The following is a 72,089-nucleotide window of genomic DNA, read 5'->3' as shown; positions in this document are numbered from 1 at the left end:
TACGGTTACAACAATACCACACTTGTATAATTTTTCTTTCATTTTAATACTGAAAAGAAATTAAAACCTTTTGAGGAAAAAAAAAATTATAACCATATTCTGACCCCTATAACTTTTTTGTAGTTGTGTATGAGGGCTCATTTTTTGCTAGATAATCTGTTATTTTTAGTGATACCAATTTGAAGTGTTTGCAACTTTTTGATAACTTTTTATAAAAAAAATTATTGGGTAGCTGAAGTGACAAAAAATGGCAAATTGGCAGTTTTTTTCCGTTACGCCATATGCCATTAACCACCTCAGCCCCCAGTGCTTAAACCCTGAAAGACCAGGCCACTTTTTACACTTCTGACCTACACTACTTTCACCGTTTATTGCTCGGTCATGCAACTTACCACCCAAATGAATTTTACCTCCTTTTCTTCTCACTAATAGAGCTTTCATTTGGTGGTATTTCATTGCTGCTGACATTTTTACTTTTTTTGTTATTAATCGAAATTTAACGATTTTTTTGCAAAAAAATGACATTTTTCACTTTCAGTTGTAAAATTTTGCAAAAAAAAACGACATCCATATAGAAATTTTGCTCTAAATTTATAGTTCTACATGTCTTTGATAAAAAAAAAATGTTTGGGTAAAAAAAAAATGGTTTGGGTAAAAGTTATAGCGTTTACAAACTATGGTACAAAAATGTGAATTTCCGCTTTTTGAAGCAGCTCTGACTTTCTGAGCACCTGTCATGTTTCCTGAGGTTCTACAATGCCCAGACAGTACAAACACCCCACAAATGACCCCATTTCTGAAAGTACACACCCTAAGGTATTCGCTGATGGGCATAGTGAGTTCATAGAACTTTTTATTTTTTGTCACAAGTTAGCGGAAAATGATGATTTTTTTTTTTTTTTTTTTTTTCCTTACAAAGTCTCATATTCCACTAACTTGTGACAAAAAATAAAAACTTCTATGAACTCACTATGCCCATCAGCGAATACCTTGGGGTCTCTTCTTTCCAAAATGGGGTCACTTGTGGGGTAGTTATACTGCCCTGGCATTCTAGGGGCCCAAATGTGTGGTAAGGAGTTTGAAATCAAATTCTGTAAAAAATGACCTGTGAAATCCGAAAGGTGCTCTTTGGAATATGGGCCCCTTTGCCCACCTAGGCTGCAAAAAAGTGTCACACATCTGGTATCTCCGTACTCAGGAGAAGGTGGGGAATGTGTTTTGGGGTGTCATTTTATATATACCCATGCTGGGTGAGAGAAATATCTTGGCAAAAGACAACTTTTCCCATTTTTTTTATACAAAGTTGTCATTTGACCAAGATATTTATCTCACCCAGCATGGGTATATGTAAAAAGACACCCCAAAACACATTCCTCAACTTCTCCTGAGTACGGGGATACCAGATGTGTGACACTTTTTTGCAGCCTAGGTGGGCAAAGGGGCCCATATTCCAAAGAGCACCTTTCGGATTTCACTCCTCATTTTTTCCTGAATTTGATTTCAAACTCCTTACCACACATTTGGGCCCCTAGAATACCAGGGCAGTATAACTACCCCACAAGTGACCCCATTTTGGAAAGAAGACACCCCAAGGTATTCCGTGAGGGGCATGGCGAGTTCCTAGAATTTTTTATTTTTTGTCACAAGTTAGTGGAAAATGATGATTTTTTTTTTTTTTTTTTTTTCATACAAAGTCTCATATTCCACAAACTTGTGACAAAAAATAAAAACTTCCATGAACTCACTATGCCCATCAGCGAATACCTTGGGGTCTCTTCTTTCCAAAATGGGGTCACTTGTGGGGTAGTTATACTGCCCTGGCATTCTAGGGCCCAAATGTGTGGTAAATAGGTAAATGACCTGTGAAATCCGAAAGGTGCTCTTTGGAATGTGGGCCCCTTTGCCCACCTAGGCTGCAAAAAAGTGTCACACATCTGGTATCTCTGTATTCAGGAGAAGTTGAGGAATGTGTTTTGGGGTGTCTTTTTACATATACCCATGCTGGGTGAGATAAATATCTTGGTCAAATGCCAACTTTGTATAAAAAAATGGGAAAAGTTGTCTTTTGCCAAGATATTTCTCTCACCCAGCATGGGTATATGTAAAATGACACCCCAAAACACATTCCCCAACTTCTCCCGATTACGGAGATACCAGATGTGTGACACTTTTTTGCAGCCGAGGTGGGCAAAGGGGCCCATATTCAAAAGAGCACCTTCGGTTTTCACAGGTCATTTTTTACAGAATTTGATTTCAAACTCCTTACCACACATTTGGGGCCCCTAGAATGCCAGGGCAGTATAACTACCCCACAAGTGACCCATTTTGGAAAGAAGAGACCCCAAGGTATTCGCTGATGGGCAAAGTGAGTTCATGGAAGTTTTTATTTTTTGTCACAAGTTAGTGGAATATGAGACTTTGTATGAAAAAAAAAAAAAAAAAAAAAATAAGCATTTTCCACTAACTTGTGACAAAAAATAAAAAATTCTAGGAACTCGCCATGCCCCTCACGGAATACCTTGGGGTGTCTTCTTTCCAAAATGGGGTCACTTGTGGGGTAGTTATACTGCCCTGGCATTTTCCAGGGGCCCTAATGTGTGGTAAGTAGGTAAATGACCTGTGAAATCCTAAAGGTGCTCTTTGGAATATGGGCCCCTTTGCCCACCTAGGCTGCAAAAAAGTGTCACACATGTGGTATCGCCGTATTCAGGAGAAGTTGGGGAATGTGTTTTGGGGTGTCATTTTACATATACCCATGCTGGGTGAGAGAAATATCTTGGCAAAAGACAACTTTTCCCATTTTTTTTATACAAAGTTGGCATTTGACCAAGATATTTCTCTCACCCAGCATGGGTATATGTAAAATGACACCCCAAAACACATTCCCCAACTTCTCCTGAGTACGGCGATACCAGATGTGGCGAGTTCATAGAAATTTTTTTTTTTTGGCACAAGTTAGCGGAAATTGATATTTTTAATTTTTTCTCACAAAGTCTCCCGTTCCGCTAACTTGGGACAAAAATTTCAATCTTTCATGGACTCAATATGCCCCTCACGGAATACCTGGGGGTGTCTTCTTTCCGAAATGGGGTCACATGTGGGGTATTTATACTGCCCTGGCATTCTAGGGGCCCTAAAGCGTGAGAAGAAGTCTGGAATATAAATGTCTAAAAAATTTTACGCATTTGGATTCCGTGAGGGGTATGGTGAGTTCATGTGAGATTTTATTTTTTGACACAAGTTAGTGGAATATGAGACTTTGTAAGAAAAAAAAAAAAAAAATTCTGCTAACTTGGGCCAAAAAAATATCTGAATGGAGCCTTACAGAGGGGTGCTAAATGACAGGGGGGTGATAAATGACAGGGGGGTGATCAATGACAGGGGGGTGATCAATGACAGGGGGGTGATCAATGACAGGGGGGTGATCAGGGAGTCTATATGGGGTGATAACCACAGTCATTGATCACGCCCGTGTAAGGCTTCATTCAGACGTCCGGATGCGTTTTGCGGATCCGATCCATCTATCAGTGCATCCGTAAAAATCATGCGGACATCTGAATGGAGCTTTACAGGGGGGTAATCAATGACAGGGGGGTGATCAATGACAGGGGGGTGATCAGGGAGTCTATATGGGGTGATCACCACAGTCATTGATCATGCCCCTGTAAGGCTTCATTCAGACGTCCGGATGCGTTTTGCGGATCCGATCCATCTATCAGTGCATCCGTAAAAATCATGCGGACATCTGAATGGAGCTTTACAGGGGGGTAATCAATGACAGGGGGGGTGATCAATGACAGGGGGGTGATCAGGGAGTCTATATGGGGTGATCACCACAGTCATTGATCATGCCCCTGTAAGGCTTCATTCAGACGTCCGGATGCGTTTTGCGGATCGGATCCATCTATCAGTGCATCCGTAAAAATCATGCGGACATCTGAATGGAGCTTTACAGGGGGGTGATCACCACAGTCATTGATCATGCCCCTGTAAGGCTTCATTCAGACGACCGGATGCGTTTTGCGGATCCGATCCATGTATCAGTGCATCCGTAAAAATCATGCGGACATCTGAATGGAGCTTTACAGGGGGGTGATCAGGGAGTCTATATGGGGTGATCACCACAGTCATTGATCATGCCCCTGTAAGGCTTCATTCAGACGTCCGGATGCGTTTTGCGGATCCGATCCATCTATCAGTGCATCCGTAAAAATCATGCGGACATCTGAATGGAGCTTTACAGGGGGGTAATCAATGACAGGGGGGTGATCAGGGAGTCTATATGGGGTGATCACCACAGTCATTGATCATGCCCCTGTAAGGCTTCATTCAGACGTCCGGATGCGTTTTGCGGATCCGATCCATCTATCAGTGCATCCGTAAAAATCATGCGGACATCTGAATGGAGCTTTACAGGGGGGTAATCAATGACAGGGGGGTGATCACCACAGTCATTGATCATGCCCCTGTAAGGCTTCATTCAGACGACCGGATGCGTTTTGCGGATCCGATCCATGTATCAGTGCATCCGTAAAAATCATGCGGACATCTGAATGGAGCTTTACAGGGGGGTAATCAATGACAGGGGGGTAATCAATGACAGGGGGGTGATCAGGGAGTCTATATGGGGTGATCACCACAGTCATTGATCATGCCCCTGTAAGGCTTCATTCAGACGTCCGGATGCGTTTTGCGGATCCGATCCATCTATCAGTGGATCCGTAAAAATCATGCGGACGTCTGAATGGAGCTTTACAGGGGGTTGATCAATGACAGGGGGGTAATCAATGACAGGGGGGTGATCAGGGAGTCTATATGGGGTGATCAGGGGTGATTAGGGGTGATCAGGGGCTAATAAGGGGTTAATAAGTGATGGGGGGGGGGGTGTAGTGTAGTGTAGTGGTGCTTGGTGCTACTTTACTGAGCTACCTGTGTCCTCTGGTGGTCGATCCAAACAAAGGGGACCACCAGAGGACCAGGTAGCAGGTATATTAGACGCTGTTATCAAAACAGCGTCTAATATACCTGTTAGGGGTTAAAAAAAACACATCTCCAGCCTGCCAGCGAACGATCGCCGCTGGCAGGCTGGAGATCAACTCTCTTACCTTCCGTTCCTGTGAGCGCGCGCGCCTGTGTGCGCGCGTTCACAGGAAATCTCGCGTCTCGCGAGATGACGCGTATATGCGTGACTGTGCGCAGCGCTGCCACCTCCGGAACGCGATCCTGCGTTAGGCGGTCCGGAGGTGGTTAATATTGGTTAATTTTAATTGTATGGGCATTTTCGCACGCGGCGATGCTCATGATGTTAATTTTTTTATTGGTTAAGTATTTTTATTTTAAGGAAAGGGGGGTGATTTGAACTTTTATTTTTTTTTATATTTTTTTATATTTGAAAAAAGATTTTTTTACATTTTTTTTAAGTCACCTTGGCTGACAATAACTGGCAATCATTAGATTGCCCATTGTGTTCATTGATAGCTAAATAGCTATTATTGAAGACTTCATTTGCACTATACTAATACAATGCTGCCCCCTAGTGGCCTGTATTGGTATAGTCCTGAAATAAGCTCCAAAGCCTGCTTGAGGCTTCGGGCTATTTCATAGATATAATAGGTTTCCCGATCTCAGTTGGGGAACTCTGTTACCAGAGCTGAAGTGCGCGCCTTTCACTTCCGGACTATGAAAATGCCGTGGTCACATTTAACCACGGCATCTGAAGGGAAAAATGTATGCGATCAGCCCTATGGCTGATCGCATACATGTGCCGTGTGTCTCTGCTATTTAAAATAGGAGAAACCCGGCGGCATTGGCTCCCACTGCAAGTACGAGCGGGTGCCATGTTTGGGGACCTTAAAGGGTTTAAGACGACCATGTTTTGGAGGGAAAAACACAGACTTGTTTACCACCAAAAGCAGATAGTCTGACCTTTTTAAATGTCTGGTTTTATCTATGTTGTTATGTCCGGAACTTGTTTTTGTCTGGAAAAACTGCTCTGTCATTGCCATTGAGTATCATTGAAGCTCTAATGTAAGTCTATACCAGACAGGAGTTGAATCAATGTATTTGCTTGTGCTGAGTTTATTCACTTCACCCCTCCCACTAGAAGGTTTTAGTCTAGCTAGAAACTGTATATAAGGTGAGCAGTCAGAGTCCCTAGTGTGCTGCAGTTAGGGACCAGTGCTTGGAGGGGAGACTCATGCCAGCCTGCATGAGTGACCAGAAGAAGATGCTGAGATGGGGACGCTGAGCCACAGACCACGGGTCACTAGCCCTGTGACCAAGGAGCCACTCAGACTACTGAGCTATAGACTGTGGGCCCTTGACCAGGATGCCAGCCTTCTGAGAGAGAGAGGGGGACCGCTAGCTCAGGTTTTTCTTCAGCATCAAACCCTTCTGCCAGGGAGAAGACTCTGCCAGACTACTAAGAGACCAGAAGAAGACGCTGAGATGGTGATATGCTGACACACCCTGGATCACCAGCCCTGGACTAGGGTACCAGCCTTCTAAAGTGAGAGAGGAACAGCTAGCTCAGGCCTTTCCTCAGCATCAAACCCTTCTTTTGCCAGGGAGGAGACTGAAGAAGCCAGCCTAATGCCTCGCCTGTATTGTTTTGTACCTGAATAAAGAAGCACCCTGGTTTACTGCTGACCCTTACTCTCTGGGCTTATTTCCCATTGGGGTTCACCACACCTTACCATCCCTTCCGGAGATCAGCAACACGTGATGACACCTCAACTGTGTCCGGGGGACCCAGCGTAGCGTTGGGGACACCCCAAACCCGGCCACTGCATTTATGTGATGAGGAGGCGGTAGAGGAGGTACAGGAGCAGAAAGCAGAGTAGGAGGAAAAGACAACAGGAGACACCGAGAAACCTCCAGAAATGGCAGTAGGACATGCTCCAAATCGCTTTCTGCCTTAGGCCCAGCTGCCACTACATTTACCCAGTGGGCAGCTAAGGATATGACATTTTTAAAACTGTCTGTCTCCACCAGATGTAATGGCAGCATATCAAGGGCTAGAAATTTTGAAATGCTGTCAGTAGTAAGAGGGTATATGTTTCGTCAAAGTGACAGGTACCACGCCCCTTTTACACGCCCCCTTTTTACAGGGAGTGCAGAATTATTAGGCAAGTTGTATTTTTGAGGATTAATTTTATTATTGAACAACAACCATGTTCTCAATGAACCCAAAAAACTCATTAATATCAAAGCTGAATATTTTTGGAAGTAGTTTTTAGTTTGTTTTTAGTTTTAGCTATTTTAGGGGGATATCTGTGTGTGCAGGTGACTATTACTGTGCATAATTATTAGGCAACTTAACAAAAAACAAATATATACCCATTTCAATTATTTATTTTTACCAGTGAAACCAATATAACATCTCAACATTCACAAATATACATTTCTGACATTCAAAAACAAAACAAAAACAAATCAGTGACCAATATAGCCACCTTTCTTTGCAAGGACACTCAAAAGCCTGCCATCCATGGATTCTGTCAGTATTTTGATCTGTTCACCATCAACATTGCGTGCAGCAGCAACCACAGCCTCCCAGACACTGTTCAGAGAGGTGTACTGTTTTCCCTCCTTGTAAATCTCACATTTGATGATGGACCACAGGTTCTCAATGGGGTTCAGATCAGGTGAACAAAGAGGCCATGTCATTAGATTTTCTTCTTTTATACCCTTTCTTGCCAGCCACGCTGTGGAGTACTTGGACGCGTGTGATGGAGCATTGTCCTGCATGAAAATCATGTTTTTCTTGAAGGATGCAGACTTCTTGCTGTACCACTGCTTGAAGAAGGTGTCTTCCAGAAACTGGCAGTAGGACTGGGAGTTGAGCTTGACTCCATCCTCAACCCGAAAAGGCCCCACAAGCTCATCTTTGATGATACCAGCCCAAACCAGTACTCCACCTCCACCTTGCTGGCGTCTGAGTCCGACTGGAGCTCTCTGCCCTTTACCAATCCAGCCACGGGCCCATCCATCTGGCCCATCAAGACTCACTCTCATTTCATCAGTCCATAAAACCTTAGAAAAATCAGTCTTGAGATATTTCTTGGCCCAGTCTTGACGTTTCAGCTTGTGTGTCTTGTTCAGTGGTGGTCGTCTTTCAGCCTTTCTTACCTTGGCCATGTCTCTGAGTATTGCACACCTTGTGCTTTTGGGCACTCCAGTGATGTTGCAGCTCTGAAATATGGCCAAACTGGTGGCAAGTGGCATCTTGGCAGCTGCACGCTTGACTTTTCTCAGTTCATGGGCAGTTATTTTGCGCCTTGGGTTTTCCACACGCTTCTTGCGACCCTGTTGACTATTTTGAATGAAACGCTTGATTGTTCGATGATCACGCTTCAGAAGCTTTGCAATTTTAAGAGTGCTGCATCCCTCTGCAAGATATCTCACTATTTTTGACTTTTCTGAGCCTGTCAAGTCCTTCTTTTGACCCATTTTGCCAAAGGAAAGGAAGTTGCCTAATAATTATGCACACCTAATATAGGGTGTTGATGTCATTAGACCACACCCCTTCTCATTACAGAGATGCACATCACCTAATATGCTTAATTGGTAGTAGGCTTCCGAGCCTATACAGCTTGGAGTAAGACAACATGCATAAAGAGGATGATGTGGTCAAAATACTTATTTGCCTAATAATTCTGCACGCAGTGTATATCGCTTGATATTAATTTTATATCGCATGATATTAAGTTTATATCGCAGGCTATTAAGATTTATATTGTTTGCTATTAAAATTTAGCCCCCTTTTTATATCGCTTGATATTAATTTTATATTGCATGATATTAATTTTATATTGCATGATATTAAGTTTATATCGCAGGCTATTAAGATTTATATTGTTTGCTATTAAAATTTATATTGTTTGCTATTAAAATTTATAGTGTTTGATATTAAAATGTATAGTGCCTGATATAATTTAATATAATAGTATTAAAATCAAAACGATGACAAATATAATTCGGTTAAAAATCTTTATTCATTTCGTTATTTGCAACATTCCCGTAGGGACAGACACGTTTGCTTGTAATTACAGCTTCGTATACACAAGCGTTTCATGCGTTTTGTTACAAATGATCGCACAATACGGTCATTTTTTCTAAAATCGTTAGTGAACATTTTTAAAACATTTTCAAAAGATATTCCTTTAGCGAGACATTGTAAGATATAGATACAGTAATGGCCGCAGACGGAACTAACGGCGTCTTGTATTTGTCTGTTTTGATATCTTATAGTCTTAGAATTTTTATATAAAAACTGCATAAAGTCGCCAGAAAATATTTCATTTGCGGGGGATAAACCATAACTATCAAAAAAAATAGATATATCATTCGGGTATAATATAATTAAAATCCAATGCTTCCCCCGCTGATACGAATTATCCGTATTTACAATGTAGGCCGCGGGCCTGTCGATGATTTTACCCCCCGGTAATAAATCACACGGGAATACACCTTTAAATATGTGCCTGGCGTTAATATCAGCTTTAATAACACAGGCAATTTCATAATTATTCATGTCTATTGAAAATCATATAATACCTCCCGACGATTATTTATTTCAATAATATTTTCATGAACTGAATATACAATCATATTAATTGTGTTCGCAATCGGTTCGGCAAATCAAATTTCAGCTCGCAGATTGCCAGTTTTTACTAGAGAGAAATGACCGCCGGGCTCTTGATCCGGCGATAAATCAAAAGCGAACAAAGTGTAACCGTTCAAAAACTCGTGTCGATCGACGGATAAAGCGTTGTCAGCCTTGTGTTTCCCCGAAATATGTACTAGGGACATATATTCACGAACAGCTGATTCGTCTTGGAAGTTAGGTTGAAAAGGTTTTGCCGGTATCTGTTGACCATCCAAATATAAGGCTGCATAATTCACATTATAGTGGTTGAAGCACAAAGGATTTCTTTGGTAACTCCCGGAAAATGATTCGTTATCCACAAACGCTAGTATTACTGTTTTTGGTAGGTTTCCGAGGAAAAGATTCTCGTGGTTACATATGCGAGTACCGGCGGGCACACTATACACTTTAAGCGACGCCCGATCGATCGAGTACTTTGCGTTAGCTGTTAACAGAGCGCGACTGTGACCGATTCTTACAGCGGGCGATGCTTGTACTCTTTTGACAAACAGGGAAGCGTGCTGTATTTTTACTTTAAAATGGGCCGCCTCGGCCGACATAAGGCAGAAAGTGTCTTTGTTTCTTGTCAATTTTATCTTTAGATCTAAACCGTTCAGTATTAACTTCGGTTGATTAAATATATCGGCGTAAATGGGGCCCATTAATTCAACACTCCTAGATCGGGCTGAATACTTTGCTCTCTTGCTGAAGCCTTCATTACGCCCGTCGAGAACCCGGTCATCATGATGTCCCGCTGTGTCTTTATAGAATAAACCGGCTGTAAATTGGGACGCTAAAGTTTGTGAATTATAATTTATTAGGGACTCTATATACGCTCTATACGTATAAAGGTTGTCGCTTCTTGAAATCAACGTGTCGCCGAGCGTTATATCCAGTTGATTAAAAAGACTCGCTATAGGGTAGTTAATAAGTGCAACGCGGGATCCTTCTGGTATGGGTGTGTTATCAGGACTAACGATTTTGCAAACGACGTGTAACAATGTGTTATTAAGGTCGTAATAATATTCACCGCTGCCCGTGATGTAGAATTCCAAAGGGGCATTGTCAGTGATTGCTGCGATTGGCTGCACCTATACATAAAGCGATTTTTCAATGCTTGTTTGGGTAGGCGGTATTTGAAAGATATCCAACTCTGATTTGGCGTACTCGGCGGATGCGTCATGCACGAAAGCCATAGCGTCTGTCTAGAAGATGTCACTCGGTGAGCGACTTCTTGTTTTCTGGCGGCGACGTCTCTTAGGTTGTGATACTTTATTCATAAAAGTTGGTAAGACAATGGCAGCGCGTTCACGTTTCCTTTTACGCGTTTTTTTACGTATTTGTATGACACCGGAGCCATCCTGGCTCTGCGCCGACCTATTTATACGATCCATAAAGGCGGTCGAAGCCGTAGTAACAACGTCTTTAGCGATGTTACGGGCGGCTGTTTTCACGTGCGGTTTTGCAAGCTCCACACCTTTCTTAAATAGGGGAACGACACTGCGGAACAGACCCCGAAATAACCCGGCGAGTCCAGAACCATGCATGAATTCAGTACCGTGAAAGCCGTCCAAGCCATGACCGGCTTGCGTTATGTAATAATGCGTATATGCGTCAGGGTCACCGTACACTCTCTGGGACAACATTTTAGTGCGTCGTCACCGCGCGCGGTCTAAAGTGTAATCGCACAATAGTCTTACCGTATTTGAATTTAACAGGTTTAGCCTGATCCGTCAGTATCGATATTGTAACCGTGTCAAAATGATGCTTACAAACCGGTATATAGTCCGGACGGTGATACTTTTGCGCGACTATATCACCATTTTTACCGCCTAGCTCGACAGTTCTTAAAAGTTGTACGTAACTATCGCCAACAAGTTGATGTTGGACGATATCGGTACATACAAACAATGTATAAAAACCGGCTTTAATATCGGCATTAATTTTTTTCTCTTTTGATGAAACTAGAGCAAGCCCCTTTATACCGCCAACATGATGTTCTAAAACAGGTAAGCCGGGTCCTTTGTAGCGGATAGTGATGTGCTCGGTGTCGACATTCTTGAGCGACGGAGCTTTCGAATACCCCGTCAGCCCCAAAATATTCCCCAACTTCACACAAGGCATGAACTTGTATGCTGGTGAATTCAGTACATAAACGGTTCTGTCAATATCGTCGTATCTTAGACGCAATTGATCGGGAGGTATTTTTATAGATTCAAGTTTGCTATTAATGGCTTTGATGAGATCTTGCATATTGGAGTAATAACCCGATTTAAAAAAAAACGCGCTGAACGGCTCGTCGCGCTGTGCTACGTAGAATACACCATCTCCGGGGCCAAAGGTTTCCCACGTATGTGGATACTGAATCTCCACTAAAGCCACTTCGTAAGGGCCGCGAAGATGCACCGCTTTTGCTAACTTAGTGGTGTAATCGGCGATGCTGTTTTCGGGATAAAGTTTGGCGGAGGCGTTGCAGGGCAACGTGATAAAAAACGATCCGTCCTCCATAGTTTACAGACGCATCAATTGTTTTTCAGGCACCCAAGAGTTAAACTTGTCAGGGTAACCTATCCACTTTACAAAACACAACGTTTTACCCCGAACTTTCTTCTTTTTCAGTATTTTTTCTATCCTGTAAACTCGTAGCTTGTCGAGAGTTACTTTTTGGACTTCTTCCGGGTAGAACGAGCCTTCAATGAACTCATCGGACAGGTCTTTCAGCTTATAAAGGGGTCTGAGGCCCCTAGTGCTTACAGCGCGAATTTTAAATATCTCGTCCGTATAGGTTTGTTCATAGCCCTTTGTAAAAACACCCTTATAACGAACAATTCTGACGTGATCACCTATTTTTAATAACGGTTTAACTTTTTTAATAGTCTCGTAACACCCGTAGATATTTTTCCAAACGGTTAAAGAGTTCTCTTTTGTCACATCGACGGGGCGCCGCCTTATAGTTCTGTGGTATGTGTGATTATAACTATACACCAAGTCTTGTAACTTGTCGATGTACCTGTACGTATTTTGTTCTCTAAGATAGCGCCACATTTTAGTTTTCAGCGTTCTATTAAAACGCTCGACCAACGCTGCCTTAACAGCGTTTGTAGTTAAAAAATGATGTATTTTATAGGTTTCACAAAGACGCCTCATAGGTTTGTTTATAAACTCACGGCCCCGATCAGTCGGAGCTTTCGGGGGGTTCGGCCGCTTAACTTAAATATCTGCTCAAAAGCGGTAGCCACGGTAGCGTCGGACTTATTTGAAAGGCACGACACCCAGGCATATTTAGATAGAATATCAACGACCGTCAGCAGGTATTTTACACCATTATTTTCTTTAGAAAAATCCATCATCGACACAAGATCTGCCTGCCATTGAGCATCGATATCAGACACCATAACCTTGTTTCTTGTAAAGGATTTTTTAACAGGTTTGTACAATGTGTAAGTATCCTCGTTGCTCAACCAGTTTTTTACAGAGTCTTTTCTTATTCCAAATTTACGTACTTCTCTGAATAAGGATTCAACGCCCCCATAATAGCCGACGGCTTTTGGCGTGTAGTACTGTTTTCGCAATATTTTGCTTTTTGCAGTCATTTTAGCTGTGTTTTAAACAGCGTTTACTCAACAACACGTCCTAACTGTTTATACAATTTTAAATAATCAAGCTATTATATTTATTGTAAAAAGAAAAAACAGAATAAATTTTTATTTAAAACAGTTTATGTATAGTAAATAAAACATTATAAGACATTATACACAAAGCAATTTTATATACATGCAAAGTAAAAATGTATGTAAAACAAATAAAAACATTATAAGATGTTTAATACAAACAAAGTTTATATACAATCGCCAAAGTAAGAAAATTTACAACGTTAACCAAGCAGCTTGCAAAAAGGGCGGGAGCCTCTTTTTAGGTAATAATGAGCCACGCGGCGACACAGTAGGCGATCTTAATAACACCGGGGTTGTAAAAAGGCTTCGAGCCTCGTCATAGGGCTCACTCATCGACCGTTTTTTCAAATTATCGAAAAGTTCTCTTGTTCTTGTATTACCGATATCGTTCAGCTGTGCGATAGTCTCCATAAAATAGTCCCAACCACGAGGTTTAATATTAGGCAAGCCGTGACTCTGGGTAGCTGTTCGAATCAGGTCAATAATGTTGGATCCGGGTACAGTTTGTTCTTTGTAAATGAACTCACCCATAGCGTTCCAGGACGGCTTATTACCCGAGCGGTACAGTTTACTTAACAATAGTTCGGCATTTTTTCTATAACGTGTATTAATACTGTCAAGTATCTCGTTAGTATCTGGGCTGATTGAGGTTGCATTTGACAATTGTTGTTGATCGGTTTGTGGCTGTGTAATCAGGGTTATACCAGGCATTTCTTTACCGGAGTGTTTGTTGAGCATTAAGTACCTCTGTAACACGACTGTGTAGCTCTTAATTTTTTCATCATCTGAAAGGTCATTTCTGTGTAGTATTTCGCTAATCTCATCATCTAAGCGCCGTAGGGCTGTTTGGCGTATATCTGTTGCATCTACGGAGGTATTTTTAAGCCTGTCCATTTCATTTTTGGAAACCAGGAACATTTTCTCGGCATACTGCATTATGAACCACCGGCTGTATTAGCTATCAGGCTAGTGATTAAAGGTATAGCAAAACCGAGCAAAGCTCCTATAAAACCGCCGCTCTGGTTCACAATGCGCTTCTTGCCTTTAATGGAGTACTTTTTATCACTTAATTTCTTTATAGCCCTACGCCATTTTTTCAATATATTTTTTTGGCGCTCTTTAAGAGGGATCTTTCCTTTAATGATATTGAGCGCTATCTCGCCAATAGCCGATATCAAATCATTACTGGCGTTACGTAATATTGATTTTCGGGCGTTCAGATTTGTTTTGACTAATGCTTTTAAAATATCCCAATTACGCCGGATCCTGTTCGACATCCTTACAGCACCAGCGCCGCTATCAAAAATAACCATAAAGTTGTGAGATACCTCATTTTAGAGCTTCTTTTTGCACACATAAGCAACCGGCAGATCTGGTGGGAACAGACCGGTTCTTAGTCGTAGGTCCTCAGGCGTGTCAGATCTTAAATCTACAAGTAAATAGCCGTAAGGCTTGTGTGTAGCATCTTCAAAAGCTTCTAAAAAGAAACGTGTTTTACCAGCGTACATCTGCCGAGCCAACGTAATAACCTGTAATTTATCACGAGGTTTCTTAAAAAGGACCATGTATTTAGTGTTTAAATTTATGGTTCGGCTTTTCTTACCCTGACAAAAAAAGTTTTGAACGAGATACATAATGCTCAAATTTCTGTGGTGTACGTATTTGGTGAATGCGTTTTGTATTTTAAGATTTTCACAAGCCGCCTCCATAAGATCATCAACAACCGCCAAATTTACCTTATCCGTTGGAAATAGATCAGCGTCTGTAAAATTTTGCGGGACCCCCTCGATAAACCTGATATTTGTAAACAAACGGGTTAGTTCATCATACAATTTCTGCCAACATGCGTAAAACCAAATGACATTATCAGGTTTGTGCGACATTAAAGCATCCTTGTGCATTAATAAATTTTTAACAAAAAAACTCTTTCCAGAATTTGAGGGCCCTGCTAGGATACACGAAAAAGGGTGTTGAAAATGCGCAGTCATGTTTAATAGCCAAAAGGCACCGTTGTAAAGTCAGCCGTCAGCTGTCTCTTTGTATAGACGCACTTTTGCGTTTTACGTAATGGTCTTGTCTCTATGGTAAAGCGCTTCCTATTTCTGTAAATGCCGTCTTGCTCGATACCTATTGTTTTCTGCGTCTCGGGGTCGTTGTTGTGGGAGTAGTCCAGCACAAGGTCTTTTAAACTGTCAAAATTAACAAGCCGTGTGTTAGCGACATTGAGTGTTATACCCTTAACCTTCAATACGGTTTTCCCGTTGTTAAGTTTGTAGCCGTAAGTCTTTGGACCAGCGGATACAAACTCGGTAATGTGGGCGTCGTCGGGGATTTCACTAGTTAGTTCACCGAGAAAATCACCCAAGGGTGGCGACCATTCAGACCCCTTACTCACGAATATGACGGAGTCTGTGTCGTGATAAAGGCAACGTTCCTGTAGCCTGTCTAGGAGCTTGTATAATTCGAGTCTGGCATAGGCGGTTGTAAAACAGGCTATAAAAATGTTTGTGTTTTTGTTGTGGGTGTAGCGCTCTTTTACATAGCGCCAATTGACTACTGCCGTATCGTCATCGATGAAATTAACCTCGGAGAGGTCGTAATACGGCACAAAAGCTAATTTGAAAAGCTCGTCAGGGTCCGTGACTATGCTGGTACGTGACAAGTTAGAACGCTGGCCAAACTTACCCCACAGAGAGTTTAGGAACAGTTTTGAAATTTGTCTTTTTGCTGGGTTTACAGCTATCTTATCAGATCGCAAGCAGACATCTTCTTTTTTTAAAAATGCCGCTATGTAAGCCGTTTTTTCAGAATCCGTTTTACACCAGTTGGGATAACCGGAAGCCTCCTGTTTATCTCTGAGGTGTAATTTGATGTACGGGGCGAACAAATCGTCTGTTGTATTCGGATAATGCCAGATCTCGTAGATCTCGGCAATCCTGTAACCTTTTTCAACAGCTAAAACTATCTCTATGGTGCACCATGTACCGGTTAGGGACCGCTCATTGTCTGTGTGGCTGCAAATGTCTTTATGACTGCTCAAGGCGCATGTGTAACATAGCGGAAACATTAGTTTTTTATTTAGCTTTACAGGCAGGACCGGAAAAAATAAATCTCTGGGCGGGTACACTTTAACTCGGGCAATGCCAAAGTATTTTTTGATGTAGCCAAAATGATCATAAATGATTTTTGGGTGTCCTACAGGGTAAGTCTTAGTTTTATTAACAAAAGGGTACAGACTGGTGAAATCGTAATAATGCACTGTTTCATTGACCTGCACCTTGTGATAAAGTTTAATGGCGTTAGTGCGCCCACCGTAAAGCGCGTCACGAGGATCCAAAGGAGTCGGGAATTTCCTTTTAATCAGAAAGTCTTTGACCCCCGAATCGTTTGCAATCATTTCCCGCCACTCGTGTTCCCACAGGACGCGGACCGTAAAGCCTTGTCTCTGTAGTCGGCTTTTCCTGACTAGGAAAGATTGGTATAGCTGCCCGTAGGACGATTTAGTAAGCTCTTTGCTGTCCTGCTCGTTATAGCACACAGGACACCCGTGATAAAAACAGCCCTGAAATTCAAAAGCGATGTGTTTACCGTTAACAAAAGAATACCCGTCCAAAAAATATTTACCAACCTTTTTTTCACCGCCCTTTAACGCATATTGTATAGAAATGCCTTCAGCATGTTCAAGGTACATGAGCCACTGTATAGCGGGTGTTGAAAAGCGTTTCTGGGTCTTGTGGTAATTATCTGCAGGGACAATCGCTATGGTATTTTTGGGTAGAAATTTAAACCGATACATGGCCATGCACACGGATGCCAATGTGATAAGTTGGAGTGGATTAATACATTTAGTGACCGTTCTGTATTTCTTTTCACGTTTAATGTATTGCAGCACCTTTTGTTCCGTCATGGCCATAATCGTGTCCCTGTAACACTCACAAGCCCTTCTCAAAACTTCAACATCCTGCTTACAGTAAGCTTTTAACTCTTTCTGAAAATTAAAGGTGTCATTTTTATGTTTCTCGTACCAATCTGTGAATTCTTTTTTCTCACCGGGCATCATGTAATCGACGCTGTAATACCTAGCGGCCGGTAGGGCGCCTATGTAGTTTTGATTTTCTGCCGTGTTGAAAAAATGCGGGAAGTGACCCTTGGCGCCTGAAAAACCCATAGCCTCGGGCATCTTGCTGAGCTTCATAGGCATGAAATTCAGCGAGTCTATGAACCTAATTTTTAAGTCCTTCAGGGTAACGCACATTAACCGGCCGCCTTGATTTATAATATCAATTTTAAATTTTTCATTAATCAACTCCTGTAAAACAAAATAAGCGCCGTAACGTCCGGCATTGTGCGCTATAAACGTGTAACCCGAAAACTTACCGTCGGCAAAAAATCGCACAAAGTCAAGCGTACAGGATTTTCCACTAAAATGCCAGGAGTTGGGGCCGTATAGTGTGGTTGCGTAAATGAAATTGGGTATATGCAAGCCTGTTTCTTGCATGCATTCAAAATTGTAAAAGATATACTTGTCAGTTATTTTTTTGGGGGTGTATGGCTGCATGTAACAAACATGGTCGTCAAATTTGTCAACCTGCCCGCCACAGATGGTGCATTTTAAACCGTTACATTTGTGCTCATCGCCGCAGTCTATATATTTGTAACAAAATCCGCAAAAAGTTTTTTTCTTACAAAGAGCTTTATCACTAAGTGACAGGTTTCTATGTGTTTCAAAACATGCCGCTGAACGGCAATACGTCCTACATATCGGGCAACGTGTATTATTAGACTGCTCAACACAATTCGGGCTCTGGCACGCTTTACAAAACTGCATACACCCGTGTTGGTATTTATGTTTGTATACAGTGCAACAAATGTCGCAAAAATAATCGAAACCGATAAAGGCTTTTAGATTTTTTATGCCATAATGTTACTATGTTACTATGTATAATAATGCTTTTCATGGTGCAATATATAGACGGTCTTTTCTTTAGCTGTTCGGGCTGTGTGATAATAACGCCACTGTCCCCTATTGTGGTACAAAATTTTAATTGTGATGTTTAATTTTTTTTCAAATTCAGCAACGTCAGTAAAAGACACCAAATAGCCCTCGGGTATTTGTAAGTCTCTATGCAGTTGTTGAGCTTTCTCTAACAAGGCAACGTCGCTCAAAACAGAACCCTCCAAAATAGCGTAAACACTAGCGGCCAGACAGACGTTATTATCATAATTATTTAAATTGGATAAATGTTTTTTACGATCAATAATCCGACTATACGCGACACCACCCAAACGTCTTCTGGCCCCACCACGGCGGCCCCTAACAATGATGACAACTAGTTTAAGTGTATTACCGGCTATGCACTCCGCGTTACTCTGTAAAGCGTTAGCTATATTGTCCAAAAATGTTTCGGCTCTAAATCCATCTCTAGAATACCTATTAGAAAAAATCGAATCAAACGTTTCGCCGCCGTCTAAACGCAATTGTATGAAATCACCCGGATCGGCGTCCCGTAAAACCCTATCTAACAATGTCTGTATAGAAGCGTGTATTGCATCAAGAGCGTCAACAAATGAGCGAATGGCTTCGAGGTTAGCGAATCTGAAGTGTTCCGTGTACATGGTACTGTTAAAATTTGCTAAGTCACGCTGTTGATGATATACACGTTCTAGATAAACGGATCTAACATTTTGTGGTTCAGGGGGTTCGTCTGTAATAGCCGTGTTATAGGGCCGGTCACCATTTTGCGGGTCGCCTGAATGAACACGCTTTGATTGCGTATTTGAAGGTCTATTAGTGCGCGAGCTGTTTGGACGACTGTGCCCCGCTTGCGCGGTCTGCGGTTGCTGGTGTGTTTGTCCAGCGTTCAGACGAGCCGACGCACCAGTCTTGTTACGACAATCCTGTCTTTTTTTGCTAACTATTTTGTTCGGACGTGCCGGCGGCCCATTATTACGCCGGCGGCGCCTTTTTTCTCTAGCTATTTTAGAACGTTTAACTGAAAAACAGATTTTTATAGCCTTTTTTAACTTTCTAACCCTAGCACTTACAGTTGTTTTTGCGCTTTTAAAAGGGCGTCCACCGCCACCAGTCATCACTAGTCAGTCTCTGCATAGCAGCTCTTTTTCAAGAGCGTCAAGATGCGCAATCAGGCGTATGCATTTGTTCCGCGTAGCGTGTATTTGTCCCTCAGTATTTTTGTTGGGACTGTTAAACGCTAGAGACGTAGAGTCTTTAACGTAACATTTTAAATGCAACGCCACGCGTGCCATTTTGTCATTACATTTCGCGATATCCCTCAACGTGTCGTACGTCTCTCCACCCTGACAATAACAGGAATTGACAAGAGGTGCGTATCGCTGTTGGGGTTCGCTTATCTGTTGCACGTTGCTGCATGTGTCTGGCATGTCAAATGTGATGCGCTTTTTACAAGGTATTACATCCTGTGTATTGGGTACCGGTGTTATGTCACATAAAGCTGTAATATCATTTATTACGCTAGTTTGCTCACCACTCTGCAGAACCGGTCGCGGCGTTGTTAGAACTCCAGCTATCGGTGTGAACTGTTCCTGATGCTGTTTTGTGGTCGAGCGTCGTCTCTCTTTAACGATTCGGGCTTTGTTGCTTTCTTTTCTTTTGGCTGAAATTTAAAGACAAACATTAAGATATAAGTATTAAGAATTTTCAAGCTCGCTAATTAAAACAGCTATTGTAAATATATAGATAAATTGCTCGAATTTATATAGTTGGGTTATTTGGCTGTATGGATACATAGATAGATAAGTGGATAGATAGATAAATTGATAGCTTGATATCTAGGTAGATAAATTGATAGATAGATATGTCATTATGTCTTTTATTAAAAATTTAAAAGACAAGCATCCCGCTGTAAGTATTAAGAACATCAAGCGGTTCTAATTAAAACAGAGCGACATGTAATATTAACTTACGGGCATCAGGACAGCGGATAATCGCTATTGCGGGATTTTCAGACAGCCAACTGTCGCGGGCGTTGGTGACCGACTCTGGTGGTTCGGTGAATGAAAAAGTTCTGTTGACCCTTGCGCTACTACCCGGCAGCTGAAAAACTTTAAATTACAAGGTTTGATTAAATACCATTGTTTTTACCCGCATAAAAGTTATAGACATTGTTTTTTGAGCTGCTGTATAGTGAGCCTTACCCGTTGTGTTAGATTTCTTTGATACCCCTTTGGAGACACCGGTCGTGGCCATTTTTCTTTTCAGCGCTGCATTTAAAAAAAAAAAAAAAAAAAATATTAGACTTATAGACATTGTTTAAAATATATTACAGCAGCAATGCGTTTTGGTCCTTACGCGCTTTCCCCCGCTTGCGACGATTTTGTAGGGCATCATCAGAGAGTGTCGCGATGTCATCAATTGTATACACTTTTCTTTCCAGCGCTGTGTTTTAAAAAAGTGTATTAGAAATATAGATAATGTTTAAAACAGTCAACATCAAAGAAGTCGATCAATCCTTACGTGTTCTGGCTAGCCTGGGCGTCTGTTTTATTTCATTTCGATAGGGGGTTGTGAGATCGATAACTCGCGAAGGATCGTTCTCCTTTAGCTCATCAGAATTGCTGTTGCTAGTAACTCCAATGCTTGAATGTTCTGTATTTTCAGTATCGTCGGCTCTGTTCGCAATTCTTAAAATGTCTCGGATTTGAGCGTCTGTAATAAACGTGCATGAAATATAACTAGATCTAAAACTATATACGTACTAAAAGCCTAAGATGGTTATACTTACCGACCAGGCAAGGAGACGCCGGATTGTAATCGGGTTCGCTTGAAATGTCAGTATGAGATAGCGCCATACTGGGCGACGCTGTCATGGTCTTACCTGCTTGCTGCTCTCCTTCGTTTGACATGTGCTGGCGGCCATCTTGGTTTCTGGGTGTCTTGTAGCCTTCCACCCTGCGGCTCCTCCTTCCCCTGGGAGGAGCTGGATGCCTAGCTCATATATATAGGAGGTCTGTGGCTTCAGTTCCTTGCTTGGTCCTCTTGTGTTCACATGCTTCTAAGACTGCTGCTGCTTCTGGTTCCTGATCCTGGCTTCGTCTGACTACCCTGCTGGTTCCTGATCCTGGCTTCGTCTGACTACCCTGCTGGTTCCTGATCCTGGCTTCGTCTGACTACCCTGCTGGTTCCTGATCCTGGCTTCGTCTGACTACCCTTCTGGTTCCTGACCTCTGGCTTCGCAAAGACTCTGCTCGGTTTCACCATCCGTTTGGACTTTTGCTTTACAGCTTTATTTTCAATAAAGCCTTCTTATTTTCACTTATCTCTTGTTGTACGTCTGGTTCATGGTTCCGTGACATTAGGACCAAGCCATGAATTCTGACGGTACAGGCCCATCCTCACTACCCACGCTGGTTGCCAGACTTGATCAGCAGGATCACCTGTTGGGTCGGTTCGCTGTGGCGTTGCAAACCCTGCTTGAACGCACGGCTCATTTCGCTCCCGTTGCCGATGGGTCGGTTGTCGCTCCTGGGCTCGCTCCTACTGCCGCTCCGGTTGTTGCGCCAGAGTCTACCCCGACACCTGTTGTTGCGCCTGCGGTGTTTCGGGGTATGACCGGTTCTGCCCCTCTTCCACAGCGCTTTGGGGGAGAGCCAACTCAGTGCCGAGGTTTCCTTAACCAGGTGGGCATTTATTTCGAGTTGCTGCCACATGCCTTTCCTACTGAGAGATCAAAGGTGGGCTTCTTGATCTCGCTGCTCTCGGACAAGGCCTTGGCCTGGGCCAGCCCTTTATGGGAGAACAACAATCCGGTGGTTGCCGAGTTTTCCGGTTTTGTTGCTTCTCTTCGGAAGGTATTCGATGTGCCGGCTCGTGCTGCCTCTGCTGCGAAGCTCCTTATGTCCATCAGACAGGGTTCACGATCCGTAGCTGAATACGCCATTGAGTTTCGTACCCTGGCAGCAGAGGTGGGCTGGAATAATGAGGCTCTGGTTGCTGCTTTCTCTCATGGTCTCTCGGATGCCTTGAAGGATGAGGTTGCAGCTAAGGACCTACCAGTTGAGCTCGAGTCTCTTATTTCTTTCCTGATTTTGATTGACACCAGATTCAGGGAGAGACCTTCCTTTAAGGAGAACCTGCGGAGGTCTTCTAACAGATTGGTGCCTACGTTTGCTGTCCCACCCGTGCCTCCCTCTCCTCCCACGCCTCCTGGGGATGACTTGTCTGGGGGTGAACCCATGCAGCTGGGGTTTGCTCGCCTGTCCGAGGGGGAGAGGGCACTCCGGAGACGCGAGGGCCGATGCATGTACTGTGGTCTCGGTGGGCATTTTCGGTTGGCATGTCCGAACCGTCCGGGAAACGCTCGTACCCTGAGATCCTGTCGGGGGCAGATCTTGGGTGGAGTCTCCTCATCCCCGGTTTCCCGTGTTGACAAACCACTGATCACTGTTGTCCTCTCCTGGGTCGGGGGCTCGGTGACGACCCAGGCGTTGGTGGACTCTGGTGCTGGTGGTTTGTTCATTGATAGTGTGTTCGCTGCCGCCAATTCCATTCCTCTGCAGGCTCGAGGTTCCCCACTGGCTCTTGAGGCGATAGACGGCAGACCCCTTCTGCCGCCACACGTGACTCATGAGACCCTTCCAGTGGGGATAGCCATTGGTGCCGTTCACAGAGAGTTGGTCTGCCTCCAGGTTATTTCGTCTCCACACTACTCGGTGGTCTTGGGGTACCCCTGGCTCCAGAAGCATAATCCGACTTTCGATTGGAGATCGGTCGAGATCCTCTCGTGGTCACCGCAGTGTGGGGCTAGTTGCATCCATGGGTCTGTCAAGTTGCTGTGTACTTCCTCTGACTCTCTGTTGCCTCCTGAATACGAGGAGTACCGGGATGTATTCGATAAGGTGCGCGCGGTTGCCCTACCTCCGCACCGCCCATACGATTGTGCCATAGAGTTACAATCTGGTGCCGTTCCTCCTCGTGGCAAAGTCTATCCACTGTCGGTAGCGGAGAATGAGGCCATGGAGGAGTACGTGAGGGAGGCGCTTTCACGCGGACACATTCGCAAATCTTCGTCCCCGGCAGGGGCTGGATTTTTCTTTGTGAAAAAGAAGGGCGGTGAGTTGAGGCCTTGCATCGATTACAGGGGTCTCAATCGCATCACGATCAAGAACGCTTACCCGATACCCTTGATTTCCGAGCTGTTCGATCGCCTTAAAGGGGCCACGGTCTTTACCAAACTCGACCTGAGGGCGGCATATAACCTGGTAAGGATCAAGGCGGGCGATGAGTGGAAGACCGCGTTTAACACCAGGACCGGTCATTACGAATCCTTGGTTATGCCCTTTGGGTTGTGCAATGCGCCCGCAGTCTTTCAGGAATTCATCAACGATGTTTTCCGTGACCTGTTGCAGCAGTGTGTGGTAGTCTATTTGGATGACATCTTGGTATATTCTGAATCCATGGAGGCCCACATTCTGGATGTCAGACGAGTGTTGCAACGGTTACGAGAGAACAAGCTGTTCGGTAAGCTTGAGAAATGCGAATTTCACCGATCCCAGGTAACCTTCTTAGGTTACATCATTTCCGCTGAGGGGTTCTCCATGGATCCTGAGAAGGTTTCGGCTGTCTTACTGTGGCCCCAGCCCAGTGGTCTTCGTTCCCTGCAGCGCTTTTTGGGCTTCGCCAATTATTATCGGAAGTTCATCAGGGACTTTTCCATGCTGGCCAAGCCTCTCACGGATCTGACCAGGAAGGGCAGTAATTCCCAGGTCTGGCCGCTCGAGGCCATCCGAGCTTTTGAGGCCCTAAAGTCCGCCTTTGTGTCGGCTCCGATTCTGTCGCATCCCAACCCTGGGTTGCCCTTTGTCCTCGAGGTGGACGCGTCTGAGACGGGAGTAGGCGCCCTTCTGTCTCAGCGTAGAACACCAGAGGGTCCTCTGCTTCCTTGTGGGTTTTACTCCCGGAAACTGTCTTCCGCGGAGTGCAACTATCAGATTGGTGACAGGGAGTTATTGGCCATCGTGCAGGCCCTTAAAGAATGGAGGCACTTGCTCGAGGGTTCGGTGGTTCCGGTTCTCATCCTGACGGACCACAAGAATCTGACCTACCTTTCTGAGGCCAAGAGATTGACACCACGTCAGGCCAGATGGGCTCTGTTCTTGTCTCGTTTTAATTACGTGGTCTCCTACCTACCCGGTTCCAAGAACATCAGGGCGGATGCCTTATCACGGCAGTACTCCGAGCTGTCCAGGGAGGAGTCGATTCCGACTTCGGTCATACCTCCGAATCAGATCCTGGCCGCCATTCGCACCAGCCTGACCTCTCCCCTGGGTGAGCAGATTTTGGCGGCTCAATCTGGTGCTCCCTCTGGGAGACCCAACGGCAGATGTTTTGTGCCTGAGGAGTTGCGCACTCGGTTGTTGCGAACCTACCATAACTCCAAGACCGCGGGGCATCCTGGAAAGAATCAGCTGTCCTGGGCTGTTTCACGTCTGTTCTGGTGGCCTTCCCTACGTTCCGACATCGCCGCATATGTAGCGGCATGCTCCGTTTGTGCCCAGAGTAAGTCCCCTCGGCACCTTCCGTTGGGCCTTCTGCAACCCATAGCCACCGGGGAGCGCCCATGGTCACACCTGGGGATGGATTTCATTGTGGACCTCCCTGCATCCCGAGGCCATACGGTCATTCTCATGATTGTGGATCGGTTTTCCAAAATGTGCCACTGTGTTCCTCTCAAGAAGTTACCCTCTGCACAAGAGTTGGCCACGATTTTTGCCAGGGAGGTCTTCCGGTTGCACGGTTTGCCTAAGGAGATTGTGTCGGATCGGGGGAGTCAGTTTGTGTCCAGGTTCTGGCGCGCCTTTTGCTCCCAGTTGGGGATTCATCTCTCCTTCTCCTCGGCCTACCACCCTCAGTCCAATGGGGCCGCAGAACGATCCAATCAGGCCTTGGAGCAATTCCTTCGTTGCTATGTCTCCGATCACCAAGACAATTGGGTTGACCTCCTGCCTTGGGCTGAGTTTGCCAGGAACACGGCGGTGAACTCTTCCTCTGGGACGTCTCCCTTCATGGCCAATTATGGGTTCCAACCTGCCGTGTTACCGGAGGTATTCTCTCCCCAGGATATTCCGGCTGTGGAGGATCACCTTTCCGTCCTACGTGCTTCTTGGGTACAGATCCAGAAGTCCCTTGAGGTCTCTGCGCAGCGCCAGAGACTCCAGGCTGATCGCAGACGAGCGCCTGCTCCTTCCTACCAGGTCGGAGACCGTGTATGGTTGTCCACCCGCAACCTCAACCTTCGAGTGCCCACTCCCAAGCTGGCGCCTCGCTTTGTTGGTCCCTTCCGAGTGCTTCGCAGGGTAAACCCGGTAGCCTATGCCCTTGCGCTTCCTCCTGGCATGCGGATCTCCAACGTGTTTCATGTCTCCCTGTTGAAGCCACTGGTGTGTAATCGTTTCACTTCCTCGGTTCCTCGGCCTCGTCCGGTCCAAGTGGGCAATCGTGAGGAATATGAGGTGAGCAATATCCTGGACTCACGCCTGGTCCGCGGTCGGTTGCAGTTTTTGGTCCATTGGCGTGGTTATGGTCCAGAGGAGCGTTCCTGGGTTCCCTCCGCAGATGTCCATGCTCCTGCCTTGCTCCGAGCCTTCCACGCACGCTTCCCTCAGAAACCGTTTTGTGCTCCGCGGAGGAGGGGCCCTTGAGGGGGAGGTACTGTCATGGTCTTACCTGCTTGCTGCTCTCCTTCGTTTGACATGTGCTGGCGGCCATCTTGGTTTCTGGGTGTCTTGTAGCCTTCCACCCTGCGGCTCCTCCTTCCCCTGGGAGGAGCTGGATGCCTAGCTCATATATATAGGAGGTCTGTGGCTTCAGTTCCTTGCTTGGTCCTCTTGTGTTCACATGCTTCTAAGACTGCTGCTGCTTCTGGTTCCTGATCCTGGCTTCGTCTGACTACCCTGCTGGTTCCTGATCCTGGCTTCGTCTGACTACCCTGCTGGTTCCTGATCCTGGCTTCGTCTGACTACCCTGCTGGTTCCTGATCCTGGCTTCGTCTGACTACCCTTCTGGTTCCTGACCTCTGGCTTCGCAAAGACTCTGCTCGGTTTCACCATCCGTTTGGACTTTTGCTTTACAGCTTTATTTTCAATAAAGCCTTCTTATTTTCACTTATCTCTTGTTGTACGTCTGGTTCATGGTTCCGTGACAGACGCGTCTGAAAGCAATTGCGCCCCACCACCGCTAATGTACGACTCATAGAAATCATCGGCCGCGATAAGCATCTGCGCATCGGGTATATTGTCATCACCCCATAAATTTTGGTAAGAATCCATCTAAACGAAATGTATATTGCTAGTTAAAATATAACAACATTTGTAGGGCCGCTTTAACCCCTATAAATAGGAAAGATAGATAGATGGATAGATCGATAGATAGATAGATATAGATATATGATAGATAGATAGATAGATAGATACATAGATAAGATAGATAGAAGAGATAGATACATAGATAGATAGATAGATAGATAGATAGATAGACAGATAGCTAGGAGATATATAGATAGCTAGATAGACAGACAGATAGATAGATAGATAGATAGATAGGAGATATATAGATAGCTAGATAGATAGATGGATAGATGGATAGATAGATAGATATATAGATAGATAGATTAATAGATAGATGATAGATAAATAGATAGATGATAGATAGATAGATAGATAGATAGAAGAGATAGATAATAGATAGATAGATGGATAGATAGATTAATAGATGATAGATAAAATAGATAGACAGATAGATAGACGTTACATAGATTCAGATTCAGATAACATGTCATATTCAATAAATAGTGAAAGATATTGCTAGTTAAAATATTGCAACATTTGTATGTGGTAAAAGAAAAAGACATTTAGTGATGCATTACGAATTATAAATAATCACAGTTACATAGATACAGCTAACATATGTCATATTCAAGAATAGTGAAAGATTTAAAAGCATAACAGACAAATGGTGCTTACCTTTTAAGTGTCTTAGGCCTTGTTGGTCTATGCTTCTATGTGCCCAAGTCTCTCTGTGATAGCAATGCAGAGACTGGGCCCTGTTTATATAGGCGGTTGATGTTGTAAAACGATACCCTGTGGTAGCGATTAGCATATTCATTAGTTGCTGTAGCTCCCTTAGTTAGCCTATGTTTTATAAGCTTTTATATGTTGATAGTGTGTATCTTTTATATCAAAAGCGTATCAACGGTCATGAATGGGCTTATCAATAAGATTTTACTTAAATGAAAGTTATGAATTGTATAAAATTTATATAAACTGATATCAAAGCCATATCAAAATGGGTAGCTTTTATATGAAAAGTTAAATGTTGTAAATGTGTTATGAAATGTTATAAAATTAAAAAATGTATTTATAATGCCTAGTTAAATTATGCTTTATAAGCTTTTATATGTTGATAGTGTGTATCTTTTATATCAAAAGCGTATCAACGGCCACGAATGGGCTTATCAATAAGATTTTATTTAAATGAAAATGATGAATTGTATAAAATTGATATAAACTCATATCAAAGCCATATCAAAATGGGTAGCTTTTATATGAAAAGTTAAATGTTGTAAATGTGTTATGAAATGTTATAAAATTAAAAAATGTATTTATAATGCCTAGTTAAATTATGCTTTATAAGAATTTATATGTTTATTATAGGTCTTTTTATGCATGAATCTTAATTTTATCTTAAATGTTGTAAACGAGTTATGAGATGATATAAAATTTCAAAATTTATTTATAAAACAGCCATGTGGCAATGTCCAGATGTTTTAATGAGCATGTCTGTAGAAAAGTCATTTAGACCCCGTATCGATTACAAGTATGCAGTCTGTGACCTGGGAAATCTTGAATTAAGCAATGTATTTGCAAGAGGTCATGACCCGGGCCTTAGAAAAGTCTCGATTACAAAAATGAATACTGTGACCGGACCTAAAAGCAGTGCTTTGACTTCCTTGACAGGTGTCACGACCTTGTAGGGAAGCTCCGGGGACATGGGTCTGGGAAAATCGTGATTTAAGCAATTTGCTTGCAAGAGGTCATGACCCTTGCATTAGCAAAGGCTTGATTACATGAACACAGTCTGTGAGAGGTCTGGGAAACTTGATTTTAGCAATATGACAATATGTTTTACAGATATTTGTGATCGGCAGGTTAGAAGGCCTCTGAGAAGTACCAATATAAACCTAATATCAAACGATATAAATCTTAAAAGCCTGCGATATAAACTTAATATCATGCGATATAAAATTAATATCATGCGATATAAACTTAATATCAAGCGATATAAAAAGGGGGCGTGTAAAAGGGGCGTGGTACCTGTCACTTTGACGAAACATATACCCTCTTACTACTACTGCTGTCATTCAGGGCTTGCGGGTGGGTAGGTGGGTACTTCCTCTTTCTCTCCAGTGTAAAGGGAATGGACAGCTGAACTCATACATGGGACAGTGTGGAGAAGCTCAGTGAAGGTGATGGTGATTTGCAGGGTGGCAGGTGCCCCTGTCGTCCCAGAGGGGGAGGAAGAGGTCAAGCCTGCAGCAGAAGAGGGAGAAGGAGGATCCTCAGATCTTTCGTGATTCTTGAGGTGTCAACTCCACTGCAGCTTGTACTTTGCAGTTATCGTAGATGCCGGGTGATGTATTTGGTGGTTAGGTTTTAGAACATTTATTCCTCACTTCAGGCTCTGACTGCACAGAGTGCAAACCACTCATGTCCTGTGGTCAGTACACTGCCTGAAGAACTGACATGCCAGGGAACTCCTTTGTGCTGGCTTTGGTGTGCTACGTCTCTTGACACATTGGGCTGTCGCTACGTGACCCCTACCTCTTCCTCTGAACTGCACATGTCACTGGCATGACTTGGATACCATGTGAGGACTAGGACCTCATCATCCTCCACATCATCTTCCACCCACTCCTCAGTACTGCCCTCATGGCTAGTCTGCATACTGCAGAAAGCCGCAGCAGTTGACACCTGTGTTTCATCGTCAGAGACGTGCTGCGGTGGTTTTCCCACGTCCTCATCCTCAAACATAAGTGGTTGGGCATCAGTTCACTTAATCCCTTTCATTTCTGGGGCAGGGCTAGGTGAATAGCCTGAAAACCAAGCCAGCCGAGTCATCAAAAAGCATAAGTGACTGCAGCATGTCTTGGGGCTCAGACTGCTTGGATAATGTGCAAGGGGTTGAGGTGGAAGACAGATTCCCATGGGCCGCCGGTGCCAACTCTTCACTTTCAGCAGTGGACCGGGTTGAAGACAATGTGAGGAACTGGAGGCCATCCAATATCCTACCGCCTCGACTTGTTCTGGCCTCACCATTCTAAGAGAGGTATTCGGGCCTACAAAAATTCCCAGAACTTCCTGTCGCCTGCATGCACTAGAGCAGGCATGCTCAACCTGCCGTCCTCCAGCTGTTGTAAAACTACAATTCCCACAAAACCCTGCTCTAGGCTGATAGCTGTAGGCTGTTCAGTCATACTGGAAGTTGTAGTTTTGCAACAGCTGGAGGGTCACAGGTTGAGCATGCCTGCCCTAAAGGAAGGTGTTTCACCACCAGCAGCAAACGTCAACGTCCCCAAGTTGATGTTCCTCTAAATTTTTTACAGTCACCCACAAGATTGGCTGACAGACCAACAATTGTGTTTCTGTGCCATGGGTGTAAAGGAATTGTATCTCACCACAAAAGATGGGATTATGTCACCCACAGAATTAACAGACAGATTAACTATTGCATTTCCGTGTCACGGATGCAAAGGAGGTGTTTAGCACCACAAAAAATAAGCATGTGCACCGACAAAATTAACAGAGTAATTAGCTATTATATTTCCCTCTGACGGTGGCAAGTAAAGGGTTTTGCACCCAAGAAAATAGTTATTCCTCACCGACACAATTAACAGAGTGATTAACTATTATACACTGCTGAAAAAAATAAAGGGAACACTTAAACAACACAATGTAACTCCAAGTCAATCACACTTCTGTGAAATCAAACTGTCCACTTAGGAAGCAACACTGAGTGACAATCAATTTCACATGCTGTTGTGCAAATGGGATAGACAACAGGTGGAAATTATAGGCAATTAGCAAGACACCCCCAATAAAGGAGTGGTTCTGCAGGTGGTGACCACAGACCACTTCTCAGTTCCTATGCTTCCTGGCTGATGTTTTGGTCACTTTTGAATGCTGGCGGTGCTTTCACTCTAGTGGTAGCATGAGACGGAGTCTACAACCCACACAAGTGGCTCAGGTAGTGCAGCTTATCCAGGATGGCACATCAATGCGAGCTGTGGCAAGAAGGTTTGCTGTGTCTGTCAGCGTAGTGTCCAGAGCATGGAGGCGCTACCACGAGACAGGCCAGTACATCAGGAGACGTGGAGGAGGCCGTAGGAGGGCAACAACCCAGCAGCAAGACCGCTACCTCCGCCTTTGTGCAAGGAGGAACAGGAGGAGCACTGCCAGAGCCCTGCAAAATGACCTCCAGCAGGCCACAAATGTGCATGTGTCTGCTCAAACGGTCAGAAACAGACTCCATGAGGGTGATATGAGGGCCCGACGTCCACAGGTGGGGGTTGTGCTTACAGCCCAACACCGTGCAGGACGTTTGGCATTTGCCAGAGAACACCAAGATTGGCAAATTCGCCACTGGCGCCCTGTGCTCTTCACAGATGAAAGCAGGTTCACACTGAGCACATGTGACAGACGTGACAGAGTCTTGAGACGCCGTTGAGAACGTTCTGCTGCCTGCAACATCCTCCAGCATGACCGGTTTGGCATTGGGTCAGTAATGGTGTGGGGTGGCATTTCTTTGGAGGGCCGCACAGCCCTCCATGTGCTCGCCAGAGGTAGCCTGACTGCCATTAGGTACCGAGATGAGATCCTCAGACCCCTTGTGAGACCATATGCTGGTGCGGTTGGCCCTGGGTTCCTCCTAATGCAAGACAATGCTAGACCTCATGTGGCTGGAGTGTGTCAGCAGTTCCTGCAAGACGAAGGCATTGATGCTATGGACTGGCCCGCCCGTTCCCCAGACCTGAATCCAATTGAGCACATCTGGGACATCATGTCTCGCTCTATCCACCAACGTCACGTTGCACCACAGACTGTCCAGGAGTTGGCAAATGCTTTAGTCCAGGTCTGGGAGGAGATCCCTCAGGAGACCGTCCGCCACCTCATCAGGAGCATGCACAGGCGTTGTAGGGAGGTCATTCAGGCACGTGGAGGCCACACACACTACTGAGCCTCATTTTGACTTGTTTTAAGGACATTACATCAAAGTTGGATCAGCCTGTAGTGTGTTTTTCCGCTTTCATTTTGAGTGTGACTCCAAATCCAGACCTCCATGGGTTGAAAAATTTGATTTCCATTTTTTTTGTGTGATTTTGTTGTCAGCACATTCAACTATGTAAAGAACAAAGTATTTGAGAAGAATATTTAATTAATTCAGATCTGTGTTATTTTTGTGTTCCCTTTATTTTTTTGAGCAGTGTATTTCCATGTGACTGTGGAAACTAAAGGGTTTTGCACCCAAAAAAATAGGTATGTCTCACTGACACAATTAACAAAATGATTAACTATTATCATATTATTTACCACTGAACAAGGAACTGTTGAAGTATTGAAACGCGTCTGATGAATAAAAAGTTAATTGTGGTATTTTGAATATACCTCTGATATTACTATTTCTGAAAAAGAGCACCTATTCCGTGAGGTAAATAAACAGCAGAGATTGTCGTTATAATATATCTACCACACATGCACTAAAAAGTGTGCCAGCACAAGCGTCAATTGTAAGTGCAAGTGCGAACTGCAAGCCCCAGCAATTTGTAAGTGGCGGAGGAAACGCCAGCCAAGCCAGGCACACATCCACCTACCCAACACTGACCACAAGCTACGTGACAGGACGGTATGAAGTTGGATAACGGTAAGAAGCGTGAAAGTGCAATATATCCTGCATGATTAACCACCTCAACTCCCCAAGCTTAAACCCCCTTAATGACCAGACCACTTTTTACAATTCTGCACTACACTACTTTCACGGTTTATTGCTCGGTCATGCAACTTACCACCCAAATGAATTTTACCTCCTTTTCTTCTCACTAATAGAGCTTTCATTTGGTGGTATTTCATTGCTGCTGACATTTTAACTTTTTTTGTTATTAATCAAAACTGACCGAAATTTTTGCAAAAAAATGAAATTTTTCACTTTCAGTTGTAAAATTTTTCAAATAAAACTACATTTATATATAAATTTTTCTCTAAATTTATTGTTATACATGTCTTTGATAAACAAAAATGCATTAAGTGTATATTTATTGGTTTGCGCAAAAGTTATAGCGTTTACAAACTATGGTGCAAAAATGTGAATTTCCGCATTTTGAAGCAGCTCTGACTTTCTGAGCACCTTTCATGTTTCGGGAGGTTCTACAATGCCCAGACAGTAGAAACACCCCACAAATGACCCCATTTCGCAAAGTAGACACCCTAAGGTATTCGCTGATGGGCATAGTGAGTTCATGGAAGTTTTTATTTTTTGTCACAAGTTAGCGGAAAATTATTTTATCTTTTTTTTATCTTTTTTTCTTACAAAGTCTCATATTCCACTAACTTGTGACAAAAAATAAAAACGTTCATGAATTCACTATGCCCATCACGAAATACCTTGGGGTGTCTTCTTTCCAAAATGGGGTCACTTGTGGGGTATTTATACTGCCCTGGCATTTTAGGGGACCTAAAGCGTGAGAAGAAGTCTGGAATCCAAATTCGTAAAAAATGCCCTGTGAAATCCTAAAGGTGCTCTTTAGAATTTGGTCCCCTTTGCGCACCTAGGCTGCAAAAAAGTGTCACAAATGTGGAATCGCCGTACTCAGAAGAAGTGGGGCAATGTGTTTTGGGGTGTATTTTTACATATACCCATTCTGGGTGAGAGATATCTCTGTAAAAGTCAACTTTTCCCATTTTTTTTTTAAAAAGTTGTCATTTTAGAGAGATATTTCTCTCACCCAGCATGGGTATATGTAAAATGACACCCCAAAACACATTGCCCAACTTCTTCTGAATACGGCGATACCACATGTGTGACACTTTTTTGCAGCCTTGGTGCGCAAAGGGGCCCAAATTCTAAAGAGCACCTTTTAGGAGGCATTTTTAGACATTTGGATTCCAGACTTCTTCTCACGCTTTAGGGCCCCTAAAATGCCAGGGCAGTATAAATACCCCACATGTGACCCCATTTTGGAAAGAAGACACCCCAAGGTATTCCGTGAGGGGAATGGCGAGTTCATAGAAGTTTTTTTTTTTTTGGCACAAGTTAGCGGAAATTGATTTTATTTTTTTCTTACAAAGTCTCCCTTTCCGCTAACTTGGGACAAAAAGTTCAATCTTTCATGGACTCAATATGCCCCTCGGCGAATACCTTGGGGTGTCTTCTTTCCAAAATGGGGTCATTTTTGGGGTGTTTGTACTGCCCTGGCATTTGAGAGTCTCCGCAATCATTACATGTATGGCCAGCATTAGGAGTTTCTGCTATTCTCCTTATATTGAGCATACGGGTAATGAGATTTTTTTTTTTTCGTTCAGCCTCTGGGCTGAAAGAAAAAATGAACGGCACAGATATCTTCATTCGCATCGATCAATGTGGATGAAAAAATCTCTGCCAAAAAATGTGCAAAAAAAAAGGAGGGGAAAGGTGTCTGCCAGGACATAGGAGCTCCGCCCAACATCCAAACCCACTCAGCCCGTATGCCCTGGCAAACCCGATTTCTCCATTCACATCATTCTATGTGGATGAATAAATCATTACCCGAATTATAATTTTTTTTTATAAAAAATGTTTGCCAAAGCATATGAACACCGCCCCTCAGCTCATAAGCCTCGGCAAACGTATCTTTTTTACTGCAGAGGAGAAATCTCGTCTTGCAGAGCTGAATACACTGACTTTTGTGTAATCTGACAGCAGCGCAATGCTTCTGTCAGAATGCACATCAGTGCTGTAGCTGGTTCATCGGTTGGTCCACCTAGAAGGTAAAAAAAAAAAAAAAAAAAAAAACAGGCCGAAACAAAATAAATTTATTAACATTAACTTTATATAACATTTGAACAGAACATTAACTTTTATAAACTTTAATAAACTTTATTGAACTTTTGGAACAGAACAACTTTTTTGCTTACCGGTGATTTTTATTTAGTTTTTTGTTTTTTTACCTTTATAGGACAAACCTCTCCTTTCCCATGGTACAATGTGCAAAGCGCAAATCGCCCAGAGATGTGACGAAGTACATTATGCACTTTATCCCAGGTGAAAGGAGAGGTTTGCAGCAGATCTGTGTGAAAGGGCCCTAAGACCCCTGTGTGCCTGTCCTGTGTCATGCAATCCCTATGCTAATAGTGTACCTACCTGTGTGTGGTACTTCCAGAAACACTCCCCTAAGCATAGGGCAGGGTGGTCAGGGCAGTCAGGACAGAAATAGCGGGTGTCACGCCTTATTCCACTACTGCTACAGACACAACATTTTTTTCGGGGTGGCGCTTGGTTTGAGGTACCAGCAACGATATTGGAGAAATGTTGCTCGTGTAGACGGCTCACTACACTGGTGGTTGGGGCCACGGAACCTCCTGGATACAGGAGGTTCTCGATGATCTCTTCCTGAAATTTGAGGAAGGATCTTGTTCTCCCAGCCTTACTGTAGAGAACAAAACTATTGTACATAGCCAATTTAATTAAATATACAGACACCTTCTTATACCAGCGTCTGGTCCTGCGGGAAAGTAAATAAGGAGCCAACATCTGGTCATTGAAGTCCACCCCTCCCATGAGCGAATTATAGTTGTGGACACAGAGGGGCTTTTCAATGACTCCAGTTGCTCGTTCAATTTCGATTGTCGTGTCTGCGTGAATGGATGAGAGCATGTAAACGTCACGCTTGTCTCTCCATTTCACCGCGAGCAGTTCTTCGTTACACAAGGCAGCCCTCTCCCCCCTTGCAAGACGGGTGGTAACGAGCCGTTGGGGGAAGCCCCGGCGACTAGGTCGCGCGGTGCCACAGCAGCCAATCTGTTCTAAAAACAAATGCCTGAAGAGGGGCACACTCGAAATTTGTGCGTATAGCCTGTAGCCCTTTCACAGAGCTTATACAATTTGACCCCATACCGGGCGCGCTTGCTTGTAATGTATTGTTTGAAGCCAAGGTGCCCGGTAAAATGTATCAGGGACTCGTCTATGCAGATGTTTTGCTCAGGGGTATACAAATCTGCAAATTTGGTGTTAAAGTGGTCTATGAGGGGCCGAATTTTTTGGAGCCGGTCAAAAGCTGGGTGGCCTCTGGGACGAGAGGTGCTGTTGTCACTAAAGTGCAGGAAACGCAGGATGGTCTCAAATCGTGTCCTGGACATGGCAGCAGAGAACATGGGCATGTGATGAATTGGGTTCGTGGACCAATATGACCGCAATTCATGCTTTTTTGTCAGGCCCATGTTGAGGAGAAGGCCCAGAAAAGTTTTAAATTCGGAAACTTGGACGGGTTTCCACCGGAAAGACTGGGCATAAAAGCTTCGCGGGTTTGCGGTTATAAATTGTGTGGCATACCGGTTTGTTTCTGCCACGACTAAGTCAAAGAGCTCCGCAGTCAAGAACAGCTCAAAAAAGCCCCATAGCCGATCCGATCTGAGCTGTCTCAACCCGAACTCCAGACTGGGCGGTGAAAGGGGGATCTACTGGTGCGGCTGAAGTTGGGGGCTGCCAATCAGGGTTTGCCAGCACCTCAGGGACTCTAGGGGCTCTACAGGCCTGTCTGTGCAGTGGCTGCGACGGGGGAACTAATGCACGTGCCACCGTACCAGCTTCAACTGCCCTTCTGGTGCTCGCCTCTTCACCATGTTCTACGGCAGTGCTGGTACTAGGTCCAGGATGGGCTACGCTGCTGGTGTATGCCTCACCACGTAATCCGACAGTGCCAGCCCCACTCTGCTGCCCTTGAAGCGGATCCTGCGCAACCTGTGGTCTAGCAACACGGGGCCGGGTACGCCTGGTGGTATCAAGGACCTCAACCTCATCATCCGAACTTTGGTTCAGACTGCCACTGCTTTCTACAGGTTCGTATTCTAACCCGCTGGATTCGTCAGATGAGGGTTCCCATTCCTCATCCGACTGGGTCAGAAGCCTGTAGACCTCTTCAGAAGAATACCCTTTATTTGCCATTTGGTCAACTAAATTTAGGGGGTATTCCCTGAGACTACCCAAGAAAAAAAGCAAGCCTGTCTTACAAATGGGAGGCTAGCGAAGTACAGGAAGCCGCTGCGATTGATAAAAAATATCAAAACTGATTTTTTTATCGCCACAGCGCTTGTGAAGTGATTGTGCAGTGATAAAAAATATATATATTTTTTTGTCACTGCGGCGGGGCGGGCGTGGGTGAACCTACGTGTGGGCGACCGATCAGGCCTGATCGGGCAAACACTGCATTTTGGGTGGAGGGCGAGCTAAGGTGACACTAATACTATAAGGCCCCTTTCACATGGCCGAGTATTTTGCGCAGATGCGATGCATGAGTTGAACGCATTGCACCCGCACTGAATAGAAACCCATTCATTTCTTTGGGGCTGTTCACATGAGCGGTGATTTTCACGCATCACTTGTGCGTTGCGTGAAAATCGCAGCATGCTTTTTCATGCAATGCAGGCCCCATAGAAGTGAATGGTGTTGCGTGAAAATCGCAAGAATCCGCAAGCAAGTGCGGATGCGGTGCAATTTTCACGCACGGTTGCTAGGAGACGATCGGGATGGAGACCCGATCATTATTATTTTCCCTTATAACATGTTATAAGGGAAAATAATAGCATTCTGAATACAGAATGCATAGTAAAATGGTGCTGGAGGGGTTAAAAAAAATAAAAATAAAGTTTAACTCACCTTAATCCACTTGCTCGCGCAGCCCGGCTTCTCCTTCTGTCTCCTTTGCCGAACAAGACCTGTGATGACGTCACTCCGGTCATCACATGATCTTTTACCATGGTGATGGATCATGTGATGACCGGAGTGACGTCACCACAGGTCCTGTTCAGCAAAGGAGACAGAAGGAGATGCCGGGCTGCGCGAGCAAGTGGACTAAGGTGAGTTAAATTATTATTATTTTTTTTAACCCCTCCAGCACCATTTTACTATGCATTCTGTATTCAGAATGCTATTATTTTCCCTTATAACCATGTTATAAGGGAAAATAATACAATCTACAGAACACCGATCCAAACCTGAACTTCTGTGAAGAAGTTCGGGTTTGGGTACCAAACAAGCGTGATTTTTCTCACGCGAGTGCTAAACGCATTACAATGTTTTGCAGGTGTTCCCGTAACGCACCCGCACATTTTCCCGCAACGCCCGTCTGAAAGAGGCCTTATAGATCTGACTGTGATCAGTTCTGATCACTTACAGATACTATAAAAGTACCAATGCTGATTAGCGATACGCTAATCAGCGAATCAGTGACTGCGGTGCGGTGGGCTGGGCGCTAACCGACGCTAACTACCTACCAAAGGGGCCTAAACTAACCTAAAACCTATCACTTTTTTCCCTTTCACTAGTGATTGACAGGGGTGATCAAGGGGTTAATTGGGGGGATGGGGGTTGATCTGGGGCTAAATGTACAGTGTTTTGTGTACTTACAGTGATGTGTGCTCTCTGCTGGAACCAACCGACGAAAAGGAACCAGCAGAGAGCACAGAAGCCATTTAACACATAATATTTATAAATATAATGTGTTATATGGCTTCTGATTCGATTTTTTTGAAGTCACCAACCTGCCAGCGATGATCATTGGCTGGCAGGCTGGTGACGAACTTCTCCTGCGCCTTTTCCCGGCCCGCACTGCGCATGTGCGGGCCGGCTATGCTCGAAATCTCGCGTCTCACGAGAGGACGCATCGGCGCGTCCAGGAGGAATAACCCTGTCGCCGCCAGGACGCAATCCTACGTTCGGCGGTCCTGAGGAGGTTAAATACAGAGCCTTTTTTTGCTACTATACAGTAGTTAACTGTTCCACGGCAACTATATCAGACCAAGTACAAGATATTAACTTGGAGTGACATTATTTTTATATCAGATATGAATCAAAGATATACATGCGGAATTAATTATATATACCGCACCTTATGAACTGAACTTAATTCCAATTTGCGTGAGCTCCGCAATTGGAAATATAAGAGGAACCATGACTGTGAGAAAGTTTGTGCCCATCAATTGCACTATATCTATGATTTTAAGTATTTTTAACTAATATGATTTATTTTTAATGTTATTTTAAACATATATTGATTACTTAGGAATCGGCCATTTGTTTGATTAATTTACAATTTCCTCTAGGGGGTTATACTGTAGCAGGCCGAGCACTATTCTGGTGAGCTTCCTTACATCTCTAATAACTATTATATTTCCTTGTGATGGTGGCATCTAAAGGGTTTTGCACCCAACAAAATAGCTATGTCTCCCCGACACAATAAACAGACTGATTAACTATTGCATTTCCCTGTCACTGGTGCAAAGGAGTAGGATTGCACCGAACAAAAATGTCTACAGGTCACCCACAGACAGAACAGCCCTATTAAGTATTCTATTTGTGTCACTGGTTCAAAGGTGCTGTATTGCACCCACATAAATGTTTACAGGTCAGCCACAGACTTCTTAAAAAATAAAAACCTAACTGCCTCTCAGTGCAGCAGCATCCTGTCCCTACACTAGACATAGCAGAATGGTGGCGCATCACGTGATCTGGCATTTATGCATACATGCTCACACGGTGTGCCGGCCAATTATAGACATGACTGTGATGGCTTCCAAATGCACACAGCTTAACCACTTCCCGACCACTATAAACATCCTTGGACGGGCAGTTTATCTCTGAATGGACATTCTGGAATGTCCATTCAGAGATCACAGCTGCATGCTAATCGTGCAGCTGCAGAGCGGGGGGCCCGCTGACAGTGACAGCAGGGCACCCCAGAGAGAAGGCAGGGACCGTTCCTGGGTGTCCCTGGCTTCTAGATCGCTATATACACAGCGCTGAATGAGCACTGTGTATACAGCAAGGAAGCGCTATGCCGCTTTCTGTCCCGACCCGGTGGTCATGTGATCACTGGGGCCGGGTGAGTGCAGGAGCTGTCGGATCTTCCATAGACCTGCACTGAGGCTGTACAGCACAGTATTATGCTGTACAGCCTCTCTGGGGGGTGTATTTCCCCTGTATCTGGGGCTACTTTGTAAGAACCAGCTGCAGTAGAAATCAATAGTAAAAAAATAAATAAAAAAAAAGTTAAATGTTCCCCAGAGGTCTTGTATGACCGTATGGGGGACACAAAGTGTAAAATTAAAAAAATGTAAAATAAAAAAATAAAGTTGAAAATTTTTTTTAAAATTCCTCTCAAATCTGTTATTTAAAAAATAGAATAAAAAAATAAAATAGACATATTTGGTATCACCGCGTCCGCAACGACCGGCTCTATAATAATATAATATGATTAGCTTTGAGCAAACCCGAATTTTAGGATTTTTGGACCCCGAACCCGAACATTTCAGTAAAAGTTCGGGTTCAGGTTAGTTGTTCGGCGATTTCTTAGCGCTTTTTGAAAGGCTGCAGAGCAGCCAATCAACAAGTGTTTAACTGTCTGACCTTAGAAGCCATCACAGCCATGCCTACTAATGGCATGGCTGTGATTGGCCAGTGTAGCATGTGACCCAGCCTCTATATAATCTTGAGTCACGTAGCGCTGCACGTCACTCTGCTGTTACTAGTGTAGGGAGAGGATGCTGCTGGTTTATTCAGGGAGAGAATAGGAGAGAGTCTTTGCTCAGAACTGGAATCTATTTCAGCGATCTACATACACAATCTTTTTACCCTGCCCTGAGCCCAGTGACAGAAAAAAATAAATTTTATCCATCTGTTAGTTTGGTGGGCGGCGGCCATTTTATGCAAGCTCCGTTTTTTTTTTTAAATCATCCTTTTTTGGCAATATACAACATCTGGTGCATTTGCAGGATTAGTCGGTGTGCAATTTAAGCTACAAATACAGCCATGATTTTCTGGGTTTTTAAAAACAATTTTTTTTGCCAAAATACCCAATTTTACAGCCCTTGCAGCATCAGCACGTGTGAAATTCAAGGGTTATATACAGTTTTCATATTCAGCTAGTAAAAAAACTCATTTTTTTGGCAAAATCCAACATCTGGATTAGTCAGTGTGCAATTTAAGCTAGAAATACAGCCATAATTTCCTTGGTTTTTAAAAACACACTTTTTTTTGCCAAAATACACAATTTTACAGCCCTTGCAGCATCAGCATGTGTGAAATTCAAGGGTTATATACTGCTGTCATATTCGGTTATTAAACAAACACCCAGTTTGGGCAAAAAACTTAAATTGCGGCCTAGTCTGGATCAGTATGTGTGAGATACAGCTTTTACATACTGTGGTTCTATTCAGTTATTTGAAATACAGCCATTTTGGGCAAACTAATTTAATTGCGGCCTAGTCTGGATCAGTCGGTGTGAGATACACCATTTATATACTGTGGTTATATTCTTCTATTAATAAAACACCCTTTTTTGGGCAAAATACACTATTTTTCTGACCTTCCAGCATCAGCACGTGAGAAACTCAAGGGTTATATACTGCTGTCATATTCAGTTATTAAACAAACACCTGTTTTGGGCAAAAAAGTTTATTTTGCAGCCTTTGCTGCATATGTCATTGTGAGAAACAGCCTTTACACACTTTTGTTCTATTCTGCTATTAGAAAAACTCCCATTTTGGGCAAAAATCTTAAATTGCGGCCTAGTCTACATCTGTACGTGTGAGATACACCATTTAGATACTGTTTTTCTATTCTGCTATTAAAAAAAACACCCATTTAGGGCAAGATCCTAAATTTGAGAAATATAAGGATAGCGTCAAATAAGGGACGTGGCCCCGGTCGTGGTGCTGCTGGTGGAGCTCCTGTTGCAGGGAGAGGACGTGGTCGATCTGTGCCAGCTACATGCACAAGTGAAACACTTTCCTCAGGTTTGAGTAGGCGACAGAACCTGCAGCGGTATTTGGTCGGACCTAATGCGGCTCTACGAATAGTGAGGCCAGAACAAGTACAGGCGATAGTAGATTGGGTTGCTGACAATGCCTCCAGTTTCTTCACATTGTCTCCCACCCAGTCTCCTGCAGAAAGATCTGAGTTGGCACCTGCAGCTGATATTCATCAGTCTTTCGCCTCACCCCCTTGCAAATCAGCCAAGCAGTCTGAGCCCCAAGTCATGCAGCAGTCTCTTCTGCTTTTTGATGACAATGTTAGCAGTGTTTCCCAGGTCCATCCATCTATTCTTGCCCCAGAAGTTGAAGAGATTGAGTGCAGCGATGCCCAACCACTTATGTTTCAAGATGAGTACATGGGAGGACCATCGCAGCACATCTCGGATGATGACTAAACACAGGTGCCAACTGCTGGGGCTTTCGAAAACGTGCAGACTGACAAGGAGGGCAGTGGTGAAGACTAGGAGAAAGATGATGTGGAGGACGATGAGGTCCTCGACCCAACATGGAATCAAGGTCATGCGAGTGACCTGTGTAGTTCGGAGGAAGAGGCGGTGGTCACACAGAGCCACCAGCACAGCAGAAGAGGGAGCAGGGTGCAAAAGCGGAGTGGCCGTCCTCTAGACAGTACGCCCGCTACTGCCCACCGCAGCAAGGGACCAAGCACACCAAAGCCAGCTCCAAGGAGTTCCCTGGCGTGACAGTTCTTGAAGCGAGGCATAAATGTTCTCAACCTGAGTACAACCTGCATCACCAGGCATTTAAGTGAAAAGCACGAGCTGCAGTGGAGTAGACACCTCAAAAACCAAGAAAGGTCTCTGGCTCCTCCTGCTTCCTCTTCTGCTGCAGTCTCGGCCTCTTCATCCACCTCTGGAGTAACAGTGCCACCTGCCACCCCGCAAACAGAGGATCTGCCAGCACCACCACCACCTGGGTCACCAAGCATCTCCACAATGTCCAGCTCTCCATCTCCCAAACACTGGAAAGAAAGAGGAAGTACCCCCCTACCCACCCACAATCCCTAGCCATGAATGCCAGCATTTCTAAATTATTGGCCTTTGAAATGCTGTCACCCCGTCTGGTGGGGACAGAGCGTTTTAAAGGCCTTATGGCGGTGGCTGTACCACAGTATGTCGTGCCCAGCCGCCACTACTTTTCCAGATGAGCCATCCCTTCCCTGCACAACCAAGTAGGGGACAAAATCAGGTGTGCACTGCGCAATGCCATCTGTGGCAAGGTGCACCTCCCTACGGATACGTGGACCAGTAAGCACGGTCAGGGACGTTATATCTCCTTAACAACACACTGTGGCGGCTGGGCCTGAGGCGTATAGCAGTTTGGCGCATGTCCTTCCACCACCGAGGATTGCATGGTGCTTCAGTTTGCCTCCTGTTGCTTCCTCCTCCTACTTCTGGCTCCTCATCCGGTTAGCGTAACACCTTCACCACCAACTTCAGCATAGCCAGGGATAAACAACAGCAGGCAGTTTTAAAACTTATCTGTTTGGCGGACAAACCCCACACCGCGCAGGAGCTGTAAACTTGAACAACAGACCGATGAGTGGTTTGTGTCAGTGAGCCTCAAGCCTGGCCTGGTGGTGTGCGATAATGGGCGAAATCTCATAGCAGCTTTGGGACTAGCCAATTTGACGCACATCCCTTGCCTGGCGCATGTGCTAAATTTGGTGGTGCAGAGATTCCTTAAAATTTATCCCGATATGTCAGAGCTGCTGCATAAAGTGCAGGCTGTCTGTGCGCGCTTTCGGCGTTCTCACCCTGCTGCTGCTCGCCCGTCAGCGCTGCAGCGTAACTTCGGCCTTCCCGCTCACTGCCTCATATGCGACGTGCCCACCAGGTGGAACTCCACCTTGCACATGCTGGCCAGACTGTGTGAGCAGCAGCAGGCGATAGTGGAGTTTTAGCTGCAGCACGCACTGGTGAGTCGCTCTGCGGAACAGCACCACTTCACCACCAATGACTGGGCCTCCATGCGAGACCCGTGTTCCTTGTTGCGCTGTTTCGAGTACTCCACCCAAAATGGCCAGTGCCGATAACGTAACTATACCACTTCTATGCCTCCTTCAAAAAAGGCTGCTGGCATTGATGGAAAAGGATGTGGCACAGGAGGAGGAAGATCGATCATTTCGTAGGGTTTCCGGCCAGTGATTCACAAGTGGCTCAGAGAGTGGGTTCCTGCACCCACAAACGCCAGGTACACGATTGTCCAGCCAGGGCACAGTTCTGGAGGATGAGGAGGAGAAGATGGAGGAGAAGGAACCATGTTCACAGCAGGGTGGCACCCAGACCAGCTCATGGCCATCACTGGTGCGTGGCTGGAGGGATACAGAGGACAGCTTTTAGTTGACTCTGGGAAGCCTGGCATACAAGAGCGATTACATGCTGCAGTGTCTCCGCAACGACCGCCGAGTTGAATAAATTCTAACTTGTGCTGATTACTGGGTGGCCACGCTGCTGGATCCCCGTTACAAGGACAACGTACCATCCCTAATTCCCTGGCATTCCCACCTGACAGCGGGGGCACAGTGGAAGCACAAGGCGAAGGCAGAGGAAGAGGTCGCCAATGCAGCTGGGGCATCGCCAGAACCTCAGAAGGCAGGGTTAGCATGGCCGAAATGTGGAAAAGCTTTGTCAGCTTGCCACAACAACCAGCACCACCAGCTGATATGGAACGTCTTAGCAGGAGGCAGCATTTCACCAACATGGTGGAGCAGTATGTGTGCACACGCCTACACGTACTGAATGACGGGTCTCCCCGTTCAACTTCTGGGTCTCCAAATTGGGCACATGGCCTGAGCTTGCCCTTTACGCCTTGGAGGTGCTGGCCTGCCCTGCAGCCAGTGTATTGTCTGAACGTGTGTTTAGCAAGGCAGGGGGCGTCATCACAGACAAGCACAGCCACCTGTCCACAGCCACGTTCATTAAAATGAACCAGGCATGGATCCCACAGGACTTGTCCGTACCTTGTGCAGATTAGACGTATACCGCCCTTAACCAGCCATTGTTATACTGCAGCGCAATTGCTCATTCTTGTATTTTGGATATTTCACACTCTTTTGGAGTGTACCCTAATTAAAAATAAAAATTAAAACCCAGTGTTGGCTACCTTGTCCACCTCCACCGCTGCTTCCACCTACACCGCTATGTCCACCGCCTCCTCAAACTCCTACTCCATATGGAACTCATAAATCAAATTTTTTTTTATTTGTACGTATTTTATTTTATTTTATGTCATTTCACTACTTTGACTGTTACATTTTCTGGTGAAATTCACCAATTTTTGGGTGTGATGTACCACTGCTATACCTAGTAGACAGGTAAAAAAATAAAATAAAAATTTGTCTGTTACATTATCAGTTGAAATTCACAAATTTTTGGGTGTAATATACCCCTCCTCTACCTAGTTGACAGCTTAATAAATTTCAATAATTTTTCTTTTACATTTTCGGGTGACAATAAACAATTTTTTTCTGTCATAGAACCCTGCTCTACCAAGTAGACAGGTTAATAAATTCTGTAATTTTTCTGTTACATTCTTGGGTTGATATTTTGCAATTTTGGACGTGAATAAAACCCTGCTCTGCATAGATGACAGGGAATAAAATTTAAGAAATTATTTTTTAATTGATGCGCACCACCTTTTTTCATTCAATGATTAAACTTTAAAAAGTTGTCCCACATTTGCGCTTCAATAACTTTTCCCACATTTGCGCTTCAGTAATTTGTCCCACATTTGCGCCTCAATAACTTTTCCCATATTTCCGCTCAATACCAAAAAAATGTATACATTTATCTCCCTTGGATGTGGTCTCTCTTTCTCACGCTCCCTCTCCGGCGTGGAACCCTGATTCGCCGATAACCGTGATCAACATGGTAGGCTCAGAAAAGAACATTGAAAGATATCCAAAAGGATGGTGGATGTTATTACTTTACATTTCCCATATGTCTACTTCATGTTAGGATCATTTTGGGAATGACATTTTATTTTTGAGGGACGTTACAAGGCTTAGAAGTTTAGAAGTAAATCTTGAAACTTCTCAGAAATTTTCAAAAACCAACTTTTAAGGACCAGTTCAGGTCTGAAGTCACTTTGTGAAGCTTGCATAATAGAAACCACCCAAAAATGACCCCATTCTAGAAACTACACCCCTCAAGGTATTCAAAACTGATTTTAAAAACATGTTTAACCCTTTAGGTGTTCCACAAGAATTAATGGAAAATAGAGACACAATTTAAAAATTTCACTTTTTTGGCAGATTTTCCATTTTTATATTTTTTTCCAGTTACAAAGCAAGGGTTAACAGCCAAACAAAACTCAATATTTATGGCCCTGATACTGTAGTTTACAGAAACACCCCATATGTGGTTGTAAACTGCTGTACGGGCACATGGCAGGGCACAGAAGGAAAGGAATGCCGTATGGTTTTTGTAAGGCAGATTTTGCTGGACTGTTTTTTTGGACACCATGTCCCATTTGAAGCCCCCCTGATGCACCCCTAGAGTAGAAACTTCATAAAAGTGACCCCATCTAAGAAACTACACCCCTCAAGCTATTCAAAACTGATTTTACAAACGTCGTTAACCCTTTAGGTGTTCCACAAGAATTAATGGAAAATAGAGATACAATTTCAAAATTTCACTTTATTAGCAGATTTTCCATTTTAATATTTTTTTTCCAGTTACAAAGCAAGGGTTAACAGCCAAATAAAACTCAATATTTATGGCCCTGATTCTGTAGTTTATAGAAACACCCAATATGTGGTCGTAAACTGCTGTACGGGCACACGGCAGGGCGCAGAAGGAAAGGAATGCCATACGGTTTTTGGAAGGCAGATTTTGCTGGACTGTTTTTTTTTTGACACCATGTCCCATTTCAAGCCCCACTGATGCACCCCTAGAGTACAAACTCCCAAAAAGTGACCCCATTTTAGAAATTACAGGATAGGGTGGAAGTTTTGTTGGTACTAGTTTAGGGTACATATGATTTTTGGTTGCTCTATATTACACTTTTTGTGAGGCAAGGTAACAAGAAATACTGTAGGTGTTTTGGCAGAGTTTATTTTTTTGTTATTTACAACATTCATCTGACAGGTTAGATCATGTGGTATTCAGGTTGTCACGGACGCGGTGATACCTAATATGTATACAATTTTTTTTATTTATGTAAGTTTTACACAATGGTTTCATTTTTGAAACAAAAAAAAATCATGTTTTAGTGTCTCCATAGTCTAAGAGCCATAGTTTTTTCAGTTTGGGTATGGTGTCTTGGGTAGGGTATGATTTTTGCAGGATGAGATGACGGTTTGATTGGCACTATTTTGGGGTTCATATGACTTTTTGATCGCTTGCTATTACACTTTTTGTGATGTAAGTTGACAAAAAATTGTTTATTTAGCACAGTTTTTATTTATTTTTTACGGTGTAATGTGGTCATGTGATATTTTTATACAGCCGGTCGATACGGACGTTGTAATACCTAATATTTATACTTTTTTTTATTTATGTAAGTTTTACACAAAAACAGCTTTTTTAAAACAAAAAAAAATGCTGTTTTAGTGTCTCCATATTCTGAGCCATAGTTTTTTTTTTTTTTGGGAAATTGTCTCAGGTACAGGCTAATTTTTTGCTGGATGAGGTAACAGTTAGATTGGTACTATATTGGTGGGCGTACGCCTTTTTGATCGCTTGCTGTTGTACTTTTTGTGATGTAAGGTGACCAATTTTTTTTAATTTAGCACAGTTTTTATTTTTTATTTTTTACGGTGTTCAGGTCATGTGATATGTTTATAGAGCTGGTCCATACGGACGCGACGATACTTAATATGTCTATATGTTTTTTCCCTATTTTTTACAATTTTTTTTACTTTATTTTTGGAAAAGGACACTTTTTTTTTTATTTGAAACTACATTTTTTTTGTAAAACCTTAATTTTATTAACTTTTTTTTTCCACTTTATTATTTGTCCCACTCTGGGACTTCAACATTACAGGGTCTGATCCCTGTTTCAATGCAGCACGATACATCTGTATTGTGCTGTATTGAACTGTTAGCGTCTTACACTGTAAGACGCTAACAGTTGCCTAGGAGACCCAGCCTGGGGGCTGGGCCTCTTAAGCCTCCGTACATGCCAGGCCCTAAGCCTTGGAATGGCTTGGGGCTGCCATGGCAACCATCGATTCTCCGCCACAGCAGCGCGGGGACCGATGGATGAGGTGAGGGAGCGCAAACCTCCCATATGCGGCAATCAGCACTGACCGCGGCATATGAGGGGTTAATCCACCGACATCGGCATCATCACTGATGCTGGTGGATGCAGCAGAGATCCGGCTGTCAGTAACAGCCGGATCTCTGCCGCTGATTGCTGTAACGCACGCGGAGGGGAGGGAGGAAGGACCGCAGGTCGAGAATGCTTGTCCTCTAGCGCTAAGTGCCGGCGATTTAGGACGAGCATTCTCGTCCTGGGTCGTTAAGCTGTTAAGAATTAATAATATCTGTCTTAAAAGTAGAGAAATTCAAATTTAGAAAATTTAGAATTTTACCAAATTTTTGGTAAATTTTAGATTATTTTATAAATAAAGGTTAAATATATTAACTCAAATTTACCACTTTCATCAAGTACAATGTGGCATAAGAAAACAATCTCAGAATGGCTTGGATAAGTAAAAGCGTTCCTGGAATTTAAGGTGAAAAGTGGCCCGGTACTGAAAGGGTTAATAAGGAGTTGGGCCCCAATGCAAATTGAACTAGTAAAGAGATTATAAACGTTTTCGGCCAACAAGGCCTTTATCAGATTATTTGAAGAAATATGTACAAAGGTTTATTTTAGTGAAAGACATGCAAACCATTTTAAGAAACATATAAAATGTCATAATAGATAGCCAGTCATATTTTTTTTTTTCCCCCAAACTGGGGGAGAAATGTCTCTGCGTCTTATGGGGTGAATACTAATTAGTACAGGAGGCCCGGGAAGCAGTGAAGGCTCTGTACTCACCGCTTCCTGGTCCTCGACTGTCGGCTGCTGCATCAGGAAGAAATCAAGTGGCCACAAAAAAAGAGAGAAGGTACTCATATGTGACGGTGAACAAGATAATATCACTTACTCCTAACCAGGATGAGTGAGTGTTACTCACCTGGTTTGGTTGCACTGAATATAGTGCAACTCTGGTGGAGGGAGGCTAGAAGGGTTGAGGCTGTCTGGGTTGGTGCTGCCGGGTGGTGTCCAGATAGACCACGGGCGGGGGCCGAGCCGCCACTTTGGTAAGGGATATGCAAAGAGGAACTCGTCTGCACTGGGTTCATGTGGCGAGCAGATGGACACAAGGCGTAAAACACAACCCAAGCTTGGATACAAAGTTTTTTTTAAAATTATAAATGGAAAGACGACGCGTTTCAGGGTACACAGGACCCCTTTATCAAGTTTAGAAAAAACAAAGTTAATACAATAATATGAGAAATTTAAATGATAATAAGTTCATGATGGTTGGAGGGGAATAGATAGAATATGTCACAAGAGCCGCTGGAAGAAGGCTCTTGTGAGCCGAAACGTCGCAAAGTTGCCAAAGTTATGGGTGAATAAAGCTCCACTGATTTCACTTTATTTGGAGTGCAGTCCTGCTTTCTTCTAATCGTATTGTTGGGGCATTACCGCTGCCTCTTTGGATTTTGCACCCGATTCCTGGTGGTGCTCCCGCTGGATTTTCTTCAGTATATATATATATATATATATATATATATTAAATTACTTCATAAATAGATGAATAAATAAATAGCTCCAAAAATAAAACTATTTTTTTTTAAATAAAACCTTCCCATAGTAGAAATGTGTATGATTGACACGAGATAGTGTCAAACTGGATGTCCGGAAATGGGACCAGAACCGGTCTGGGGTCAGGGGGGGGACTCAACATGTTCCCGGATCCCCCAGCTCATTATCCATCCCCCATCATCCATCAGCACCCCATTTCATACATCCCCCCCCATTCATTTTCATCCCATGCAGTACTAAAGCAACATCATACCACTTTATCTAGGACAGATAGATACCCCCACACCATTCCCCAATACCCTTTTCCTCCCCCTCTTCCATGTCCCTCCCCACATCCTCTAACCATTTACAGTTTGTCGATCAGAGACACCATTATACATCTCCCACTGTGACTCACTCCCACATATGAGACTTCCCCAACAGTGCAGCCAACCATCATGACTAACCACAACATATCATCCTACAAATCCGCTCTATCCTTATACCATCATACCATTCCAATCAAAATGGTTGTCAGGCATCCCTCTGTTCTACACCCATCACCTCACAGCCCAAACCCCCATCATCATCATCACTCGGTACCTGCAACACACACCGCTGCACTACCTCCTCCCTCCCCTCTGTCACTCCCCATCACCAGCGATACACATCGCTGTAACGATCAGACGGCTCAGCCTCCGATGCCAGCGACCGCCCCCCTCATGCCCCCCCAGTCCCGTCTTAACCTCTGGAAAGCGCGCGCTTTCCTACACCGCACGCTACACGTGGAGCAAGTACATAAGCGCTGCTTCACTAGGATACTCCCCGGCCGCATCCTCCAGGTAAAACCTTATGCTATACCAACAAATAACGTCCTATTGATCTGATACATCTGCATTACTACTATCATTATAACATTGCCTACCATACCACCCACATTAAATAGCATACTTTCACAAGCACACTATTTAATAAATATTGAATCCGATTAGCAAACTATTAAATGCGTACTATCTACAACACGATATGAACCAAATCAGCATACTGTTAAATGCTTATTACCCATAACCACAATTTTAAATCTAACACTACCCAATGATTTTATCAAAGCTGTGCCGACCATTATTCCCTTTAAAAGGGATTTTACAGGAGTTTCCCTCAGCAAGCCTATGTTGAAAAGGATACAGGTACCGTTAGTTTACCTTTCTATTATGAAATCTGCATATAGTACATTCACATCTGTAAACAGGGGTACCAACTGTCCAGCCTTTTAATCTGGGTGACAGCACCCATCCCTAACCTAGGGTGAAATCTTAATAATTGTGTATGCATGTAATTCATTATTTATATATTTATTTATTAATTTATACTCTGGTTTATCCAGTTCAAATTCCTTTATCGATCCGCCGAAGTATGGTTCATCCCATCGTTGGTACCCTTTGTATTGCATTGCATTTTAAACCATGCAATTCCACCCGCTGCCACGTATATATTTACATTTGTACGTATTTATGAAATTATTTAAAATTAATACACCCCTAAAAGTTAACTTATTATCATTTATATTTCTCATATTATTGTATTAACTTTGTTTTTTCTAGACTTCATAAAGGGGTCCTGTGTACCCCGAAACGCGTCGTCTTTCCATTTATAATAAAAAAAACTTTGTATCCAAGCTTGGGTTGTGTTTTGCGCCTTGTGTCCATCTGCTCGCCGCATGAACCCAGTGCAGACGAGTTCCTCTTTGCAGCAGGAAGAAGACAGAGCGCTCTGGAGGTGAGGAGCGGCGGAGTCCAGAGCAGGAGAGGTAAGTGTTTTGTTTTTATTTTATTTGATCTGTGTCATGGGGGCTCATAATGGGGGCTGATAAATGGTAGTGTTGCTCACGAATATTCGAATTGCGAATTTTTATCGCAAATATAGGTACTTCAAAAATTCACGAATATTTAGAATATAGTGATATATATTCGTAATTTTGAATATTCGAGATTTTTTTATTGCAAATTTTTTTATCGCTAATTTTTCAATTGCCGAGTAGAAACATGATTCCTTCCTGCTTCTTGCTTGTGGGCCAAAGACTCATTGGCCCACAAGCAAGAAGCAGTGAGGAATCATGACTTTAAATGCGAAAAATGATGAATATTCGAAAAAACTAATATATAGCACTATATCGAATATATTAGTTTTTTCGAATATTCGTAATATTCTAAAACAAGAATATATAGCAATATAGCGAATATTAAAAAAAAATAGAATATGGAGCAATTTAGCTAATATAGTGCTATAATCTTCTTTGTCTAATAGTTGTAATTTTTTTCTCATCTTGGAAAAATAGTTTCAACTATTGAAAAATAAGATTATAGCACTATATTAGCTAAATTGCTCTATATCCAGGTTTTTTTTGGGAATATTCGTAATATTGCTATATATTATTGTTTTAGAATATTACGAATATTCAAAAAAAACTAATATATTCATTTTTTTTATAATATTCGTAATATTCTAAAACAAGAATATATAGCAATATAAAAAATATTCGGGAAAAAAAAACGATATAGAGCAATTTAGCTAATATAGTGCTATAATCTTCTTTGTCTAATAGTTGTCATTTTTTTCTCATCTGAACTCCAGATTGGAAAAAAATTCAACTATTGAAAAAAAAGATTATATCACTATATTAGCTAAATTTCTCTATATTAGTTTTTTTTCTTCGAATATTCGCTGTATTGCTATATATTCTTGTTTTAGAATATGACGAATATTTGAAAAAACTAATATATTCGATATAATGCTATGACTCATTGGCCCACAAGCAAGAAGCAGGGAGGAATCATCATTCAATTGAAAAATTTGCGATAAAAATTCACATTACAAAAATTTGCATATTACGCGATCGTAGAATATAACGAATATTCAAATTCACGAATATTCACTGAATATTCTGCGAAATATCACGAATTCGAATATAACCCCTGCCGCTCATCACTAATAAATGGCATGGGGGGCTGATCTGAGGCATAAGAGGCTGATCTGAGGTCTTACTGGGGACTTGTTAACATTGGGTGTCTGATCTGAGGTCTGATTGAGGGTCTTAATAACATTGGGAGTCTCATTGGGGCTGTCAGCTGAGGTCTGATTGCTGGCCTGATCAGAGGTCTAATGAAAATTATATTTTTCTTATTGTCCTCCTCTAAAACCCAGGTGCGTCTTATGGACCATTGCATTTTATAGGGTGAAAAATAAGGGAAAATCATTGAGAATGTCTATAAATCTATGTGACTGTATTAATCAATTATAGCTGAGTCAAACAGAAAAACGTATATAGTCCCTGTTAGTGTCGGACTAGGGTGCCTTGGGCCCACCAATAAAATAGTGGTGGCTCAAGTCATAGATGTCAGAAGTGAGCAAACAACCTAAAATATAAACTGATAAGCAACACAAACACCAATTGCTTTTGGAAATAATTGGCCACAATTTATTAAGTTTAACATGAATAAATATTTTAATAAATAAAAACCATAATAAATGAAAATTTTTGTAAAATGAAAACATTAAAGGGGTTATCCCATCAAAACAAATCTGTTTAAATCATTCCGCAATGCGATAATGTGAATTTACATAAATATAATCATTTACCTATTTTTCACCGTATTCAATAAAATCGTCCCCCAGTTACCTCACTGTTGTTGCGTGCTCTCCCTTAGTTATGGCCACCTTTCACCGGGCCAAAGCAATTGGCGCGCATGCGCGGCGGCCGGAACAGCCCAGAGATACACTGTGGATGTCTTTCTTCCATGAACGCGCACGGCGCTTGGCGTCCGCGCATGCGCGGTTTTACAGTTTGTTGTTTAGCTTAGGAACCAGAGTTTTATGCTTTGTTTCTTGTCGCGCACTAGAGCGAGCGAACCTAGAGTAGAGCCTGCAAGTCGTGGAGCAGTGACAGAGTGTAAGCACTGCTATGTAAGTGAGAGAGTAGAAGAGATTTGATGCATAAAATCGCATGTTTCAGTGTCAAATGTCACTGCACATGGCCACAGGTACAAGTGGAGGTCTGGCCATTATGTCACACATGTAAAAAAAATGCAGAATTCATTGTGGAGAACATGGACTTAGAATGGATGTCATCACAGAGGGGAGGCCAATGCAGAGGCACAAATGGGGGGATGTCCTCACAGAGGGGAGGACAATGCAGAGGCACAAATGGGGGATGTCCTCACAGAGGGGAGGACAATACAGAGGCACAAATGTGGGGATGTCATCACAGAGGGGAGGACAATACAGAGGCACAAATGGGGGGATGTCATCACAGAGGGGAGGACAATACAGAGGCACAAATGGGGGGATGTCATCACAGAGGGGAGGACAATACAGAGGCACAAATGGGGGGATGTCATCACAGAGGGGAGGACAATACAGAGGCACAAATGGGGGGATGTCATCACAGAGGGGAGGACAATGCAGAGGCACAAATGGGGGATGTCCTCACAGAGGGGGGGACAATACAGAGGCACAAATGTGGGGATGTCATCACAGAGGGGAGGACAATACAGAGGCACAAATGGGGGGATGTCATCACAGAGGGGAGGCCAATACAGAGGCACAAATGGGGGGATGTCCTCACAGAGGGGAGGACAATGTAGAGGCACAAATGTGGGGATGTCATCACAGAGGGGAGGACAATACAGAGGCACAAATGGGGGGATGTCATCACAGAGGGGAGGAAAATGCAGAGGCACAAATGGGGGATGTCCTCACAGAGGGGAGGACAATACAGAGGCACAAATGGGGGGATGTCATCACAGAGGGGAGGCCAATACAGAGGCACAAATGGGGGGATGTCCTCACAGAGGGGAGGACAATGCAGAGGCACAAATGGGGGATGTCCTCACAGAGGGGAGGACAATACAGAGGCACAAATGTGGGGATGTCATCACAGAGGGGAGGACAATACAGAGGCACAAATGGGGGGATGTCATCACAGAGGGGAGGACAATGCAGAGGCACAAATGGGGGATGTCCTCACAGAGGGGAGGACAATACAGAGGCACAAATGGGGGGATGTCATCACAGAGGGGAGGACAATACAGAGGCACAAATGGGGGGATGTCATCACAGAGGGGAGGACAATACAGAGGCACAAATGGGGGGATGTCATCACAGAGGGGAGGCCAATACATAGGCACAAATTGGGGGATGTCATCACAGAGGGGAGGCCAAAAAGGAGCAGAGGGACATACAGGGGATGTCATCATGTGGACACTCAGGGGATGAAATTACGGAGTAATTTAATCATAGACAGCACACACTATGTTTTTATATTATTTTTTATTATTAGTACTTTTAAAAAATGTTGTAGTGGAAGTATTTATTTGAAAAATAAAGAAGGCTAATATGCCTTATATCTTATTTTATAGTCAAAATATATCAAGAACCATGCCATCCTGCATTATTCCTGGTTGCAGAAACACATGGAAAAACAAAGACCATCATGTTATTATGCATGTTTTCCCCAAAGACAAAGAATTGATACGGCGTTGGCTAATGCAAGCCCCCCAGTTTTTTGAAGAATTGGATGACTGGGTTGAAAAAATTCATAAAGGAAAAGAGACTGACTTCTATAGACTATGTTCTCGTCATTTCGATTATTTCTCATATCAGGATGGAGGTTCAAGGAAAAAACTGTGCGCACATGCACTACCAACCATATTTCCAGACATAAATAGAATGCAGAATGAAAACCAAACTTCCGTTTCTCAAGACCCTGCATTGCAAATAGATACTGACTATGCTGAAAAAAGGCCACAGAAATGGAAAAGAGTATCTGAACCCGATAATAATAACATGTCTTCTGATACATCAATATCAACTAGTAACATTGTTTTAGATGCACTATTACTTGGGGACACAATATATGTTCAGATGCCAAACATTTCCAATCCCTCTACTGTAGCTGATAAAAACTTCTACAGTAACAAGACAAAAAAAGATATATCAACAAACACCGACCTATCATGGTATGAGGACAAAAAAATGTTTGTAACGGCCTCTTCTCTGATTTCTAAGAAAAACTGCGGGACGCAAACAATAAAACCAAAAATAAAAAATCGAGGAACAACGTGTAAATTGTTCAAAGATCCACCTAAATACCCCAAGAAAAAACCCCAAAAAAATATTACAAAGGAAAATGTTGATATCATAACCTCTTTAGATGGTCTTTTCAGTCAGGATTGTGACAGAGCACAAGACTGTGGATCAATGCAAAATTCTAATAATAGAATAGAAGATGTCGATCCAGAATTAGCCATTGAACAAATAATTGATTTAGAGAATATAGGGATATCAGATTCAAATTTTGATGATTCTGTTTTTGCAATTCCATATGCAACTACCCCTACAAAGAATTTTAAAAATCTAGAAAAAGCTGTTATTGCTTCAACCCCAATGAGTGTTTCTGGCACGCCACAATGTCCGCTGATTCACAATTGTTCTCCTGTACATAAAATGAGATCCGCGGTTGCCAAAAAACTGGATTGGGTGGAGGTAGGAGAGAAATTAGACGAAAACAATATATTTGAAAACAATGAAGATTCATTTGCAGTGCCACAGGAGGATTCAGATGTAGAGGAGGACGAAACTATAAGTGACCTTTCAGACAACAGCGATGATGAGGAAACAGACTTTGTCAATTCAAATAATAGGATTGACAATATGGATCCAATATTAACGGACGCGGAAAATGATCCCCAAGAGCCAAAATTCATTGTTTATTACAGTTGTTTGAAACAATTGATTTTTATGATTCCATGCCAGTACCATAATTCCTGTGGTCAAAAATTAACGCATATTGGGATTAGACATTCAGCTTCAGCAATATATGTTGATGTGAGATGCTCAAGAGGTCACCAAAAATACCTTTGGACTAGCCAGCCCCTTGTTATTCGTGTACCTGCTGGAAACTTACTGATCTCCAGTGGTATTTTGCTTAGTGGTAACAATTTTTTGAAAATAAAGAACTTTTTTGATGTTTTGAATATTTTCTGTATCTCAAAATCAACACATTACAGGCATCAGAATAAATACTTGTTTCCAATGATTCACCATCATTGGAAAAAAGAAAGAAATAATGTGATCTCTTCAATCGGCCAACAAGCAGTATACCTTGCGGGCGATGGTCAATCAGATAGCCCTGGATTTTCAGCAAAATACTGTGTCTACACCATGTTGGACACAGAAACTTCAAAAATAGTAGACTTTACAGTTGAACAAATTGTTCCCCCTACAAACTCGGTCAGCTTGGAAAAAATAGCTTTCAAGAAAACATTGGATAGAATTCTAGAATCTAATGTAAAAGTCAGAATCATTACCACCGACAGACATGTAGGGATTCGAAAAATCGTAAGGGAAGATTATCCTCACATCAAACATCAATTTGACGTATGGCATATGGCGAAATCAGTTGGCCAAAAATTACTATCTGCATCCAAATCGAGAAACTGTGAGAAAATTTCTCCATGGATACACTCAATCAAAAATCATCTATGGTGGTGTGCCAGAAATTGTAATGAGGATCCATCGGATTTAGTGGCACGTTGGAAGTCCATCTGTTATCATGTTGTCAATGTACACGAATGGGATGATGACGGGCCATACTGTAAGTGCCATCATCTAACTGGACAACCACACACTAAATGGTTACTTGAAGATTCTTCAGCCTTTGCAAAATTAAAAGCTATTATTCTAAATCAAACAATCCTAAGAGATTTAGAACACCTATCTTTCTTCTGTCACACTGGCGAGTTGGAAGTTTTTCATGCAAGTGCCCTAAAATACTGACCCAAGCGTGTGCATTTTTTTATGGATGGTATGGTGGCACGCACCACTTTGGCTGTTATAGATCACAATAGAAATATTGACAGAGTTCAAGTCGCATTACAAACTTTGGAAAACAACAATGAAGAAGCAAGAAAAAAACGTTTTCGCATTGAGTATTCAAAAGCCCGTAAGGCTTGGGTGGTCAAGACACTACAGGGAGTGCAGAATTATTAGGCAAGTTGTATTTTTGAGGAACCATGTTCTCAATGAACCCAAAAAACTCATTAATATCAAAGCTGAATATTTTTGGAAGTAGTTTTTAGTTTGTTTTTAGTTTTAGCTATTTTAGGGGGATATCTGTGTGTGCAGGTGACTATTACTGTGCATAATTATTAGGCAACTTAACAAAAAACAAATATATACCCATTTCAATTATTTATTTTTACCAGTGAAACCAATATAACATCTCGACATTCACAAATATACATTTCTGACATTCAAAAACAAAACAAAAACAAATCAGTGACCAATATAGCCACCTTTCTTTGCAAGGACACTCAAAAGCCTGCCATCCATGGATTCTGTCAGTGTTTTGATCTGTTCACCATCAACATTGCGTGCAGCAGCAACCACAGCCTCCCAGACACTGTTCAGAGAGGTGTACTGTTTTCCCTCCTTGTAAATCTCACATTTGATGATGGACCACAGGTTCTCAATGGGGTTCAGATCAGGTGAACAAGGAGGCCATGTCATTAGATTTTCTTCTTTTATACCCTTTCTTGCCAGCCACGCTGTGGAGTACTTGGACGCGTGTGATGGAGCATTGTCCTGCATGAAAATCATGTTTTTCTTGAAGGATGCAGACTTCTTCCTGTACCACTGCTTGAAGAAGGTGTCTTCCAGAAACTGGCAGTAGGACTGGGAGTTGAGCTTGACTCCATCCTCAACCCGAAAAGGCCCCACAAGCTCATCTTTGATGATACCAGCCCAAACCAGTACTCCACCTCCACCTTGCTGGCGTCTGAGTCGGACTGGAGCTCTCTGCCCTTTACCAATCCAGCCACGGGCCCATCCATCTGGCCCATCAAGACTCACTCTCATTTCATCAGTCCATAAAACCTTAGAGAAATCAGTCTTGAGATATTTCTTGGCCCAGTCTTGACGTTTCAGCTTGTGTGTCTTGTTCAGTGGTGGTCGTCTTTCAGCCTTCCTTACCTTGGCCATGTCTCTGAGTATTGCACACCTTGTGCTTTTGGGCACTCCAGTGATGTTACAGCTCTGAAATATGGCCAAACTGGTGGCAAGTGGCATCTTGGCAGCTGCACGCTTGACTTTTCTCAGTTCATGGGCAGTTATTTTGCGCCTTGGTTTTTCCACACGCTTCTTGCGACCCTGTTGACTATTTTGAATGAAACGCTTGATTGTTTGATGATCACGCTTCAGAAGCTTTGCAATTTTAAGAGTGCTGCATCCCTCTGCAAGATATCTCACTATTTTTGACTTTTCTGAGCCTGTCAAGTCCTTCTTTTGACCCATTTTGCCAAAGTAAAGGAAGTTGCCTAATAATTATGCACACCTAATATAGGGTGTTGATGTCATTAGACCACACCCCTTCTCATTACAGAGATGCACATCACCAAATATGCTTAATTGGTAGTAGGCTTTCGAGCCTATACAGCTTGGAGTAAGACAACATGCATAAAGAGGATGATGTGGTCAAAATACTCATTTGCCTAATAATTCTGCACGCAGTGTATATGAACCTCGTTCCAACCAATTTCTGAAAGAAATTATGAGTGACATATTTCTTTATGCCGAAAACAAGATTGACAGTGATTGGCAGTCATCTAGAACAGCACTCCCCAAAAATATAGCACCAATTGAAAAACCATCGTCTAAGGATATGATTGAAAAATATCTTTCTAGATTTGGAAGACAATAAGGTGTGTAGGTTATAGGACCTTTATTGGACATGAACAAGAAATAGTTATTCTTTCGACCATACACAATTTTGTGCTATAAAACTAATTATTTTGTGTATAAAAAACCCTATATAGGAAATTTTTCTGGAATATTATATACAGTTGCTACAAGAAATAAAACACTATGTTCGTTATCAAGTTTTATTTTATTTATTTAAATAATTATTAAAGTTAGAATAAATAATCCTTTGATAACATATTCTGTATAGTTATAGTTTTATTACATTGTGTTGGTAGAACATGTCAAAAAAAAATTGTTAGAATAAATTTTTTATTGCATTTCTTTATACATACATTTATTAAAACCATACTAAAATTGTAGCAATAGTTACTAACTCTGGATTCCGTTAGAAGGAAAACTTCTCAAGATGTCAGAAATAAAAAAAGGCTTTACAATTTTTTCTAAGGTTAGGTACTGCCGCTCAAAGCTTACTTGAACTCCATTGTCGAAAATGTTTACACTATATTTTAATAGGGACAGTTTGTATAAAAATTTATTTTTTCTAATCTTGGATGTAGGTAGTGAGAAACTCACACTACTTTCCTGGTCGGCCCCCACTGAGGTCATGGGCACAATATTTTATTTTCAAAATTGCCCGTGGTCAAACAGTCCAGTCACCGATAGTTCTCACATGCGGGGATTACTTATATGAGGCAGGGACATGTGTATTGCGTGGGAGAGGAATGCCACTCCCCAGACAAAACACATGTCCCAGCCTTATACAAGAAGTCAACATGATTTACAGATTTAGGCCTCTTTCACACTTGCGTTGTCCGGATCCGGCGTGTACTCCACTTGCCGGAATTACACTCCGGATCCGGAAAAACGCAAGTGTACTGAAAGCATTTGAAGACGGAACCGTCTTCCAAATGCGTTCAGTGTTACTATGGCACCCAGGACGCTATTAAAGTCCTGGTTGCCATAGTAGTAGTGGGGAGCGGGGGAGCGGTATACTTACCGTCCGTGCGGCTCCCCGGGCGCTCCAGAATGACGTCAGAGCGCCCCATGCGCATGGATGACGTGATCCATGTGATCACATGATCCATGAGCTTGGGGCGCCCTGACGTCACTCTGGAGCGCCCGGGGAGCCGCACGGACGGTAAGTACAGTCATGTGAAAAAATTAGGACACCCTTTGAAAGCATGTGGTTTTTTGTAACATTTTTAATAAATGGTTATTTCATCTCCGTTTCAACAATACAGAGAGATTAAAGTAATCCGACTAAACAAAGAAAACTGAAGAAAAGTCTTTTCAAGATCTTCTGTAAATGTCATTCTACAAAAATGCCTATTCTAACTGAGGAAAAAGATAGGACACCCTTGCCCCTAATAGCGAGTGTTACCTCCTTTGGCTGAAATAACTGCAGTGAGACGGTTCTTGTAGCCATCTACCAGTCTTCGACATCGGTCTGAGGAAATTTTACCCCACTCCTCAATGCAGAACTTTTTCAGCTGTGAGATGTTTGAGGGGTTTCTTGCACGTACAGCCCTTTTCAAGTCACCCCACAGCATCTCAATGGGAATCAAATCTGGACTTTGACTTGGCCATTCCAGGACTCTCCATTTCTTCTTTTTCAGCCAATCTTTGGTTGATTTACTAGTATGTTTTGGGTCATTGTCATGTTGCATGGTCCAGTTCCGCTTCAGCTTTAATTTTCTAACTGATGGTCTCACATGTTCTTCAAGCACCTTCTGATACACAGTAGAATTCATCGTGGATTCTATGATGGTGAGCTGGCCAGGTCCTGCTGCAGCAAAGCAGCCCCAAACCATGACACTTCCACCTCCATGCTTCACAGTTGGTATGAGGTTCTTTTCTTGGAATGCTGTGTTTGGTTTACGCCAAACATGTCCTCTGCTGTTGTGTCCAAATAATTCAATTTTGGACTCATCTGTCCAAAGAACATTATTCCAGAAGTCCTGGTCTTTGTCAACTTTATCGCTGGCAAATGTCAGTCTGGCCTCGATGTTTCTCTTGGAAAGCAAAGGTTTCCTCCTTGCACACCTCCCATGCAAGTTAAACTTGTACAGTCTCTTTCTGATTGTAGAGGCATGTACTTCTACATCAACAGTAGCCAGAGCCTGCTGTAGTTCTCGAGATGACACTTTAGGGTTTTTGGATACCTCTTTTAGCATCTTGCGGTCTGCTCTTGGGGTGAACTTGCTGGGGCGACCAGTCCTGGGCATGTTGGCAGTTGTTTTGAAAGCCCTCCACTTGTAGACTATCTTCCGGACAGTGGAATGGCTGATTTCAAAATCTTTTGAGATCTTTTTAAATCCCTTCCCAGACTCATAGGCTGCTACAATCTTTTTTCTGAAGTCCTCTGACAGCTCTTTTGCTCTCACCATGGTGCTCACTCTCACTTCAACAGTCAGGAGCACACCAAACTAAATGTCTGAGGTTTAAATAGGGCAAGCCTCATTCAACATGCAGAGTAACGATCTACTAATTATGTGCACCTGGTGTGATATACCTGTGTGAGATCTGAGCCAATTTAAGAGGGAATACATGTGAGGGTGTCCTATCTTTTTCCTCAGTTAGAATAGGCATTTTTGTAGAATGACATTTACAGAAGATCTTGAAAAGACTTTTCTTCAGTTTTCTTTGTTTAGTTGGATTACTTTAATCTCTCTGTATTGTTGAAACGGAGATGAAATAACCATTTATTAAAAATGTTACAAAAAACCACATGCTTTCAAAGGGTGTCCTAATTTTTTCACATGACTGTACACTGCTCCCCACTACACTTTACCATGGCTGCCAGGACTTTAGCGTCCCGGCAGCCATGGTAACCACTCTGAAAATGCTAAATGTCGGATGCGGCAATGCGCCGAAACGACGTTTAGCTTAAGGCCGGATCCGGATCAATGCCTTTCAATGGGCATTAATTCCGGATCCGGCCTTGCGGCAAGTGTTCCGGATTTTTGGCCGGAGCAAAAAGCGCAGCATGCTGCGGTATTTTCTCCGGCCAAAAAACGTTCCTGTTCCGGAACTGAAGACATCCTGATGCATCCTGAACGGATTTCTCTCCATTCAGAATGCATTAGGATAATCCTGATCAGGATTCTTCCGGCATAGAGCCCCGACGACGGAACTCTATGCCGGAAGACAATAACGCAGGTGTGAAAGAGCCCTTACACAAGAAATAATAAATTAGTGTGAGTTTCTCACTCCATACATCCGAAGTCAAAGGTATTCTTTAGTAACACTTAGAATAAATTCAAAAACAATAGTCTTCACCAGTCATTGCGTACTTATTTTTTTTTCTTAGGCGCTCAATTAGACTATTCATTTCCTTTGGAAAAAAATTATAAAGATATAAAAATAAATATTAATTTTATTTATTTAAATTCTTTAGGTAATTATCAATAAATTAAAATACTTTATTATTACATGATAGAGATTAAAAAATAAACGCAAAATTTTATTGGCAGACTTGAAAAGTAAAAAAAAAATTTAAATTGTTCCACCTATAGGAATAGTAAAAGCTAAGATGATAGAAATAGAATAAATAAAAAAATTCTCATCCAGTTAATTTATAAGAAAATTAAATGGATGAACATAAAACTATTTTTTGTAGCCTGACTAAAAAAAAAAAAAATATTTATGGTCACAAATGCTATTAAAAAATAATTATGAAAATATACATTTTCGTTTTATAAAAATTTTTTAAAATGAATTTTTTTAATTTAATTTCTGGTTCATTACCTCATCTTCTTGAAAATTTTCTTGATCAAGACTTTGATTGAGCCAACTTTCATCACTCACTGATATCTGAATTGAAAATTTAGAAAAAAATGGTTACTAATTAGTTTAAAAAAATATGTGATAACTCATATTTTTATATTATGCAACATTATAAATTTATTTTATTATAAATAATTGAAAATTTTTGACAAAAAAGCCCTCTGAATAATATATAGAGAGACTGCTTTCTAGAAATGCTTGAAATAACTTGGTTCAGAATATGACAGAATTTTTTAATTTTAATTTATCAAACACCACTTTGTTGGATTTTGTTTTTACAGTAATCTATGCAGAATTTATGTTTCATATTTAATTTAAAAAATATGAAGAAAACTGAGTTGGGGGAACAGTGTTTCCCAAACCAAAATAAATTAGTTTATTCATTGTAGAATAATTATACTATAAAAAGTATGTGATGTCTTGGGATGATCTGTTACCCAATTAAAAAAATATATATAAAAAAATATGAAAATCAAAAAAATAGATGAATTATTACTCATACCTGCATTGATGACATAGTTGTCTCCAATTCATAAAGTTCCGACTGTGAAATACCCTCATTGTAATCCTTACAATGTGCCTTTGAATCATAAAAATAATAAAAAATACATACCATCAGTTTTCAGGCATAGAGATTTGAAAAAAATTAAATAAAAATTATAATAACTTTGGCAATTAAAAGTCTGCACCACCAGAATTCACCACACACTGCCCCCAGAATTGTCCCCAGACTGCCAACATACTGCCCCCAGAATTGCCCCCAGACTGCCCCCAGAATTGCCACCAGACTGCCACCACAATGCCCCCAGAATTGCCACCAGACTGCCACCACACTGACCCCAGAATTGTCCCCAGACTGCCACCACACTGGCCCCAGAATTTTCCCCAGACTGTCGTCCACACTGACCCCAGAATTGTCCCCAGACTGCCACCACACTGGCCCCAGAATTGTCCCCAGACTGTCGTCCACACTGACCCCAGAATTGTCCCCAGACTGCCACCACACTGACCCCAGAATTGTCCCCAGACTGCCACCACACTGACCCCAGAATTTCCACCAGACTGCCACCACACTGACCCCAGAATTGTCCCCAGACTGCCACCAGACTGCCACCACATTGACCCCAGAATTGTCCCCAGACTGCCACCACACTGCCCCCAGACTGCCACCATACTGCCCCCAGAATTGCCACCAGACTGCCACCACACTGACCCCAGAATTGTCCCCAGACTGCCACCACACTGCCCCCAGAATTGCCACCATACTGCCCACATAATTATTCGCACGCTGGCCCCAATATTATGCCCAGACTGGCCCCATAATTGCGGTTTACTCACAAGATATATATGCACTTGCGGTATAAAAACAGGATATATGTTATTGATCTTACCATGGCGATCGGGGAGCATGAATGGAGGAGAGTATGAGGTGCTTGCAGAAAGAAGGTACGGCTGACACGGGAGCGCGCACGCACGCAGGGTAGGTGGAGTCAGTGAAGCTGCAGAGCGCTCATTCCGCTGTCAGTCAATACAGAGGACAACGCCCCATGACTGAGCGGCTTGAAGAGCGGGAAAGCGATGTGACGGCCTGAAAATTGAAAGGTGGGATAACCCCTTTAATATTCATCATCAATTAATCCAACATATGCCATATGAACCAGTCTACAATTTTTTGGGGCTTCCAAATCATGATCAAATCCTGATGCAAAATGCTGACCATGTAATCAAGGCCTTATGGATGCTCCAAAGACAAGGTTCCGAAGAGTTTTTTATTTTTCGGTTCTTCTGGCGGATCAGAAGAACAGTAAAGTAGACAGTGATATCAACAAGGCCAAACAGGGAAACTAGTGGCCCCAGAACAGAGTGGTAAGGGTGCCAACAGCATGTGGAGTCAACAGAGTGGTGAGGTGGGGGGGACGGCAGTGGCAGAAACACAAGATGTTGGCAGTAGGAGAATTTGGCAGCAGTGGCAGTTGTGTGGCATCAGCTGGGTGCCAGTATCAGAATAGTGGATGAAGCACGTGGCTAGAAGTAATGGGCTTTATTTCACAATGTTCTGGTGTGGCAGTATATTGCAGTTAAAACATTACTGCCATAATGATCGTCTGATGCATCAGGCACCGGTGTGTAGAAATACTAGCTAATCCATGCCTGATTCACCTTTATAAAGGTTAATCTGTCAATATTACCAGGTGAAAGGTGAGTTTTCTCTTAGGTACCTATGCCACCCGCCGCACTAAACTTCCGCTCTAAATCCACAATACTGGCTGACAAAGAATTTGGCTGCCCAGTTTCCCATGGGATCTTAGATTTGGGGTTACAGGGTGCAGTCTAAGTATGCCACCAACTGCTGGTTCAGGTTCAGCTCCATGTTCTGCTGCTGATGGCTAGTTTCATAATTAGGCTTGTGAAGAAATTGTTCTCAGCAGAGACTCGAGACTCAAGTTGATGCTGATGGAGCTGGTGCTGCTTCTGCCCCCACCCCCACCCCTCTCCAGCAGTCATGTCAGAGGAGTGTGAGTGCAGAGTGTCCCCCTGGTCAGACCTTTGTGAGGATGAGTGATGGCACACATAGGAAGCAACCAACTGACTACATAGGAGGTCTAGATAGTAGTTGAGTTTATCATCCCTCTCAGAAGGTGGACAAAGGGCCCCTATTTTGTCCTGGTAGCGAAGGTCTAACATAATGGAGAGCCAGTAGTCTCTCTTCTGAATGGTGATAATACAGCTGTCACAGTACAAGCAACTTAGCATGCATCTAGCCATTTGCACGAGGGAATCAGAGAGACTCCCTTCCTCCATCCCCACTGCATACTGCCATGGTCATCTGCCTGGTCTTCCTCATCCCCCTCCAGCTCCTCCTGTTCCTCTCCTGTAGCATGTGCAGATAAACCAGCTATTTCTTATACAATTCCTGGGCAATATTGTCCTCCTCCTCCTGGCTGTCCCCTGTTCAGCCAGATTTATCAGCATCTGCTCCAGGATGTGAAGGAGTGGAATGAAATCATTCATCCTGTAGTCCTGGCGACTGGCAAAGTGGCCTCCTCAATAAGCGAGAGCAAACAGCAGGTTTTACACACGAGCAGCCACTGGCTAATGTTGAAGTTACACAGGGGAGTACTCTTGCCCGTCTGCATCATCAAGAAATTGTTCCTCTGCTCATATAGTCGGTCCAATGTGTGGAAACGTCACATACAGTACAGACCAAAAGTTTGGACACACCTTCTCATTCAAAGAGTTTTCTTTATTTTCATGACTATGAAAATTGTAGATTCACACTGAAGGCATCAAAACTATGAATTAACACATGTGGAATTATATACATAACAAACAAGTGTGAAACAACTGAAAATATGTCATATTCTAGGTTCTTCAAAGTAGCCACCTTTTGCTTTGATTACTGCTTTGCACACTCTTGGCATTCTCTTGATGAGCTTCAAGAGGTAGTCCCCTGAAATGGTCTTCACTTCATAGGTGTGTCCTGTCAGGTTTAATAAGTGGGATTTCTTGCCTTATAAATGGGGTTGGGACCATCAATTGCGTTGAGGAGAAGTCAGGTGGATACACAGCTGATAGTCCTACTGAATAGACTGTTAGAATTTGTATTATGGCAAGAAAAAAGCAGCTAAGTAAAGAAAAACGAGTGGCCATCATTACTTTAAGAAATGAAGGTCAGTCCGTCAGCCGAAAAATTGGGAAAACTTTGAAAGTAAGGGCTATTTGACCATGAAGGAGAGTGATGGGGTGCTGCACCAGATGACCTGGCCTCCACAGTCACCGGACCTGAACCCAATCGAGATGGTTTGGGGTGAGCTGGACCGCAAAGTGAAGGCAAAAGGGCCAACAAGTGCTAAGCATCTATGGGAACTCCTTCAAGACTGTTGGAAGACCATTTCAGGGGACTACCTCTTGAAGCTCATCAAGAGAATGTCAAGAGTGTGCAAAGCAGTAATCAAAGCAAAAGGTGGCTACTTTGAAGAACCTAGAATATGACATATTTTCAGTTGTTTCACACTTGTTTGTTATGTATATAATTCCACATGTGTTAATTCATAGTTTTGATGCCTTCATAGTCATGAAAATAAAGAAAACTCTTTGAATGAGAAGGTGTGTCCAAACTTTTGGTCTGTACTGTATGTGGCGATGGTGGGGAACACTATTCTGCCTTTGCAGCTCAAGGAGGGCATGCACAGTTTCCTGGCCATTTTCAAGACGTCTTGTAATTGGGAGGAAGACTGATTCTGATTACTAGACCTTGCCTTGCTGGCTGTGCCCCATCTTGCCACTGTTGCTGTCTGTCTGCCTACCATCACGTTATTTATGGCTGCTGCTGCGACCTCCATAATGCTACTGCTTTCTGTCTGTTTACTTTGACTTATCATTACGCCACTAATGCCACTTTCCAACCATCAGGTTCTGTACTGCTGCTGCCACCGCCACCTGCCGACCACCATCTTCTTTAAGGCTGCTGCTGCCTTTCTGTAATATTATTTAAAAAGCAATGGTGGTAGCAGTGAGACAAGGACAATATTGCTACCACCATTGCTTTTTAAATAATATTATAGTAAAAGTTACATTTTATTTATACTCAGTCCACATGTGGTAAATAAGTTTATAAGAGGTGTGATATATCTCTGCACACACGTACCTGGTGCATAGAGATAATTTTTGTATATAAGTGCTGCCTTTCTGCCAACATGTGCCACATTCCTTAGCTGCTGCTCCTCGTTGTTAATCCCCTACTGCCAGCACCATTAACTCAAAGCATCTGCCACCACTATCACTACTACTAATGTCCATAGACAGCTGTGTGGATTCGCTCTGGTAGGCAGATTAGCGGACGCAGTACAAAGGCAAAAACAAAGTCTTTGACTTAAACAGTGCAGTGTTTATTCACACATAAACAAAAATAACAGTTTGTCATTTTGGTGTTCATTCACACCATGGCAAGTCCACAAAACAAAAAGCATTCACCTTGTCAGCAGTTTTGGCAGTTGCACTCCCCAACAGGCTTTAGGGCCTGGTTCCCAGCAATGCAGCTCTCAGCCCTTTATCACGGCACGCATCATGCAGATCCCAAAATAACAGAGACTCCACAGATTCACTGTGGAATGGAGTATAATCCACAGCCAGCTGAGAGTGCTAGCTGGGTTTTATATCCCTAACCAAAACCCGGCCTGGAACGTTGGGAACAGCCACCCACCCTGCACTTTGGCTGCTTCCAGTAAGAGCCAGCCCGAATTGGCTTTACAGCCATACTAAATAACCAATAGTGTCAGTCAGCACTAGCTGCCGCTGACACTTAAAATTACCGGGTCTTACTTCACCGAGGCCAGGAACCTCGGTGACACATATCTTCCGTCAATGACGGCCCCTTGCGCTTTCCTACACAGCCTATTATGTTCCATGCAATACTGCTCCTACTGCTGCCACTATTGTGGCCACTTGACTATATCTGTACTGTACACTTTCCACATCCACACTGCACTGCTGCTGCTCTCAATTAAAAGAGATAATTTTTTAAGCTCGTTCACAACTAGCCACTTTTTCTTTTGACAATCCACACTTGTGCATGTTGTTTCGGCATCATTTTTGGACTTTTTTTGATTTTTTATCCCACAACATTGTGTGTTTAAACATCATCTTCCCCTGATAAGGAACACTTTTTGGAATCTTTGGAATATGAAAAAGCATAACACATGTCTTGTTTTTAAACACTGTATGTTAACGTCGTTTGTGGTCACTGTGTTCACAAAAAATAAACAAAAATAAAAGTTTTTATAAAAATTGAGTCCTAGGAGGCTAGAGGGGGTTATATACCAACTATTACAAAAATTTGGCGAACCAGACCTGAAACGAATCATGACTGGTTCACTAATCGTCTCTGAAAGCGAACTCAAATTTCTTGTGATACCTTTTGGGTGAATAAACGAGACAGAGACTGAAACCCATACATAATACTCCACTGGAAAAGAGACGAATATCCCTATATTAAGTTTCTCTGAATGAGAATTGCAAGTCAGTTCTCCTTCCAAAAGGACAAGAAAACTGAGTGTCTCAAGAGAAATTGCTCTGGTTAGCTGGTTCAATAAAGCCCACAGATTTATTGAAAGCCAGACATGTAAATGGTAGAGAGGGAAAAAGTGTATTAATCCTCTTCTTCACTGGTGACTAAACTATCCAAGGTGGACTAGTCTTTGTGCAGGATGTGGATCAGTCTGCAGCAGTCCAGGACAGACATGCTCTCCCATATGAAAATTTGACGATTTCTTGCTGCCCACAGTGTCCCTAAAACAGTTCATAAAGCATTAGGCCATCTGGATGGCCCAACAATATGGATACCAGAAAGTAGTACATAAAGAACTAAAGTGTTTTTTATTATGTTCCAGGGCATCCAACAGCCACTGTGCAAAGCCCAAACAGGTGCAAATATGTTTTCTCTGTGAAGGGGTACATACTGTAGTGCAGTAGTGAGTGTTGCACAGATTGTTGGCTTGCTTTACCGACCTCCAAAAGCAGTCCGCCCTTGGATAGCCATCCATTATAATTCCTTGTATCTGTTAATCAACCTGCTTAAAGAAATATTTGTCTTAATATGTGTTGTTGGAAGTGAGTCCTACAGTATACTCCATCATATCCTTTGTTCTGATGTGTGTGGGGATCATGTTTGGTTTCCACAAGTGAGGCTTAGGCTACTTTCACACCTGCGTTAGGTGCGGATCTGTCTGGTATCTGCACAGACGGATCCGCACCTATAATGCAAACGCTTGAATCCGTTAATAACAGATCCGTTTGCATTATTCTTTCCAAAAAAAGTCTAAGTCAAAACGGATCCGTCCTGACTTACATTGAAAGTAAATGGGGGATGGATCCGTTTTCAATTGCACCATATTGTGCCAGTGAAAACGGATCCGTCCCCATTGTAAGTCAGGAGGGATTCATTTGGCTCCGCATCGCCAGACGGACACCAAAACGCTGCAAGCAGCGTTTTGGTGTCTGCATCCATAGCGGAATGGAGACTGATCGGAGGCAAACTGATGCATTCTAAACGGATCCTTATCCATTCAGAATGCACTGGGGCTGAACTGATCAGTTTTGAACCGTTTGTGAGATGCCTGAAATTGATCTCACAAACGGAATTCAAAACGCCTATGTGAAAGTAGCCTTAACCTCTTCAGGACACATGACGTACCGGTACGGCATGTTGTCCTGGTACTTAAGGACACATGACGTACCGGTACGTCGTGTATAGTTCCGATCACCACCACCCGGCGGGCGGTGATCGGAACCCGGTGCCTGCTCAAATCATTGAGCAGGCACCTTGGCTAAATGCGCCGGGGGGTCCTGCGAGCCCCCCATGTCGGCGATCGCAGCAAACCGCAGGTCAATTCAGACCTGCGGTTTGCTGCGTTTCCGGGTTATTCGGGTCTCTGGGGACCCGATAACCCGGAACAGGATGGTGATCGGTGGTGTGATAACATCATCTCTCAGTATCAGCTCTGATTGGTAGGTGGGTGGGCGGGCGGGAGGTTCAAATTAGAGCAGCACTCCTCTCCTCCTCCTTTTGTGTCCGGGAGCCGAGGAGAGAGGAGCGCTGCTGCACGTGGATCCAGAGCTGCACCGATCTCCAGCCAGCACCCCCATCTGTGCCCCAGCACCCTCCAGGTATTTAGGGAAAGGTTGGGATAGGCAGGGATATTCAGGGAAAGTTGGTGTGAAAAAAAACAACAAATTTTTGTTGCATCACCCTAAATCGGGTGTCTGGGGTCCACAGCACAGCTGTGTGACCCTAGACCCCCCCAGGGGTGCTGCAGCTTGCCGCTCTGCCCCCCCCAACTTCTTTTTGGGCGCAAGCTGTATTTTTTTTTTTGTGCGTACGCTGACTATGTTAGCGCATCGTACACCCCACCGCTGATCAACTTCGGATGGTTGATCAGCGATTTAGAAATTTTTTTCAAATTTTTTCCCTTTTTTTTTTTGTCTGTTAGGTTGAGGGTGAGTTCGCGAACACCCGTGCCCCCAAACACACGCACACTGAATAAAGATTTACATGCACGAACACACACACGCAGACACACACTCCCCTATGGCCCGCCGAATGTTCTCGGCCGAGGAGGCATACGCCCAGCTTGCCTCCGAGTCCGAGAGTCGCAGTGAGCACGAGGATGACCCCACTTACCTGTTGTCATCCGCGTCCTCCTCATCATCTAGCGATGATGATGAGCCCCCAAGGCGGCGGAAACGCCACCAGGCGGAGCAAGGGGACCGCCATGATAGGGACCCTGTGGACCACCCTAGTATGAGCAGCTCTGGGGCTCGTACTAGTTTTCCAGCCCACCAATTAAATCCACCGGAGCCCCCTGCCGGTGAACTTGTCTGGTGTACCCCAGAGCGATTTGAGCCCGTGATTCCTGATTTCTTAGGCCAACCAGGAATCCAAATTTCCACAGTGGGCTTTATTGAATACTGAATATGATTTTAGTCTTTTTTTCAGCGACCACTTTGTAAATCTGATGGTGGAGCAGATGAACCTGTACGCCCAACAGTTCGTTGCTCAACACCCACGCTCCTTTTTGGCTAGGCCCGATGGCTGGACCCCGGTCAGTGCAGCCGAGATGAGGCCGTTTTGGGGCCTAGTCAAGAAACCTAGTGTCAGGCATTACTGGAGTGGGGACGTCCTCTACCAGACCCCACTTTACAGTACGGCCATGACACGCTCCCGGTTTGAGGCCATCCGGAAATCCCTGCATTATTCAGATAATGCAGCATGTCCCCTCCGAGGTGATCCTGCCTGTACAAAATCAGGCCGGTCATCGATCACTTTGTGGCCAAATTTGTACAGGCCTATGTACCTGGAAGGGAGGTTGCAGTTGATGAGTCTCTCATTGCGTTCAGTGGGAGACTAATTTTCCGCCAGTATGTTTCCTCTAAGCGGGCGAGGTATGGCGTGAAGCTGTACAAACTTTGTGAGAGTACCTCAGGGTACAATTACAAGTTTTGTGTGTACGAGGGGCGAGATTCCCGTATTCAACCCCCAGAATGTCCCCCCACTCTGGATGTTAGCGGGGAACTTGTGTGGGACCTTATGCACCCACTGCTAGATAAGGGTTACCACCTGTACGTGGATAACTTTTATACTAGTATCCCCTTGTTCCAGTCCCTCACCGCCAGATCCACGTCCGCTTATGGGACCGTGCAGAAAAATCAACGCGGCCTCCCTGCCCACCCCCTCCAGGTACCTATCCCAGGGGTGAGACCCGTGCTCTTACCACTGGAAACCTGTTGCTGGCTAGATATTAGGACAAGAGGGATGTCCTTGTACTGTCCAAAATTCATGGTAACGGCATCACCCCTGTCCATGTGCGAGGTACCGC

Source organism: Bufo bufo, chromosome 1, assembly GCF_905171765.1.
Source record: "Bufo bufo chromosome 1, aBufBuf1.1, whole genome shotgun sequence".
Taxonomy (NCBI): domain Eukaryota; kingdom Metazoa; phylum Chordata; class Amphibia; order Anura; family Bufonidae; genus Bufo; species Bufo bufo.
This window is presented reverse-complemented; position numbering follows the sequence as displayed.